Below are 57,771 nucleotides of genomic sequence, written 5' to 3'. Positions count from 1 at the left end.
AAGAGGGAATGAAGCAATGAGTTTGGATTCAAGAATGGACATAAAAATATTGGCATAATTCGGAGCCATTTTGGTTCCCATTGCAGTGCCCTTAATTTGGAGGTAGTGTTTATTATTGAAAGTGAAATTATTGTGCGTCAGGATAAAGTTAGTTATGGAGATTATGACATTAATGTGTTAATGTGAAAACGAGTGCTGGGGTAAAAATGTAGCAAGGGCTTGGAGGCCTTCACCATGGGGGATATTGCTATACAAAGAGGATACGTCCAAAGTGACCAACAATGAATTGTTAGGAAGGATGGGGGTATTTTCGAGAATGTTTACAGGACTACATTTGTTGAGAGCTATGCTACACGATGTATTATGTCCTTTATTCGAACACTGTATTTACCTTTCTTTGATGATTTATATATATATATATATATCCACTCACAACAATGACAACAACAGTTAACTAAACATTGTACACATTTTTTAACTATTACAATTTAAAATGGCTGCCATTTTCCATTATTTTAGCTTTTTAGCATACATATTAATATAATAATAATCGACCTGTACAAAAACGTGTAATAGAGTTAGTTATATGCAATTGTCATATGCTATTATGATTATTACCATAATATATATATATAAGATATATATATATATATATCTATATATGATATATATATATATATATATCATATATAGATATATATATATCTTATATATATATTATGGTAATAATCATAATAGCATATGACAATTGCATATAACTAGCTCTATTACACGTTTTTGTACAGGTCGATTATTATTATATTAATATGTATGCTAAAAAGCTAAAATAATGGAAAATGGCAGCCATTTTAAATTGTAATAGTTAAAAAATGTGTACAATGTTTAGTTAACTGTTGTTGTCATTGTTGTGAGTGGATTTCCAATTGAATACTGCATTTTAATGACATAAATTTACAATATTTACAATATAAGTGACAATTTTAGGAAAAATTGGCGGCCATTTTGAAACTGCTGGCAACCCCCCCTTACGTATGAAGAAAAAAATGTTGCACATACTTTTTTGATTTATCTATGTCTACTCTACATCATATCAAATTTTTTTTTAAATATAGCAAAAAAAATGCAACCAACCAAAGTTTGCTGGACTATACCTTCAACGCTAAAGGAACACGAGGATTGACCTGGTTGCTTGATTTCTTTAAACACTGAGCATCGTTATTTAGGAAGATGCTTACAAGCCTTTAAAGAGTCAAAGAATTAGGGGTTTTTAGCAAGTGATTTCGATATTCACATTATATGCCTGACCAAAGGGAATTATAACAAATATAGCACACAGCCTTTAATTTATAGTACCTACAGTACATGTAGATTTTTCCTATTTATTATATGCTAGCTAATAAATTTGTCCTTATTGGAAACAGTATTGACAGACAGACCGATCCTGTCAAGTAGTGAAGTAACTTCCGGGAGATATATTTGAATGAGCTTTAAACAAATTTAATTTTATTTTTGTGCGTGCGATGGATCAAGTGCAATACACAATATACTGGTCGTATTTGGAGGCAGTTGTCACTTTTTTGCAGGATTTACAAGACCAGTTTTTCTGGGGGTATTTTTGGGCGTACATCTGTAGAATCTGAATCTGGTTGTTGATCGGGCTGGGGAGGTGTATAAGGTGTTAAAGATTAAATCCGGCAATATTAATGGAGAAAAAAAGGGGAGACAATTGGTCAGTTCATGTGTCGTTCAAATGATATTAGAGTCAAAGTTCGATTATGTAAATGATGATGTAAATAAAAATTATATAGCTCTAGTGCCATTACAGTATCTTTCACATGAATTTCAATAAAATATAATTATCCTCAATGAAATGGAAGAGTCCAACTGAATAATCACGACTTCTGTTATTATTGTTCATAGACAATCATTGTTTTTTATACAGATATTTTGCCTTATCTCTATAGATGTAACACCTCACTGCACCCGAGGAATCCAACAGACAATAAATATAAGCCCCTATATAAATTACTACAGGTACCAGTCTTTGATTTTACATAGTTTACCTGACTATACGGCTCCACCGACTACGCTGCATTCAATAGCAAATCAGTGGCAGCGAGAGGATATCATGTGTTCATCAACCAACTCTACTAATTCAAAAGGATGGCCTGAACACTTACTGGACATTTATACTGGCTACCAGAAATCACAGGTTTCTTTCAATGTTTGATTATTTTAGTAGTGAATCATAATATATACTATATATACCGGTAATAATGCTAAATTATTCTTTTAGAAGTTCTGTTTTGTTCATATTCAAAAAATTAAGAGCATGCTTGCGACTAATGCAAGGAACTTCGCGGCATTACGTCGTGTTGAGGTCTATGTTGACTCGAAAGAGAGGATAAGTCAAATTATATTCAGTAGACTTTATGCAGTTTCTTGTTATCCTTTATGGTACATCACCATCAATCGTATACATAAGTGTTATTTTCAGTCTCTCTTTTTGTTTTTTTGGTTTTTTTTTTGTCTTTTCTATACGACTCTTTTCTGATTGTAAATACTTTCCTATTTTCTAAGTAATCTTCTGATCTCCTTTATTTATTTATTTATTTATTCTGGTTTATTATTAAAACATTTTGATTTTGCAGCATAGACTGAATAACATCAACATTTACACCAGTAAAACAGTACAATAGGAAAATAGAAGCACAAAAAATGATTAATAACAATTAAAACGATCAGAAAACAGCCCAACATCAATTAAGCTGAAATCACACCTAATTTGCAATTATGTATCATTAATTACATTTGAGTTGAACAAGTTAATTATATCATGGAGGTATTATAATAATAATACCTCCATGATTATATATGCAATGGTTGATTTACGGAATCGTTCGGTACGAAAACTTTATCATTGGAGCATAGCGAGCGCCCAGTGGCAAGTCTACGATTGACAGAAAATAAATGATTAAGGTTCTGAAGGGCATTCCTTCTGAACTTACAAACAATTGAATGACGTCGAGAATCAAGTCTGTCCAATTAAGTTTCTCAAGGGCAGTGGTATAGGAAGTATAAAGCTGACCAAGAATCAAAGCACGTTTTTGTACTCTTTCAACTTCAGCTGATTGTGTTGCAGAATGTGTTGATTGTGTTGGAAGAATGCCAAACAGGACATGCGTATTCAACTATAGAGCAAGGGAAATCCAAATTTAAGTGATTGAGCATGAATAGTGTACGACTAGCTCTTGTGAAACAATTTATTCTACATGAGTGACCCATTTAAGATCATTTTGCACGGTCACTCCTAGTAGCTTCAGTTTAGAATTATAAATGCTTATCGGTTGAAAATTAGGCAATGTCTTACTGAATGCAAAATTCATAGTTTTGCATTTACTGGGGTTAAGTTTCATGTTGTTAACATTACTAAACTCAACAATTTGATCAACATGGGTTTGCAGCAACATTCAAAACGGACACTCCAGCTATAGTCAATCATCCATGAATTTCCATGGCTGCTGGATGTGCACAAGACCAGGGGTGGCGCCAGGATTTGCCCGAAGACAAGATCCCCGCCTGGGGGGAGGGGGGATGATGCCCCGACAAGGGGTAAAATTTCTCCGACGAAAGCAAAGTGGGCGTGGTCGAGCTTCGATTTAAAAGGTTTCGAATTTTTTTCTCCCCGACGAATTGTGCTTTTTCTTCCTGACGAATTGTGCTTTTTCTCCCCGACGGGGGAGGGGGAGGAGCCTTCCCCCACCCTGCTAGCGCCACCCCTACACAAGACCGAATCATTGACTATAACCTGGAAGATAGTTTGCCCCAGTTTATTCAACTGGGGGACAACACAACTAAAACTTCTCAAGTCAGAAAGCATACCCATATACATAACGCTCCGATAGCGTTCAGCACACACACAGTGGCTACCACCAGTTTGACTGAGTCTGACTGAGCTTAGCTGCTCTCCCTGTAGGACTGGTATCATACTCTTTACAAAAAAAAATATATGAGCATTCTATTAAGCGATGAACACTTCATTATTATCATTATATTTTGAGTTGGTTTTGGAGTCCGAGTTGTATTATATGGTTTGAGTTTGGTGATTTTGGTCTCACTTTGTTTTGATTCTAGTTGCTGAGTTGTTTTTTGCGACTGGTATTGTTATCTTACAAACTGATTGTTTTCCTTCTGACCCTACTTTTTTTGTGGTCAAACTGTAGATTTTATTTGTGACAACCAACCTTGAATTATATGATCTACTTGATAATTGTGATGGCGGGATGACTGTATTTGAAATAGCCTGCAAGAAGAACATCAATTTGGACGCAATAGAAAGAATTCTGGATCTTGCTGCTGGATTGAAACTTATTAAAAAAGATGCTGGATCTGACCCTGGTAAGTAAAGAGGCAATTTCAAGGTTATAGAGTTGTTTGTGTTGAGTGAAGAGGTTGCATTTGGGTACAATGTGGTTGTGGCAGAGCAAGTTAAGTATTTTGGTGGGTTAAACTATGTGAAGTACCTATGTGAGGTAAATAGATGTTTGCAATGAGTTACAGCTGTATATTAACGTGGAGTATTAGATTTTTCAACTTCAGGTTTTCGTACATTGGGGAGAGATGGAAGTGATGAGTAAGTGGACGTATGAGTACATACAATCAGTTTGAATTTTCTTACAGCAGTCTACAGCAATATCCCAGAGGTAGCAAACGCCCTACAGGCACATAAGCCGAATAACATGGTAGCTGCGGTGCTTTATGCTTCACGCATCCAATACCCTTTATTCCAGCAGTTGATGACTGTTATCAAGGATGGAAATAATACACAGGCTTACAAGGATGCTTTTGGATTTGAGGTGAGCAGTCTTCACTCCTTCATCCACGTCTGTGGCACTCAAACTTTTAGACCAGCTGTCACCAGACTTTTGATCCGTTTCGTATCCAATCAGACTACCGAAATCCAGTTTGCCGAAGGCCAGATTGCTTGCAGAAACCCAGTTTGCCGAATGTCAGAAAACTCATGAAACTAAGTTTGCCGAATATCCACCAACTTTGATAAATAAATGTAAACTGTGAAGTAAAATAATCATACTGTATATAGATGTTTAATAGTATGCTTTACGTATGCTTTGCGCTTTAAATGTGTATTGCAGTTTTTTAGATAAAATTTATTATGTACCGGTATATGCTATTTTAGGTCTAATAATGTATGTATTTATGTATATTCTGTGCAGTTGTTAATTCTTATGCATGCTGTCAAATCGACATTCGGCAAAAGGGTTTGACAACGTGGGATTCAGCAGACTGAGTTTCACAATTCATAATTCGGCAATTTGCATTCGGCAAAATAGATTTTGGCAAAGGGGAGTCAGCAATCTAAATTTCGGCAAACTTGATTCCCGTAATCGGATCTAGATCTTTTTGTCAAACTAAACAATCTGTATCGGCTACAATAATATAATAGTAAAATTCATGGAGCAAAGGTGTATAGTTGTCGTAACTTTGAATAATACAAACGTTTTCGGGCACCACTCTTAAAGAAAATGATATTGAAAGAGCTAAACTCTAAACTGTCTTGTGGTAATGCTGAAAATATATATAAATACATTTTAAACGATAAAGAAGAGGAATCTGCGAGTGTAAAAAAATAGGTGCTTCAACCGGGATTCGAACCCGGGACCTGATGCAGACTCCTTAACCAACTAGGCCATTGAGGTTTTGTTGAGAATTTTAATCCTATTCCGATGCGTACTAGACAGCACTAGTCTTTGATGCATGTCAAATAACAGACCGAGATCAATATGATAGGCCTACGCCCTTCTTATCAGCAAATGGCGACAAGACGAGATGGCCGAACTACACACACACACAGTCATGGCCCATCGTACTTAAATGTATTATTATTGGTGTTGTTGTTGACGTCATTGTGAATAGAATGTTCGCGAATGTGTGAATTAATGTAGGTATGGGGATGGTGATTCATCGGTAATGTCGTTGAGTCCGCTATACAGCCTGCCGCCGTTGACGAAACGTCTCCAGGTCTTCAGAATCCTTTATATTAGCCAGGTCGCTTTACCCTTGCTTGCATGCAATAGTGGAGCTGTCTCTTATACACATCTAGATGTGTATAAGAGACAGTATATACTGTGTACATATAACTTGAAAAAAGCGAACCTGCTTTTTTAGCTAAACCACCGCTCCACTATGTGTGAGCGTTTCAGTCAGGTGTGTAAGAGAAAGTGCACTTGTTTTTTTTTTGTTTATACTCTATAAATATAAACTTAGTGTCTGGTAATGGTGCATTGCATCAAAATTAAACGATATGATACACTTTCTTTTATCATTGTATTTCTAAAACAGGTTACCTCTGAGACGTATGGTTCGTTGTACAGTAGTGATCCAGACTATACAGCAAATTTCATCCAATTTATGCATGATTTGTCATCTATAACGGCACCAGGTGTTGCCAAATCATTTGATATTTCACCTTTCAGAAGAATATGTGACTTAGGAGGTAACTTATGGAGTTTTGAAATTTTAATCCTAAGGTCTTAATAGTGTCCTATAATATTTGGTGTTTGAATGCCTCATTAATTGAATCTAAATAAATAATTAGTTTTGATTAGACCTAATTATTAATAATATTGTGTAATAATTCATCTTTATTTATTAACAGCTAATGAAGATCAATTACATAGGCCCATGGCCCGAAGTATAAACAAACATTTACTATACAATTATGATAAAGTATAATGCTGTATAAAATGCATATGTTCGTATAAGTTATTAGTATTGAGTAATAATTCATCTTTAACAGTTAATGAAGATCGGTTGCAATATCCGGCTAAATATTACTTGTTCCAGATATCTAGGACATTTATAATCACAAACATAGGCCCATGGCCCGGAGTATAAACAAATCAACTTGTACTATACAATTACATGTTTGATCATCTGTGTCTGTAGTCAACTGTACTGCCTAATTATTTCATTGCTAGCTGTTGGCTCTGATTTCATGTTGACATCATCTTGCATCTTGTAACATCTGTGTAACTCTTAATGTTTAGTGCAGGTTTGAAAATACAGAATATTAGTAGGGTCCTTAGTCTGGATTGAGATCAAATAAATGATGATGTTATTTCATGTTAACTTCCCTTACAGGTGGTTCAGGGGCGATAGCATACGCCTTAGCCTCCGAGTATCCAAATACTTCAGTAGCAGTTTTTGATCTACCCTCTGTCATAGAGAGAGCACAGAATATCAGACCTGAACATTCCAAAGTGCTGAAAGTAGAATTTGTTGCTGGAGATTTTTTTAAAGACGAATTTCCTCAGGCCAACTTGTACATCTTGGCAAGAATTGTTCACAATTGGGAAGAAGATAAAGTTCATCAACTTTTAAAAAAGTCGTTTAATTCGTTGGAATCGGGTAAGTTTTTTGACAGGGTACGCCCTAGCCTGGGTTCCATGCCCTAATTTTGAGTTACTCACTCTTTATTGCACTTAGTGCGCGCCATACCTAATTTAATTGGCGTCCCATACTCGGTTTCTTTTTTTTTTCGGATTTCTTATTCCGACCATAGAGATATGATTAATAGCTCTATGATTCCGACTCTAAATTAACTTTTTCGTTGGTTGCGCTGTCCGGAATGAGAAAAATAATAAAAATAAGGTATGCCCTGAAGCTGGTTTTCCACGAGACAAATTTATTCGCGCGAATCAAATCGTCGGTTTGCAAAGCGAAAAATGTGCAACCAATCAGAGCTCAGGAAGCGAACCGACGTTCTGATTCGCGCGAATAAATTCGCCTAGTGGCATGAAAACCGGCTTAAAGGCAGTAACAGAACTTATACTGAGTAAAAACAAAATCATGCTTCTGTTGTCTTTCTGGTAATCAATCATACTTAAGCCGATAAAGCCGACGACGATGACGGCTGTGGTGACAACAATAACAATATATTTTGATGGATGGATATAATATTTCTTTTGAAAATGATTAAATTTCAAAATAGGACAATGCTTACCAGGAGTATTTTTCTGTTTTATTGCTATAGGAGGTGCTGTGTTGATAGTAGAACGATTGTTAAATGAGACTAAAACTGGTCCACTATCGACACTTGTATCTAACGTTGCGATGCTTACTTCCATGACCGGAAAAGAAAGGACAGAGAAAGAGTACCGGCAACTTTTAGAGCAGCACGGGTTTGTAGACTTTCGATGCCATGTTGTCGTGGGGGAAAGCAGGCCATTGCATGCGATGTTGGCTTACAAACAATAAAGTAACCTAATTTTTTTTGACCGAAAATCCCATCAATATATAAATATAACATACGAGACAATTAATGTATACTGTAAAACTAGAGTGGATGAGTGGGGTAATATATATATACCGTACATCATAACACGTTTTTTTTTTTTATTCCTTTTTTTTTTTGCCTGTTTGAAATGAAGAATAGGACCACGGAAAGCGAAAAATATACGTTTTTAAAAATGGGTAAAATTTCAAGTCCAGACTAAACAAATCTTCCTGGTATAAATATAGTTGAGGTGTGTGTGATTTAGTCATAGATTGTTTTAAGAATACAAAATGAGATAATTTTGAGGTTTTAGTCTGAACTAAACTGTGTACTGCTAAAGTTTGTTTTAAGAATACCTGGGTATGTCTGTATTAAAGAATGGTAGTTGGTGGAATGAACATGAATCAAAGATATAGCATGTCCTCCTCACTGATAATGAAAAAGACCTTAAGTGTCTAAAATACCGAAAATGAAATGCTAGTTAAACGTGTGTTCAATATGTGTCATAGTAATTAGCAAACAGGATAATGCTCCATAATCAATATCCAACTTAACAGAAAACACCTTGGACAAGTTTTAAGTACTGATATACAGGACAAATTACTGGTGGTGGCAGAGGTGAATGTGGAGTAATAACAGAAAGGACCATTTACTTTCAATAAAATGCATACCGGTACTCAGCAATGGAATATAATGATGGTCTCACTATGTGAACAATTAAATGAATCTTAGTAATAACATGCACTGCAGTATAGCAAATCTGCAGTATTTGTCAGAGAATCTTTTTTTGGTTATTCACTGATAATATAAGAAAATGAACAATACCGTCAATTATAGAAGTGAAGAATAGGACCTGATTTGAGACCAGTTGTAGAAGCCCATTGTTAAATCAGAGGTAAACACAACTATTAGGCTCATCTGCATTATGTCTAATGGGTTTTATCGTCAATAATATTTGTACTTAATTTTATATGATAATAAAAAGTTAGTGAACCACCAAAGAACAGTGTTTATAAAAATACCTTAATAGCATTAGTTAATAGCATTCTTTACTTTACAAGGGTAATAAAAAGTTGGTGTACCAAAAGACTTCTCATAAAAAAAATTCTTTACAGGGGTAGTAAAAAGTTGGTGTATCAAAAGACTTCTCATAAAAAAAAAACTCTTTACAGGGGTAGTAAAAAGTTGGTGTACCAAAAGACTACCGAAAATTTTCGGTAGTCCTCATGCGTACTGTGTACATACGGAAAACGTTATGTTTTTTTTAAATTCGATACTCGAATTTTATAGTGATCAATTACATTGATAAAGCGACCCGCCAAACTTTACTAATGACTCCACAAGTTTTGGGTGCCTGTGTACTAGAGTACAATTAAAAGTATAATAAATATTCTCGGCCCACTCCTATCCTTAATTTATGGCAACGACATGGAATCTGCCTTAGACTGTAAATTAATGCTATATGCTGATGATGCAGCACTTACGGTATCTAAAAAAGATGTTGCGTTAATCGAACCTAAATTAAGTAATGAACTCCAGTCACTAAATCAATGGCTAATTGATAATAAGTTAACTTTAAATTTTGATAAGACTGAATCAATCCTTTTTGGTACAAGATATGTGTAAAAAACAATCCAATTGTATGGACATTACCTGTAATGATGTCTATTAAATCAAAATCATCCGTTAAATACCTGGGTCTTGATCTTGAAAGTGCACTGTGCTTTTAAGTTTTTATATAGAATAGAAAATTGTTCACGCCATATGCCCTTAAACTCCTCAGATCTTCTTTGACTCAATAATGCCACTATCATTATGGATGTTGTATTTGGTATTCTGGCCTTGATAAAGCAACCAAAATTAAACTTCAGACATCCCAAAATAAAATTATTAGATGTATCTTATGTTTCAGACCTCGTGCACTGGTTATAATGAATTCTCTAAATTAAATTGTTTGCCAATTGATCTCAGGGTTAAGGAACGAAAAGTGTATCATACAAGATTATTAACTTTCTCCTGGTTATTTAAATTCATGTATCACTATGGTTAGCCAAACACATAATTACAATACCAGATTTGCTACGACAGTATTTCATTAAAAGTTCCTTAGTCTAAGGCCGCTTCACATTCATTGAAACTGGGATTATATGAATGGAATCGTTTGCCATTTACTGTTCAAAGTGCAACTTCCATCTACGCTCTATAAAAATGAACTGAAGCTTATAACGAAATTTTAAAAATGAGGGATCATATAACTTAAATTTTTAATTGATTTTTTATGCTTGTTATTCATTAGGCCTTCTTATTTTGTCCTGTTTTTTCTGTTTCTGATTGTTTTTACGTAAGGACCACAACGGAAATAAGTTGCCAATTTCGGTACTTTATTGTGTTTTTATCTTTTGAATATAATGTTTCTTGTCTTGTTTTATGTATATATTCAGAAAAAAGAAACAAAATAAAAAATAAATAATTTGAAATTGCCGAAAAAGGCCTTTAGCGGTAATTGAGTTTCACGCAAATGTATAATGATTGCTTTCAACTCTGCGGAGATATCTTTGACCCGTGAGATCAACTTTTAAAATATAATTTGGCCCTTCAAACAATGTATTCCAATTCCAAGGCGCTAAAAAAACTCCAATTTCCCACAAATGCCTTAATTATTAGTAAAATGTAGGAAATTAACTCAAAATTTTTGAAATTTGAATTTTAAAAATGTATTATTAAAATGTATTAGCGTGCCACTTCAGGATATCCGATGTGCTAAATCATCAAAATCGTCCTCAAACATGGAGGGGATGATAGATGAACCCCCGCTCTCCTCTAAATCCTTCCTACAGGCTTGAATTCCCATATTCTTGTGCATAGACCCTTAAACTGGACGGTAATCAATTTATCAATCAATTGGGAATAAAATGTTCTGATCTGTATTTTATTGGTTAATTATTTATTCTTTTAAATAAACAATTACATAGGCCTATACATTGATAACTAGTACTACTGTCACTGGGCTTCAAATGCTCATCGATTACGCAAACAAGTATCACAAATCACGATCTTTGTTTCAATCCAGCTAAAATTGATTGTATCATCTTCGGTAAACAGTTTCTTACACCCACACCCTGCTGGTTTTTGAATAATTGCACTCTCAACAATTCGGATTCTATAACTTACTTAGGCGTTGAATTTTCCTGTAGTCTTAAACCAGATTTACCCGTGAAAAAAAGAATCCGAAATGTGAGCGTGCATTTTATTCATTACAGGGCGTTGATTTATGCAAAAACTTACCTCTACTGCTGTTAAATCTCATGTTTTGAATACTAATCTGTCGCCAATTCTTTCCTATGGCTGTCAGTCTCTAAGACTTTACGTAGTTAAGTTCGATAAATTTCAAAGTAAACTGCTAAAATCATGTTTGGGCCTTCCAAAATATTGCAGGTCGTCAGACTTACTAATTGCACTTGGTGTCTTAAAGATTAAATATCAGATTAATGCTATGGAGTTTAACTTGCTTTTTCAGATTTTAAATTGGTAGTTTTCGCCGCACGACGTTAACCTTAACGTTAACGGATGACGTCATAATTTATTCACCTTGCGTTGCGGTTTACGTTAATTCAAGGATTTTACGTGCTCGACATACGTTAGTTACGGGTTTGCGCATGCATTTCGATTTGTTTACAAAAAGGGGCGGAGCTATCGCGTTGCACATTGAATTCGAAGTGCTAGTAAAATTTTCCGTCTTTGTTTAGTGGTTGTTTGGCTAATGCGGAAGTAGAGTATTGCTTAGTTTGTGGATAATGTTATTGGAATGTTAATGGAAGGTGGAACATTTTTTTGTTGTTGAATGTAAACAGTGTAGTAATGGGATGATTAAATGCTTTAAATTTATATAATTAGGAATAAACATATTTTATATTTGAGATTTCAAGGCAGCCGCAGGCGAAATAAAAATAAAGAAAAACTTTTATATTTTTCCGAGATTACGATTTTTTCGTGGTGGCAGGTGTGCTAATTGGCCAAAAATTAAATTTATTCTTATTCGAAATCATCATTATTGGCAGGCGGTGGGTTTGCTAAACAAGATATAAAAAAATCTCGCCTTATTAATTAGAAGTGAAATCATTGCAAGTCTACATATTGGGATTTCATAAATTAAATAAAAAGAAACAAAAATTGCTTAGTTTCCTTATTGCATAATTTAATGTATCCAAATTTATATCATAGTGAAATACTGTAATTAAATGTTTTCTATGGTCTACAACTTTCCTTGTTGCCTGTTTAACAGTTCTGAAAATTTGGGTGAATATAAATCTACCAAAAACAAAACATTTCTAATAATCAACAATCAATTAATAATTGGCTTCCTATATTTAGTGCACATCATCAATTCAAATTCCAAACAAACTTCAGTATATCTGTTCATTAATCATACAACTTCACTAAAGGAAATAAAAATATATAATTTATACAGTATATGTATTTCTATTAAAATATCATTTAATTTACATACAGGTGTATGGGCCAATTCTTTGGTTCGTTGACGAGGGAGATTGATACAAACAAAGACAATTCTACGATAATGTTGGATAGTCTAATGGGCCTACGTTTAGAATCCCACTTGATACCTATAGGCAAATTAATTGACCATTAGTTCAACCAGTAAAATTTTAATTGTTTAATTTTTTAAATATAATAATAAACATGTTCAGCTGCAACATTGAAAGCAAAACGATGACAAGCCTAAAACCGGCTTTTAACCTCACAACAGAAATCATATAATAAATAATAACATATATTATAATTTAATATATTTGGTAAATTTTATGTGCTGTTCAGATGCAATTATCTGCATACAAAATATCTTGCACTTTAATGGATATACAGTGTTCTCATAAAATAATGTACACAATTAAGTAATTTTACATATACATTTTAAACCAACCAGTACCAGTACATTCTAAATAAGGCACTTAACTGCATATACTAAAGCATGGCAACCAATCAACAATAAACAATGCATGTTGTCATTCTATAGTTAAATAACCTATTATACAATAAAATATCCAATTAAAATAATTACATTGCAACATACACTGAACTACAGTAGGTTTTTTGACAATAACAGTGGCGGATCAAGGAATTCGAAAAAAGAGGGGCCCAGCAAGGGGGGTTTTCACAGATAGTGTCCACCCAGCTCAGCACCACTATAGCAGCTGGGGCCGAGGACAAGAAAATTTATGATGGCTCTAGAGGGCCAGAAATGGCACTCCAAGACTTAAATTTGATTATAATTTTTTTTTTTTTCATTTTTTATTCTCATAATTTTGAAAAATTTAGGGGAACCCGCCACTCAATAATATTGCAAAAGACATTCACTCAAGATAAAGGATCAGAGCAAGTAGTTTTTGATGACATGCTGGATTTTCCGCCGGCAAACAGGACATGGTTTTCCGTGCCGTCTCAATTTCTTAGCGCAAGAATAACAGCATACCTGATGTCCACTTTTCCCATGTATTATACTTGCGTTCTTAGTCCTACTTTCACAAAGCATGCACAAGTCGTTTGGACTAACAGCTTTTTTAACTGAGGGGGCTTCCTCTGTGCTCACAGGACATAATGACGTCTTGCCTATTCCTCCGTCATCGCTAGGTGTATGTCTTCCAACAGAAAAAAACTCTGAGTTCCCAGGCTCAAGACGTGAATTGCTTGCACTACCTACAGGAGTAGGCTCTCGTCGACTAAATCTTGACTGCTTTCCTTTAAGTACACGCACAGTACTTGGTGCACTTTCCGGGTCCTCTAACAGGACAGTATCTGATGAACTAATAGGGGATTTCGGGCGAGTTCCTATCCCAGCTTCATCCTCCCCTTCTTCGTCAACGTTGGTTTTAGCTTTGTCATCATCACTGCTGCTTGGGCCCTTCTCTAAACCATCACAGTTGTCATTAGACACGAGTAGATTATTCCGAATGCTTTCATGAGGGAGTCGCATATCACCTGAAGAAAATACATATGAAATTAATTAGAAAACACCTTTATCTTTAAATATTATGTAAAAGTATTGAAATAACTATTGGAAATTGAGAAAAATCATAGCCGTCGGATGCATTTTAAAAGTTGTCCGGGCATTATAAAAGTGTGGGTGGGGGATGGTTATATTTAGTGGGGTCTGAGTGCATATCCACCCCAACAACCCCCATGGTGAACAACCTTTTGTGGCTACTCCTTCCTCAAGGGGCAGCCACAAAGATTTAAAAGCAGTGGCGGATCTAGGAAGTTGAAATAGAGGGGGCTGGAGAGGGACTTTCACAGGTGGAGGGTATACTACCTCACCAGCACCACCATGGTTGGGGCTGAGGTAAAAAAATTTATGATTAAAGCACCATGGATGAAAAAAATGGTTTTTAAAAAATTGTCGCTAAACTGTTGCTACAGTGTTTTTACTGCAATCACTACACTACAAAGCTGTCCCTGATGCACTCAGGCCAGGTGTTTCGATTTATCACACCACAGCATTAGTGTGTTGCAATTTTATGGAAAACAGGTTTTCAACTTACTCGGTGCTGAGAGAGATCTACTGAGACTGCGTCGTTGTGACATCAACCGTTCCATTAAAGTTAACCGTTTTTCATCTGCCAACCAACCTTTACGCAAAGCCCAGCACCCCATGCAGTAGCCATGGATTGGTGGGTTGGTGGTATTGCATTCATTACACTCCCATTTATCCTACATGACAAACAGAAAGAGTGTAATATTGGACCCTTGGTCAGCCCAATTATTAAAAACCTATAAATGTTAATCCAGGCACTCATTGTGTCTGACGGTTGTCGGTCGATGCAATTCTATACAGAATGCCACAACAAGTGCGCAATAGATCGATTCGAATGATGATCCGTTCAGACAGCCACCGACAATAAGTAAACGGTGTTCCGTCGTCTAGCGCTCAGAGGGAGTGGAGTAGAATTCGTTGGCTGATAGTCATACGGCGTAGTAAGTGCCGGGCTTTAGAAACCAATGAATACATTACTAATGCAGATCTTTAAACACACCCAGAGGTGACGGAACAAGGGGTGCTGTGTTATATGGAGAGTAATGTGTGAAATGGTCTGCAGTCAGTTGGTTGTTAACATGCACCAGTGATGTTGGAGTCACAGCAGTACAGTATTATGTAGCCCTAATGCATGAATAAAGTTCGGGGTTTGTCGGGTAGTTATGATTATTGTACATTTTAAGTGCTCCCTAAATGCATAAGTGTAAGCTAAATTACGGTGATTAATTTAATCAGCGAAGATATGGAGACAATTATTTTGAAGCTCCCTCTTTCCAAGAGGGAATGCATATGCTTTGTGAAAATGAGTACGCCGCGGTACTCATTTTCACAAAGAAACACACACAACTGGTTAGCTAACAATATGCCAATGTAATTACACCTGGGAAGGAAGGTTTTTTTTTTAAAGTTTTTATTAAATTAAGTACTGAAGTTGAATTAAAATTATTAGGGACTATTGCACAATAAAGGGAGGACATTTAGCTTTCTGAAAAAAAAAATTGTCATTAATACATCACCAATTGGCCTCGCAACTCAGTATTCAAAAAGGTCTTAGGTTTAAATCTTGAAGGAGACAAACAATTTTCTTACATTTACTATCATCTACATTTCAGTGCCTGTAAACTCTTTTCAGATTACTAGAGAACTTACTCGTTCTGATATTTCTGTATCAATACTATCCGTATCACTATCCACATCTCCGAATATCGACTCATTTTCTTCTACTTCAACCTCAAATATTGCCTGAAAATTCAAAAATGTTTTGCAGATAGAGAAATTCAAATATATGGCATATTTTTATCACTTAAATGATAAAATCATGATTGAGGCAGCAGCAGTTCTTTGTTTATTTGCACAAATACACAGAGAAGTGGTTTGACGCAGGAGGAACATTTTGGTTACCCCACTGTGAGATCTGAACCTATTTGTATTTGTTCTATGATGTAGAGTAATAGGCTAGTGGACTAAAGAGTATAATTAAGGCAGACTTAAGCATCCAGAAGTATGAGTAAATCACAATTTAAATCCTCCGCTGTGCACTTTACTTGTGCTCCTTCTCTCCACCCAAAAGAGTATATGGGTACCTGGTGAGGTTGCCTGTAACTTTGTCGACACAGCAGCAACATTTAAGAATGTGGACACAATGATCAGGAATTTAAAAAGTGCTTCATAACAAAAAGGAAAAGTGCTATAATATAAACTCACAACAAAATAACAATTAAAATGTTCCACCTCAATGTCTTACCTCTGTGAGAGCACTGTCTACAGAACTTTCAACACTTCTGTAGCTTTCACTGGATATTTCTGATTCAATTTCAAATTCTAGTTGGTCTTCTTCCAGAAACCAAAGATCATCAGAAGAATTTGCTACCACAGCTGTTGCTTTATCCTGTCAAAAAAAAAATTGCATTAGAATAACACATTAAAAGGACCTGTTTTATAAGTATAGGAAATTGTTATTTATTTACTGTGATTATTTATGATGACTTTTAAGGCCAAGTCAGACTCTGTCGCACGACTCATCCTAATGCGATTTGTTGTCGCATTGAGTTGGTGTGAGTTAAACGCTGACGTGAAAATTTTGCATCGGGGCAGTGAGTCATAGAATATTAAACATGTAATGATGATTAGACGATGCTGGTGGTAATAATGAAATGAGTAATAATAATGATTCATGGTAAGTTTAAGTGTATTTAATTATCAACATTTTATATACCTGCTGTCTCTTATACACATCTTTTTTTTTTAAAAGTTTTTATTAAATTAAGTACTGAACCGGAGGGCGTACGTAAATCGGGGGATTCGTAAAATAGAGTTTGGGTTAAATTTGTGGTAACCTTTGACCTAAAATGTACGTAACGCTCATTAAACGTATGTATGAACGAACGATGTTACCTAGGCTATACCTTGCCTCTAGCTAGGCCTACGAATAAAACGATCCAAAACAACCATTTGTTTAGTGTTTTTATTCATCACTTTATGATGTCATAATAAAGTGTTCAAATAAAACCATGTGTCTAGTGTATTAATTCATCACTTTATATCTTTTATTTAACTAAAGAACATGAAAATGTTGTAAGATTACCTATACGACAAAGGTATAACTTGGGAATTCCCCTTCATGCCTATTCTAAACAACAGAGCTGTGGTGTTGTCTGGGCCTGTTAAGACAAACTAAAACCATGTGCGCTGCACTGGGCGAGCCAACCAATTAGCGTTTGTGTACGTGAGACAGCAGCCATGTGCAATGCACTGGGCGAGCCAACCAATTAGCGTTTATGTACGAAAATATGTCTACCCAGCTTCGTGTAAAAAAATTCGACCAGACGAGATTTTCCATGGTTTTTAGCACCATCGGTAGTTGTTTATCTCACTCAATTCACATGGTTTTAGATTACAACAACCCGATATTAGACTCAATCAACATTGCTGTTTAATGAAAATACGTTGCATTATGGTTTGTTTATTGTTATAGTTTATTGTTATAGTCTTTTTACTTATGGTTGCTCTGAAAAGAGCTGTTTGTTTTGAATATTTTCGGGTTTTTGATGACGTCATCGTCGATACGAGGCGTACGTAAAACCGAGGGTTCGTATAACTGGGGTACGTAAAAACGAGGTTCTACTGTATTGTTTTATTTTATAAGTATTTTTTGATGAATAATTTTAAAACTAAATTATTGAATCCTGACTCAGTAGTCAGAATACAAACACATCTCCACATCAGCACAAATTATTCCTTTACAAAACAAATCTAAATTTGAATTTATTGACGAAGAACTTTGGGAGATAAAAAAAATATAAAATTTCACATCGAAGGGGGCCTAGGCCGAATCCCCTAGGCGCCTCGCCGCGTTCAGTCACCCATTCCCCACTACGCACTGTACAGTGAATAGCCTAACCTACCTCCCGATGTAAAATCCATAATTAATCATTTTCTGCCTAGCCGTCCAATGTCGTGCGAAAATTGCGTATTGTGTATTTAAAAAATCTAGAAGATTTCAAAAAAATATATGAAAAAATACGAAAAATTACGATAATATAGGCCGACTTGGTATCAAAATTTTCCTTATTTTCTCATCTGTTTCAACGTGTAGAGGGCACAGGTCCCCGAAAAACAGAAAGTTGAAAAGTTCAACGGTCATGTTCAGGGTTCGTTTTTCATTTTTGTAAACACACAAGATGGCGTCAAGCGTAATTGATAGCACATGCTTTGCTTTCAGCCACAAAAAATCAATTTTACGAGGAAATATGTTGATATAATAACCAAATCTGGTACAGTATGTATTTTGAAAATATATTTATAGTATGAAAGTGTCAGAATAGTTATTTTCTGAAAATAAAGTGTGTTTTTAATGCGGGCCTCGGGGTTAAAAGGTTAAGGCGAAAATACTGCCGCTAAGGGGAAATTTTAATGACGTTAAGGAGAAATATAGACAAGGGATTTTTCACCCTATGAGTTAGTTAGGAGTAGTGTATATATATATATATATATATATAAATATATATATAAATTTTGATGTAACATTACTGTGTTTCCTACTTCCTTTTGATAACAATTTGATATATAAATTTGTTGTGTAATCTAAATCGTGATGTAATTTAATTGATGTCTTTGTATTTTTACGATTTTCTGACGACAGCCTAAAAACGGGATGAGTTGTACAACGCTGTCTGAGTTGGGCTATAATGTCAGATTCCTGCTTTACAATGAGTGAACACTATGTTTTGTTGTTATGTACATTGCCAGGTAGGACCTACTGAAAAACAATTACAAAAGTTGCAGATGTATGCAAAAATTGCAAAGGCGTATATAATGCAATGTGTGTTACGATGAATTATTAACATAAATGACATATAAGATAATTTGCATCTTAATTTCCTCACCTGGACACTGTGTTGGTCTGTGCTTACAGAAGTAACATCATCACGGGGATACTTTTTAGCATACCATGGAACTACAATCTCTTTTTCGTCCTCGCTAACTGACACACTGTGAACAGAACGCTTCTTTGAAGATTTACTATCCATGGAATCAGAACGTGTCCTCTTTCCCACTGTATGCGGCTTGGATGGAACTAAAGAAATGGAAATATTTACAATTACCTATCCAATCAACTGATTTTGAAACTTACAGCCTCGGAATATAGGCCATGCCGGTTACTACTTAAGTCTTTGTCTCACCTATTTTAATCGGGGCATCACATTCGTCAGCAGCAGACGCTACGGCACTTGGCTCAACATTACTACCTGATGCACTACCTGAGGTTAGCTACATTTTAAAAATATGTCATTAATGTTTAAAAGAACATGGAGAACTAAGATAAAAAAATTCTTAAGACACAGGGACCACAAAAGCAGTCTATATTTGGAGGTGGTCTTTAACTGGAGGGGTCTTTAATTAGAGAAAGACCTGCAAAAGTAATTGGTAGAATGTGACAAGATACTAAATAATTATGCAAGCTACAAGTACAACCACTGTATGCAAATAATTATGATAAAATACTGTGTAATTAGAATTTCAGCAAAGGTTTTATTGTTTATTTGTATGGGCACCACATAAATAGAGTATGTATTGTTAAATGAGGCAATCAAAAAGAATCTGCTCACCCAATGGCTATGTTGCAAGGTATAGTAATACTGTTTATCCTGCTGCTGCAATCCTCCCTGTTGCACAACACTTGCTAAAGATAAACACAGAAACAAAAATGTTCATTAATAAATTCATTCTTTAAATATACTGTAGTTTACAAAGAAGACATATTGAAGGTGTTTGTAGTTATTATGGTATTTAAATTGCATTGTTTGTTAGCAAACTCAGTGATGAATCAGAAATTAAAGCTGGAGTAAAGCCCTATCCAAACTATCAAATTTTATTTGACAAAAACATGTGACATCTAAATACGGTCATGATGATACACCATGACCATATATGGCAAAGGCAAGCCAAACCAGTCACTCAACGCAAACATTGACTTTTGAGTTGTTAATACAAGGCTAAAGAGTAAAATAAGAATTATAAAATGGTAAAAAATCATTCAAATCTGACATTTCCTTATGAAGTTACAGTACAAAAATTTAGATGTACATGTGTTTAAAGCAAAATATATGAGAAGTCAGCCTTCAAAGTTTATGATTTTGAGCATTTCTCACATAGAAACTATCATCGAATCTTTAAAAAATGTTGTTATAACATTGAAAATGTGGAAAATATGTTGTTTTAACATTGAAAATGTGGAAAATTAAAGCATAGCATGACGTGTAGATAAATAAAGGTTAGTTTAGTGCAATAAAATAGATTTTTTAAAAAATGACATTCCAGCATATTTTGGCCATTTTCTCCGAAATGTGATTGGCGAAGAGTGACTGGTTTGGCTTGTCTTTGCCACATATATAGGCATATCATGACTATATATGGGCATACAACAGCTTTTTGTCAAATTAAATTGGATAATCTGTACAGGGCTTAAGTAGATAAAGACTACGGCAATAGTATGAACACACCTTCTGTGATTAAAGATAAAAAGACGAGATGAATAATCTTATTTACTGACCTTTATCCTTGTCCCGTTGCCCCGAAACAACGTCAACATTAGCAAATATTAGCTTTCTGTAAAGTAACAACCAAAAAGATATATCTTTATAATATTAATATCAACAAAAATGTAGTCCTAAATTTGATTTGATGAAATTATTTACATATATTATCATTGATTTTGCTGGGAGAATCTCTTATAAAATAATTATTTAATTTCAATACCGTAGCACATGTCCATCTAATTGTTTCAATTTCATGTTCCAAAGCTGAATTTTTAAGCAAATTGTGAAGAGTGGTTTACTTTCAATTCAAATCGATTATCAACAGCGAGTCTTAGCAGAAATACTATGGAAAAGCTAAAGCATTCTTCTATGCAAAACATGCTACGTACTTTGCATCTTTAATGGTGAACATTTTAACACCAAATACAACTCCAAGTGGATCTTTTTCACAGTAAACCATCCTTGGGTCAACTGGATCATAAAGCTTCAAACCTTCTATGTACTTAATCAAAAACTGGAGAATCTAAAAAATACAAATTAAGCCAAGTATTACTTCTACTGTACTATTGAAAAATAATACTGTCAAAAAAAACACGAAACACTGTATTAGTTGATTATCAGTAATTGCATGTAATGGTACACAAAACACATTTCAATCATTAATAATTATTCTTCAAAATTAGCAATTTTAATGAAATGTTACATTTTATGTGTTCTTTTTCAACAGAATACTTGACATATGAAATGCATACAATAATAGTAATTCATGTCATGTTAAAAACCAACCTGCTGAGATGTGAAAACAGTCCCCTTTGCACCAACAGTTGCAAGAAGTTTTAAGAATGCTGACTTGGGCCTCACCTACAACACAGAAACCATAGCTTGAAAGTTTAATTTTCTAAATAGTTTAAACAATGTAATGATTACATTTTATACTCAACTAACCAATTGACCAATGTCCAGGGTTCTCACCAGCATGTTAAGAATGGTGGTCGGTGACCATGCCCACCCCGACCCCCGGGGGTGGGGTGACAGGCCTAACTCGCCACCCAAATTTTAGGCCAAACCGAAAATCGTAGTGGTAGGTGAACTAGGCCTAGCTAGGAAGGCCTATTCAGTTCAGTAAGCCTAGGCCTAGCCCTTAACGTAGCTTCGGCCTCTAGCCTAGGCCTACAAAGTACAGGCCTAAATTGATTAATAGTATTATTTGTGACGACTTACTACTTGTAAAATATTTTCATTGTCAATATAGCAGGTACAGTTTTGAAAATGTATTACCAAATGTCGTCGCCGCTTGCAGTACTACTGTACATGAGCGTCGCATCATGCATTGTTTATTGCTGCATGCTCTAGCGACTATCGCGGATTAATATGATAATAGTACTAGGAAAGGAGAGAGAGGCTTGAGCCGCCACCCAAACAAGAAAGTACTACTTTGTTTTTAACATGTGATTGGACAGTGCGCTGGCTGCGTGTGGCGGGATCTCTAAAGATAGATTAAATTTCAGACATATCAGAGTTAACTTCGTCGTTGTTGTGTCTTATTCCTTGATTGAGTAATGTAATGTAGATAAAGCGCTATACTGCGATAAGATATTAATAATAAATAGTAATAATAATTAAAGCTGTGTGTAGAAATTGGGCGTTTAAATTTTCTGTGTATCTGGCAAGGAATTCATCTGGCATTGCCAGCAGATGAAAAAAAAAAACGTGCTCCACTGTAGATAGAGCGAAATGCATGTTGTGTAACGGACGTATCGTGGATGAGGTGTTGTGATCGGAGTTTTTAAATAAACGTTGATGATAACGCTAAAATAAAGAAGACGGAACACATACAGTACAAGTTTATAGGCCAATTGTGATTTGTTGAAGTCGTCCTAGAAATAAATAATATTACAATATTGGCAATGATGTTAAATAACTGCTATTCGTTTCGCTTGAGTGGACACGATTTGAACTGAACAAACAATGCTAGGCCTACAGGCAGAACAGTATAAGCCTACAGCTAGGCCTTAGTAACGTAGTAGGGTTTCAAATTAACGTAAACACGGAGACGTTAATTGATATCTTTGTCTTATCTAACGTAGCTAGCATGTTCATTGTCTAGACACTGAGTTGTTAATCACAACTCCCTACTGTAGTCATGTAACAAAAGTAGTTTGTTCCGTTGTTTTTCTCAACTATCAATTGCAAAAATAGTGGTGGTCAGCAGTATAGGAGTGGTGGTCGGAAATTTCGAGTGGTGGTCGGGGCCGTCCAGCGCCGACCACCGTGGTGAGAACCCTAAATGTCTATCTCAATTATTTTGAAATGTACTAATAATAGTGCTTCAAGTTCAGACAAGTTTAAATTACTTGTAACCAAGTAGTACAGTACATTCTTCTTCCTCACATTTACATAAGCATTTATCAAACCATACTTAACTTTTTATATTGCAATACCAAGTTCTTCTTTTTTGCAATCTCAAGTGAGGGCCAAAGGGCATCGTCTATTGCTATTTTACACACATTATTGCTATATTATTATTTATTTCTATTTAACCTCCACCTACCTCCAATTTGCTGAAATGGTTCTGACACACCCAAGATGGGGGTCCGACCCAAGGGGTAAACTGGAGCCTTGGTCCTAGAATAAAAATCCCCTTCAGGGGGCATAAGGAGAGTTTTTATGGTTCACAATGGCAATGGCATACACTTGAGCTTTTTGACCCCAACATTAGGAATGGGCAATCTCAATAACCTTTCAGGCAAATTTAAAATGTTTGGTCCAACAACTTTTTCATGACATCGTTAAGACATGGGGAGGCAAGTCTAGGCCTGTCTGACAGGAAAATAAAAATGTTGATATATTGTACAACTGATTATTCTAATACATAAAAAGGGTGTTTGACTAAAAACTCAGGAATTGTTAATGAGGTTTCTGAATATTTAGAAATTTGGGGCAAAAAGTTAAAAAAAAGCATGGTAAAAAGGGTGGTTACACCCCTTTTTCCCCAGTTTTTCACTATTGAAAAGGCTGTATCTCATTAACCAAATCCGCGAGTTGTACAACATCAAACATTTTTTTTCTTTTGAGTCTGCCTTAAAGGGTTTTCTGGAAATGTCATTTAGGTGCGGCGCTCCGTATTAAATCAACAATTCACTTTATCCTCTGACCCATCTTTATGCCCACTTCTGTCCTACACAATAAGTACTTACCAGTAATTTCTCATTTGGTAGTTTATGTTCTGGCTTTAGTTCTTGAGCCAATAATGTGGCCATGATGATGGTCATTGAATCATGTGATCCACTGGGTTGACTTGATGATGAAAGGCGTTGTTTTCGCCCCATGTTGATCCTGTTACTATTAAGGTAAAATTATAAACAATTAGACTTGCTGGACTGTAAAACCACGCGACTGGAAGCATAATGCATTCCCTGGTTGATAAGCCTATTTATCTGTGAAATAAGGATTGGTCTAGGCCTAGTGATCATTTTAATAACATGACAAACAATAACACACTTAATTTTCCTGGATAATAGACCGAATCGGCGGCTCGGGTAACGTGCCTTATAGGCCTAGTGGGTAATAAGGTTTGTTATGAGACAACAGTGCATTGAATATATGGCTTCGCCTTGCTGTTGATGTAAATCACATCATAGATGTTGCAAATGTTGGTTGGAATGCGAGCTCTAATTTGATAAATCATTTAAAAATGTTCCAAAATTAAATTTTTAAACACTTATCAGTTTGATTTGGTAAGGCTCCAACGAATAGTGGGAATAAAGCCTGAAGTTTTTCAAAAAAAGGTATGGTACCTTCACGATGAGCATATTCCTCCAGTGAGTCGTCCGCCGGTTGAATTGAGACACCTCTCTATCCTAGCTAGCTAGGCCTAGGCTTATTTCTAATCAAACTAAGGCCCTATGCCTACCTCATTTCAATGTCAAATTGTTGCTCCAGGCGTATAAACATGATGAGCAGCTTGTTCAGCAGCTTTTCTACAAGTGAATGTTTTCATTGAAATCATTTCCGTCATCATATCCTACAAAACCCAGGCAAGCCTGGACAACGCGAAGAACTCGCCCAAGCGTGACCCAACCGATTGGCCTTGTGTGTTGTTGTTCGAATTCCCACGTTTATTATAGGCTTTAATAAGCAAGCGCTAATAAACAATAGTACTAGACTAAAGTAAGTATATGTAGACTTCTTCCTTACCTTCAACTCATACCATTTTAAGTAAAGTTTAATACGTTCATTTTCGATATCAGACTGTTAAGAAACAAGATCATTAAAACCAAAGTTGAGCCCAACCAGCATGCAGAAACAAGCCAGAACAAGCCTGAACATGTAAATTTCGCAGGGCAAAAACGAACTTTGACCCAATGAGGGCGCTATACAAAAGCACTGGACAGAGCCATAGATAGACAGAATCCAATCAAAAATCAACTTCATGGTCGAATCAATCAAGGCTAGGTCCCGAAAATGCAAAGCATATAATTGTGGACTGGAGGTGGATGCTGTAATTATCAAGATGCAAATTTCTATTTGTTTAAAATTGCACTGTTTTAAAAAAATCTAAAATTCCAATTCCTTAATTTTTGTATTTTAAGTAAGTTAATAACTTACAATTAAAAATGTATATATTATGATCATTGAAATATCTAATGGCTTACACAAAATATTTCAATAATCATATGTCGTATATGGCCCTAACAGCAGTGAATAGGTTGATGCAACCAATGCAACACATATCGAATTAAAAATCTGACTGAAAAAAACAAATGTCCCCGTCAATTTATAGACAGTTACGGTAATTAAAAAAAGCTTCTGAAGTTCTTTGGCATCGGACTCCGTTAGAAAGTCTTAAATCAGCAAAACATTTTTTTTTCTTTTTGGAAGTTAATTACTTATTTAATCCTATCAGATGAGCTGAATTTTTAGGGTTTTCCCGAATATTTTGCAGAGAGTCTATATTTTAATGACTGATCCTCTGAACTATGCGACACAAACTGAATTTTCAGGACGCCGGTACCTGTAATAAATGCCTCATGAGAAACATAACAATTCGTCTTCCGCCCTCTCGAATACAGAAAGTACAGAAACCAAAGGTCTTTGACAGAAGCGAAGTTTCAATAAACCAGATTAAGTTTTGAAATCCGACCAGAACTTCACTCCTCAGAAAAACGGAAGATTTTTTGAAACAATGTAAACATAGCAGACCTATTTAGTAATAATAAATAATGAAAACGGTTAATTTAAAAAGTACTGTATGCATGTACGTAGTACAGAACTGCATATCCACAACGCTCCTGGTAAAAATAGACGTTGTTACCAGGCGGAAATTGGTATGGTATTATAATTGTATCCTTGCAAGTCGGAATTCCACATAAAATTTGTTTATCCTGGTTGGCTGTGGCCCAAATTACTCCTCAAAAGATATTTATTGAATAGGACCAAGTGAAACCAACCGTGTTTCGTTCTTTCATTTACCTCACACCTAAAATTGCCTTTATACCTATCTCCATACGGTAATGAATTTTGCAGAGGCATGAAGAATCTGAGAATGCCCTATCTATGGATCTTATCAAATTGATTCTCCATGATACAGGTATCCATGATGCAATAACAGCAGCAGCGCTTTATTTTTAATGAATTATTCCGGCGCGCTCTAGTGTGTCATTTTTATGGGAAAAAATGTTTTGTACTGTAGGCTTATATAGAGAATGCGTATTTGGGAAAAACTTGTAATTGCTCTTTGAAAAATGCAATGCGAAAGACTACAGTCGAGTTGATGGAGGACAAATATTAATCTAAAATCCTACCAAGGACTTTACAGAAGTTCATGGCCTATCCCTGGTGTATTTACAGATCGTGAATGTTTTGATAGTCGTGTTCATTACTGGTATCTTTTTCAGCTTAAAACTAATGAAAGTTATCCAAATGATATTAATAAAGGTTAATGTTTTTGATTAACTGATAGCCTCGGACCATCGAGCGCGAACTAAGTGGCTGAAGAAATTGCTACAGTACACTTTATGGAGTTCCTTATAAATGGGTTTGGCTGCCCTCTATTGGTCATTGTAAGTTTTGATTTTGATATGTACTGCACTGTACGGTATATTGTGTGTGTGGGTTTATTAACTGTTGAAAAGTGTAGAAGTAGGCCACGTATTAAACAAAATTGCTAATTGTCCATGTTCAAGAATGATTTGAATGTACAGTAGTTTATTTCTGTAAACAAAAGTTTGTCCACTTTCACATGGTTTTAAAAAAGTGTGTTGGGTTACTGTTTTATTAACAGTACTGTACTGTATGATCTTGTGAATTACTGCTGTACATGCATGCAAGTACTGTAGGAGTACAGTAGTAGATAATTTAGTCTTTTACGCGATACCACACTTTCTCACACTGAAAAAATATACCAACAATGCTGTACTTCAATCTTGAATTTTTTATTTCATAAGAAAATGCTTAAAAATTCACAAAATAGCAATTGACTACTAGTCAAAATGAGATTATGGCCAGTTAAAATATGACAGTTCTAAAATGTATAAAAAAAAAAAAATAAAGAAAATAAGTGTGAAATTACATTGTTATGGACAATCAAACATAATTGATACAGAAACTAAAGTTTCAAAGAGAAGATGCCAGCACCTAAAATATGTGTATCATTTATAAACGAGCGATTGCCTAATGACTTGGAACACGCGTGGAATGATATCATTTAGAATGTTAACACTGGAAATATAACACCAAGAATTGAAAACTTGGATAAAATTGGTCAAACTCTAATTTGGTCAATAGTAGTAGCTTATTCAATAACATCTGAAACTTACATCTATTAATCATGGTTATTTCAATTCCTAATCATAAATTTGTTGTATGCAATAGTTTCACAGCATAACATTTCAAGCACTAACTAAGTAAGATAAAGTGCTTATAAACTGCTTAAATTAAATACAGATGGTTTGTTTTGCATAGAATTACAAAATTCATTAAAGTTGATAATTTAACCCTGCTTAATTATTTAGAATCACTTTACTTGTTATCTATGGAACTCATTAATTTACTGGGTATATAATATAATTCTTCAAAAAGTCGTCGTAAATCTACACAGCAATTGGTTATACGATAGACTGAGCACATCAAACTTTCAAAGACAGTATATCACGCATATCTTAAGGAAACCCCAACACTGCAATTAGCTGGAATTGGTCAAGTTTCAGTTTAGCAGGATGTTCATCATAAATCAAACTAGAATATAAATTACATCTTTGGTAGCACTGATCAAACTGGGCTAGTAATCGTGGTATATGGACTGGACAAGAATGGCAGTGTTGTATGATTCTATTACGCAGGAGTAATACACGGCACTAATTTACTAGTATAATACCAATTGAACAGCTAGTTTTACTGTTTTTTAAATTTTATATTTTCATTCTTAGCATTTATACCCTGCACCCATAGCACAGGTAAAAAAAATATATATATAAAAAGAAAAATAATACAAATATACTAACAATGATTGTTAATTAATGAGGATGATAGCTTGTGTTTTCTTTGAGGTAGAATTCACATATGTCAATCATCACTCATTTATTTCATAATGGTACCCAACACTTTAGACTGGAAGACATTTTGATAATGAATTTTGATTAAAATTATACTGTCTGTATTAACCTAAATAACAATCCAAATTAAAACTAATTACTTAAATTACAATAATTTGTATATTTAATAGCTTTGTTGTAAATAGCTTTAAATTTTTCAAATTAAAACAGAAAATATATTCTCTGCCTATTACAGGACACAATCCATTTCTGTATTCTTTGCATAGAACCTTAAATTAGATATTAATTGTAATGATTTCAGTGGTAAAAATTAATGGTTTGAATGTGTCGTTTCATTTCAAGTTGACAACTTATTTGATCCTTTATAAGTAGTTAATTAAAAAAAATATTATTTGAGATTTAATCACAGACAGTATAATTTCAAGCATATCTCCACTGAGTTATTTTACAAGCAAATTCAAACGAAAAATACATTTAATTAATGTTAAAACACAAGTCGTTCAATACTTAATCCCTGTGCAATTAAATATCTTACTTCAAAATATAATAAATTTATGTTGAAAGTTTGCACCTTGTCAGATACATCGTATGAAACAAAATATATTTTAAAATAGTAAATAACAACATTCAGATATATGTGATCATTTTCACAGAATTAAAGAGTTTAATAAATAGAGAGGCGATGCAGGTGTATGACCCCTGTTAGGTCATTCCCAATACATACGTTTATTCAATACATTGCATAGTTTCGCAAACAAAAATTATGTTGCATTATTAACAATATGGCTGCGAAATTCTCTTCCGAATTCAGAACATTATCAAGAAATATTTACAGAAAAGAATTTGAATTCTGTACCCATGGTATTCCTGTTATTGCATACATATCTCTTACACTATCTCGCAGTAACCACCCACTCGCTTACACACCAAAGCAAATTAAAATAGCTACAATTTATCAAAATTCATAATCTAAACTATAAACTCGCGCACAAAAAACTGTATATATCTTGCTCACTTCAACTCATCAACTTATTAATATTCTATTTTTTAAATTTAAATATTCATTATATTAAAAAAATTTCAATGATAATGTTCAAAATTAGGAAAAGAACTACGCAGCCAACTTCTGCCTTTACGCAGAAGCAATATTCAAGAGATCGGAAATATCCTGAATATCTGTTGGTGTCGAGGGTGCTTCTTTATCATCCTGTTTTAGCATTTCTTCTTGCTGGTTACCGGACGATAAGTTTTTTGACAACAGATGCTCAATTTGTTCCTGACATTGGTGTAGATACTCCTGCAAGACAAAAATAATTGAGAACATCAAATTTATATTCAAATTGATTTAATGAAAGAATTGTACAAATTAAAAAGTTTACAGTATTTTGAGAGGACAGGTCTAGGTAAGATAACGGCATCAAGTTAAATTATGTGATAAAATTGTATGGAATAGAAATGACTAATCAATGTATTTTATATTAAATATTTCAGCAGAAGAATTTATCATATCTGCCTCTGTAACAGTAACAGTGGGATAAAGAGAAATATACGTAATATGAAATGAAGCGAAATAAATTGTTATTGAGATGATGGATAGAAGTCACAGACAGGTGATTGACCTAAAAAAATCATTTCAAATCATAATGCAAAAATTCATTTTACCCTATTTAGTCATATTCATATTTTAAATAAAAAAAAAGGTTTTCTTTGCTAAACATTAGTATCATGATCAATGGCTATACATATTATTGTTCAGATTTATAATAAAAGTAGTGATTATTAATCATAAAATAATTTGTAAAAAGTTCCATTGCTTAATTAGGCAAATGTGCAATCAACTCAACAATAAAAAACGACAACAATCAACACATTGTCACTTCACAAATCTTCAATTCGGTATCATTCAAAACTGTTGCATGGAAAAAAAGTTTATATGGGGAAGAACAAAGCAAGGGTCTATTTGGGACGGCAAATAAAAGTGTGGAGTAGATAATAACTAATCTATGCCTAGTGGGTAAGAACGCCTAACAATAACTTGTATTTAAAAGGCAGGAAGTGTTCTCCTTTCAAGCATGCATGGTACAATGGACATCGATAATCTACTATCCCCTATATAGACAGTTCATTTGCCAACTTTTGGAAAATGGAATCGGTGGAATATTAGCACTAAGTACAGGTATAAGGGAATTGGGGATGTGGATAAATACTAATACTAAAGAAACTTGCCATCTTGGTATTTAGGTGGAAAACTACTTTTTCACTTTTCTCAATAAGAAGACATTTATAACTACGCAAAATACAGGCTACTCTATTAAAACTGTCTAGAACAAGAGTTATATCCCATTTGTTATTGATGAGGAATGGTAGAGGTAAAAAAAACTTCCAGGAGAGCATCAAAGGGGACATAAACACACTCAGTAAAAAAAACCCACTAAAACTAGGTCATATGAATAGAAGAGAAGAAAGAAGTTCAAAATTGATGTGTACCACCCAGGGCTAGGCTGCCCTCCTTGCATAAAATTTGATTCTATAAAACCTGTGCCCTTGATTCTAGAGACTACCTTGATTCTACATGGTTGTCACTAGGGAGAGGAGGGCCAATGGGTCATTTGCTGTACTTGACTGAGGGGTTACGGCACAGACAATCACATGGTCTCTACAACATAACTCCCCTACTGTGTTCCTTATTTGACCTTTGGGTGACATATTATAATCAACCTGTCTGTACTATATAATTTCTCATAGCAACCTGACCACTAACAGGTTTGAGTTTAACACGCAACTTTCATAAATCAGTCAAGATGATCAAATTCCAACATGAAATACCATTCCCATCACGGATGGAACATACTAAACAAAAACATTAAAAAATATAATTAAATAATAATTTATACTAAACGGTGAACTGACAATGTAGCAAAATTAAAGACATGACAAGAAAAAAATTTTTTTTTTTAAACTTTGAAAATAAATAATCACATTCATTGCTTTTGTTAAAATACTACTTCCCAAATTACAATCTTTGACAAATCACACAAATAATCTTGAATCAAGTATTAAATTCAAAACATGCATATTTTTATTTTATACTTGAAACTAATTTTGAATGTTTTTATTTGTGTAAATCCTAGAGGAAGGCCTCATGCTGGCTTTTGGGAAATAGGAATCTAGTGATCTGCTATCTCATATCAAACCACTGCCTTCACCAGTAGTCAATCACCACTCAGTAACTAGTAATCAAAAACATCTTAGACTCATTCATCTAGCAAATGCGTATATCAATGCTGCAGGGTCTATTTCCAGAGTCACACCATGAAGGAATGTCCCGACAGTGTAGCATTCCCCTCCAGATTATAAGGACCCACTCAAGATGTATAATTCAACCGGCATTCTTTGTCTATGTCTCCAAGAATAATATAACATGGTTATGATTATGAGGTGTCACATAACAAATTCTTCAAGTGCCTGGTTGACTTGAAACAACTGTTCTTCCACCATTAAAAGAACCACCCAAAAAATTAAGTCAGCACCAGTTTTCCATCAATATTAATTTGCGCAATTTGGTTCAAACATAGCGGAAGAGCCAATGCAGTTGGAAGTATCCAGAATCACATAGAAATCTGTTAATCATTCAGAATTTAACATTTCACATATTTCCTTCCCTTTTAACTTGTGCTAGATTAAAAATGACAGGTCAAAATTCCGACAGATACCTGAGGCAGGTTAACCACCTCAACCCTAGCTGCCTCTTTCACGGCACGCGTGAGAAGAAGGAATGGAAATACCTGCTCTCTTTAAAAGCACCGGCAAATTCCAAGAAATCGGTACAGTGACCGTAACGAGCAGACTCGTCTCCGAGTAATAAGGTCTGGAGACAAGACGCCACACGGAAGTTAGATAAGCGTTGTTGAGGACAGAGTCCTCTTCGTAGGTTTAAGGAGGGATACATAGTCAGCCCAGCAGGAGATGAATTGAGAGAGAAAGTGGAAATGTCAGAGACACAGCAGTCAACAATGAAAGGTAATCTATCTTCTGTCTAGAGGCTAATAGCTTGCAAACTACCCGAGTGCGCCACCAACATATCAACTAGCTAAATAACAGGCTCAGTACAATTATGGTGGGTAACTTGATCGCAACGTCAGTTAACAAGAACATTCACAGCAAAATATTGACAGGTAGTGAAGATGGGAGGTCTTGAGGACCAAGATCGGTTCTAGGACACCACATTGAACCAATCAGAGTGCTTGCGTTACAAAGCAGGTTGTAACAATAATGTACTCAACTGTTAACTTGTGGGTGGATAAAGGTGACTTAATGATGTTACACACTAACGTTTTTTTATTTTTATTTATCCCTTCTGTTGAAACAATATTGATTGTGCAAGTGTAAGGGTAGAGTCTCATTTGATAATCAAATCAAACAAGGAAAACCCTCCAATGCTATAGGGTCAAGTGGCTAAGCTATGCTGGAAATATCACACGGATCATCAATAAATACACCCAATTGAAAGCCCTCAGCTAGGATTGCAATCCACATTCTTGTCAGCTTTTACGGTCTTTGTCTCTGTAATTCCTCTAAAATTCAACCCTAATATTTTGTACATCTTGTGAAACCCCCTTTCCAGAGCCACATAGGGAGTTAATTGAAGCATATGTTTGACATATGAACTCCAAATACCATGTTTATTTTAAATTGCTAAGCTAATTTTTAAACTTCTTTATAATTTTTATTCCTTCTTCACTTCACACATCAACAATTAATATGTTAATTACCCTCTTAAGGAATATTGTATCTGTGATGTCAAACGCAGGTTACCATACTCTGAACTCTTAACTGTTCGGATACAAGATACATGGGAAGTTTATGTTATATATTGTTCTCATACAAATGTTCAAATTTAAATAGTATTATTTTTTGGAGATAAAAAAAACTTGCATGAATGAGAAACCACCAGGGAAATGACCGGTCCCTTCAAACAGAATTTAATTCAATTCATTTTGTTAACCACAAAAATGACAGGCCTGTTCTGAATATGCCAACATCTCAACTTTTTTTTTTTATTCAACAGGTGATTGATTGCTAAAAATTCCAAAAGAATCCAGGATGGGTCTCTGGGATACTTGAGCATAACACAGCCCTTTTGAAGTACTGTATAGTATATTCAAATTGTATTTATCTTCCCCTCAAACCAAAATCAATACAGCTTCCAGAATTACAATGCAATACATTCTAAGATGTTCTGTAACAAACATCATTATACCCAATTCTGCCATAGAATTTGCCATCTAGATTATCTGTACTTATAAGGATTAATTAGTAATTTGTGAAGAGTTTAGCTTTTTGTTTAACATCATGTTTGGACATAGGTAGAAACAGAAAAAGAAAGGCTTACAAGGCCTAATCTTTGCATTTGTATGTAGTTCTAAGTTGTAATACTCTTATAAGTTAAGACTCTTTGCAAGCCTAGTCGGTATAATAGGCCAAGCCCTGTATTTTTTCCATGGGATTTTCAAATGTTAATTACAAATTTACTTGCTTATCTTTTCTATGTTCTAAAGAGGAGAACACCTTCCTTTAATCTGTATTTGGGTTAAAACACAAAGCAAATTATTCATTCCTTTGTATTATATTGACAATAACATGTTTTTCAGACAGTTTTAGGCCTACTTTGTACGTACACCACTGATACATTATTAAGAAGATCAGTAAAAAAAATAAACAATATTGACACTTGCAAACTGCAAGAACTAGCTACCTGCATTTTATGTTGAGGTAAGACAATAGAGCTTTTATGTTCTTATCAGCATTAAGCATTGTACACCTAGGAGATACTAATTACAAACACTGCTTAACAAGATACTCATATGTTGACCAACCAGCAACTTAGCATGTCTTTAAATCCATTGTTAACCAATCAATACATTCCAATACAGTAACTTGGCCAAGGATGTTAGAAGGAAAAGTGTATGGGAGAACAGCAAGGATTAGGTAGGCCCATACAATTAAATGTCTACTTTAGTACAACTTGTTTTGTATTCAATGGATAAGGGAAAATCTACTTATAGCCACGTTTCAAACCATGAAATGAAAACAAGATATCTAAAAAATGAATGCAGACTGAAAAAAAAAAAATGATACGTTATGAATAAAATAATTTATAAAAACTTACCAATTCGATTTTTGTAATTTCATATAGTCTATTCATAAGGTTAGGTATTTCGTCGTACCGCCGGACTCCGGAGCTAAGACCATTCACTGCTGCCCCCACACACCCAGCTGCTATCATTGATGGAGGGTACATAGCAAAGCTATAATCTGATGGGTGTAAAGAATACAAATGTTCAACAATTTGTGTATGGCTTACAAAAAAAAAATCTTGAAGTTTGCTACACGAAAAATAAAAATAAAAAAAAACTTGTTTGATGTGTTCATATTTATTGTGGCATAGGTTTGTATACAATACTTTAAGGCTGTTAAAAAACCTCAATAGAGTAAACATGTTTGTTTTGCAACCTCTCCTACCGCCACATAAAAACAGTGTAGTCTTTTCAACCCTATCCTGGAGGTACACCTTGAATCACCTATCCTTTTTATGGGCTTGAACTCTGCTTTGACCACAGTGTAAATTATTTCCGCTTATTATAGTATGTTTTTAATTTTATTTCCCTAATAAACATGGTTAGTTGGCACAATAGATCCAAAACATCCGTGCCACAAACAGAGAAATGTACTTAACTTCGCCTGCGAGTTAAAATGAAACATCTATACCCTACCCCCTGTCTGTATATTTAAAAGTGATTTTTACAATGGTAGGAATACTTTTGTTGATATGTTTCAAGTACAACAAACAGGTACTGTAGTTCATAACACTTGATAACAGACAGAAATTCCTGAAAATCCTGTGTAATGAACTTGCCTTGAAATAATCACATCTAAATGTTTATGCTTGATTATTATCTTCTGAAATATATACTCTTCAAATAAAAATTTCAACATTCATGGTTATAGAACAAACAAAGAAGGGGCACCAGTTATATGCCTGTTACTAGGAGGGTTTCCTATTAAAGCATTGGAATTTATAACTTAGGTCATATAAGAGATTAACAAAGGCCTTAAGAATATTTATACCAAACAAAAAGCAAACACTAAATTTGGAGAGCAATACTGGTAGACTAGTTCTTGTAGGCGAACAAAACTAATCTAATTCAGCTAAGACACTTTCATTAGCTCAATGCTCAATAGTAATTACTATTTGTTTCTTGGGACCTACATTACAAAGATCTGTTTTGCAAATTTCATTGGAACATAGCAATACTAAGTAAGTTTATTTGGGCAGTGATAGGGGATTAACAGCTCTTCCCTCAAATGAAAGAATGGCATGTCTGATCAATCTATCTAGGGTAGGTATTTTCAAGACAGACTTAACCAGACCAAGACAAATTCGATACAATGAGGAACATAATCAATAATGCATTCCAGGGCATACTGTGTTCTTTTCTCATTAAAATAATGCATCATTACCCAGAAGGGTCTCTCTGTGGTGCTATCAACTAGGCATACTTTAACCATTATCCTTGTAAATTTAAATAGATTATTATGGATAAACAGGAATAGATAAGGCTGGGTGTTTTAGACATAAACTTTAAAAACAAGTCCATTGGAAGATTTAATAAACAAAATTAAGTATACTTGAAAAGTCATGGTCTAGACACTTCAAAAGGTCTATTCGAGACACAAGTTAGGAATTTTGGTTGAAAATTTTGAGGCAATCCAAAAAATTATGACAGGAAAACGAATCAAAAATATCTTCAATCATGCCCTACAGATCCAGAAAAATTTAAACCCACTCATTATAAAATTTGGAACATGTTTGGAAGAATATGAAATTAAACCCTTCTCGATAAATCAGAACATAGATACAACAGATAAAAAGTTCTAGTTTGTAGCAGTTTCTTCAAAAAAAAAAAAATTAAGTTAATCCACCGAAATTTTAATAAAAGAATGTACAATGAATACTTACCATCAAATTGCACATTAATTTGGCCAAAAGTGTATAAAATAAAATTGCAAATTGCTTTCTTTTCACGCATAAACCACACCTTGATGGTCAACACTTCCATTTTTTTTTTTATAAAGATCATGGTATTTTATACAGGCACACACACTTATTTTTCATCAACAGAAAAAATTAAGTATGAAAACACACCTGTTACACACATTGCTATTAATGTCTGAGCATGTTTTCGGATAAGATGGGCGTAGTCAGCTTTTATCGGTAATCGATGTATTACTTGTTCCAAGAAATCATGTGGAGTTATTGCAGACAGGTCCCATTTAAGTCTCTTTAATATTAACACTTCAATATCCTGAAAGATAAAATAAAGCAAAAACATTTAGAAAAGGTAGAAAAAAAAAACATTACACAATGATGATAGTAGTTAATGTAACCCACAATTATACAGTCATAAATACAACACAATTTGACACCTGCAGTGCTATATAAAATGCGAGTGAGTTTCTACTTAAACATTACAAAAATTGGTACATATTATTGTATGAAATTGTAATAAAAAAGTGAAATGAACGATTGACATGGTAATGAAATCCAACAAATCAAAATTAGTTTTATCAATAGGTAGAAGCAAACGATTTCTCTAACCAGTTGGACATTTTATTGTCAATACTAAATTTGCTGCAATATACAACATAATTAATGTTATTACTAAGGATAAATTCAACAGGCAAAATTTCATTACAAGCAATATAATTTTTCTGAATTGAATCAACTTGTTTACTACATGTGAATGATCAATATTCATATATGCACGCGCGTTCGACATTTAATTAACTTTTTGTTACAACAATGTTCGCGCGAAATCTCGAATTATTATGTGTAAACATCTTCCTTCCTGTCACCCTTTCCATTCAATCATGGTGTTTTTTCGAAGATATGCAAAGAAAAAAAAAACTTACTAGTAATTGTTGATAACTTATTGATTTATCTGTATAGATGATTAGTTTTTCTGCCGTCAATGGCGAAGTCTCTTTTAATTTTGAAGCTAAAAACATACAAGCTGCTCCCAAAAGTTGTAACTGATTTCTGCCGAGCTTGCAAACAGCCAAGAATCTGTCCATGTAATTCATTGCAAGAGGAAACACGTCTTGTTCACATTGCTGTTCTTCACATACCTAAATAAACGAGAAAATAAGCAAACGACACATAAATACTAAGTTAGAGGATCCAAATTGACCAAGTGTCTATGAAGCGGCGGCGATGCTACATTTTCTCACGTGCAATATTTAACCTCGACGGTCCTGTCTCACAGAAGTCAATTTTTGGAAAGGTGCCAAGAAATCCAGCGCGGTTCCCGGCATCAATATCGCCAATATCAAAAGTTTCAAAAACCAGAAAAAATGTTTGAAATCATTTAAATTATTTCAAAATAGGTCATGGTAATACCACATTATAATTCTTTGTCTCTACTTGATTTGAAGATTACTCTAGATTGTTGAAGAACTAAAAATTGAAATTCAAAGTACTCTGTCTGGAATGAAAATTACCGGGTTGCCTACTAGGCCTAGTACTACAGATTTTGACTCTTGAGTGCGCGATTTTCCCACAATTTATAAAAAATATCTGTAAAATCATTATTTTGAGTCAAATCGCCGATTCCATTGGAATAAGTAGGTATTGTTCATCGCTGTTTTGTATTATTAGTAGAAAAAGGAACAATTATATTAGGAAAACAGAACAAAACACGTCATAAATATCAAGTGATAATAAGCAAAAATTGTCAACTCTAGCTTACACATACGGAAAGCACACTACTTACTTCAAGCATCCAGTCTGCAACCATTTTCCTCATATATGGTTTTAAATCTGTTTGGATGATTGTAAAATAGTCACTACTCAATGTGTATTTTTCTTCGCTACATAATAAATTGTTCAAAACTCTATCATTTAATAATACAGGATCTCGATAGCTTCGCCGAATTTTCTCTACTTCGCAACATAGCAACCCAACAGGTACTTCCATTTGATGGTAGGCAGTTAAAAACGATCTGTAATTAGTTAGGAATGGCGTAAAATTATACAGACTAAACAGCCTTTACCACTACAGATTCACTAGCTCCTAAAAAAAGGATAATAATGTTGACTGTCTGGTATGGCTAAGTCCGGTTTGGCCGACTTCAGATAGTTCGATCGAGAGCGATTTATCTTCAGTGCTTTCAGTGTGATATGCACCGGCCAACAATTTCCCAGCATCAAGTGACACGAAGTTATTGACTAGCTCATGAATAATTTATCATGAAGTTCTTGATGCGCGCAACAGTGGAGCGTCCGGTCTGAAATCAGCGAAGCAGGGAGCAGTGACCAGCCTTTCAAAATCTAATTGACACGCTTTGTTATTAATTGCGGTCATGCATATGCAAATTCGAATAAAAAAAAAATCATCACAATCAATAACAAAGCACCATGTGCTTTTTTCGCGCAATCTGAGCGAATTGGTGCGAAAAGCGAATGCCTGCACAGTAGTGTATAGTAATGCATAGTTGCTTTGTTCCGAGCAGTAAAATAATTTCTGGACAATAATTTTAAACAATGTTTTAACCATACACCTGGGAATAAGCCATTGTCAATATTTTTTAATGCTTTTAAAAAGACAGCGTTAAAATTCAGTTTTGATAGATTATTGCAGCAGATTGTGCAGCAGTAGTCCACAACCAGATGTCGACAGTCTAAAGTAAAAGCAGATGGTATAATTCATAAGCCCCATATCGCGTGCATATATTTTCTACTGTTTTTAATATTAATTAATAATATATTCAATTTCTATATTTTGCACAAATCAACTATTACCACATAATATAATAATTACAATTAGAAAAAATAAAATAGAAATGAAATAAAATAAAGTAAAATAAACTTTAAATTCGTTAGTCGAAACGCGTCCGGAAACAGTAATTTAAAAAAAAAAAATTAAATAATGAACGGAAACATCATTATTTTTGAGGGGCAAAATGTCTATAGAAAGAGGGAAGAAATTAGATTGTTTGTACCTTCTTTTTATTAGCTCAACATGTGATCCGTTTATTTAAATTATCAAAATAAGAAAAAACATATACAGGTACTAAACATCACTGATCGAAATAATAATAATAATAAAAACAAAAAAAACCACACAAGAGCAAGCCAGCAGTCTTTTTCAAAAACATAAACAATTAGGGGGAAATGGGAAAGGGCTACATTATAAGCCTACTCTCGAACACAGATAACCCCATCGAAGTCATTATCTAGTTTATGTGTATATAAACTGACGTCACTGCAAGGGTACTAATTAGCATGGTTGATAATCGACAAAACCTTTCTTTTCCCTATGCAAATACCCTTGTAAGCCGCTGACACGATATATATCGTCATGGTTTACAGCATGTCTATACACTCTAGTTACGAGGCAGAAGTTTCTATTTTTAACGCAGGCAAAAAGCTCCACCTTTCAAGATCTACATACTTATCGAACGTGAAGTTTTGACCAATCGTGTTGTTGATACAGTGCAATACGGTATTGTGATTGGTTGGGCGCTTGGTTACATTGCATGGCGAGAACTAGAGTCAAGAATTCTTGCTTTAACACTTACAGTATAATGATTTCATAGCATTGATAGTTTAAGGAAAAGACGATGGGAAATTACGTGAACATTTTTAAGCCCGCGCACAACGTTTCTCGACTACAGCTTGATTTTAACCCCAATTAGACATTTTTTACCTTACCCAATGTCTGTGACATGAATATAACAATTTATTGAAAATCATTTATACAATATTTAGGCCTATTTAATATTTTATTTATTTATTTACAATAAGTTTAATTTAAATATTGAGAGATACATCAACATTACTTCAGGAGTGCTAATACAGCTGTACATAAAGTCGCCGGTTTCGGACTGACATGTCAGCAGATACCATGCAACACTCTACAATCCCTTTACGAATAAGGTCTATGTTAGGTTAAGAACAAAAGCCAACTTGATCGACCATTCACACCGTGATCTAGGCTCCACTAAAGGTATACAAATAACCACTGATCGGTTTTATGTTGAAATTTACCCTGTTTGAAGCAGCAACAAGCAACAAGGTGGCCTATAATGAGTACAACAACACAAAGCACAACCTTATGAAAGGCGGGGGCGGCATAAACCAGACACGACCGGTTTTATAATATACATAGCAACAGCGAATGGTTATTTTATTCTTTTAAAATATATAAAATAATAAACAATAAATAGGCCAAGTGCATAGCAATAATAATAATAATAATAAATAAATAAATAAATAAAATAATAATAATAATAATAATAATAATAATAATAATAATAATAATAATAATAATAATTATAATAATAATAATAATTTATAAAGCGCCAATATCACTAAACCGAGGTAAAAATCAAAGGCGCAGTGCATGTTTAGATGTTAAAATGGATCTTTCGAGTTTGGTTTTAAAAATAGAGTGGCAGCTGAAAATATAAACGACCTGTGGCCGTATTATTATTTAATTATTATTATAATATCAATAATAACAAATAATAAATTATTGGTGTTATTATTATTTCAGATCAGACCTATACAATGTTATCGAATACTTGAAAAGGCCTGAACTATGTAGTACAGCGCGCGACGACTTTCACACACGTGCCAGAATACTACGCGACTCGACACATTTCCTATAAAGATGGCCCATTTATGCAGCATAAAATCGTGTTAATATTTTAGTCATAAAAATAAATATTAATATATTTTGTTCGTAGAGTAAGTTATTTAAACTATTAAAAGAACATAGCTTATCTACTTGAAGCATGTCTGCGCAGACTCCGAGCAGCTAACGGAAGTAAGACGTTACCGTATCTATCAAAAACAATTTTTGAAAACAATTGTTAATTACGAACTGGATTTTAATTTTTCCATGGCTTACTATGATAATTAATTCAAAAGGAAGTTCATTTCGGAACAGCGACATAGTACCATAATTGATTCAGATACGTTAATAGTCATGTATACCACAGGGGCTGATTGATCCAGCGATGTCAAAAAACAAAGGGGGGGGGGGGCGAAAGTGGGGGCCGATCGAGATAATACTACCCTAGGGGGTCCGGAGGCATGTCCCCACAAAATTGTTGTGTTCTAGACGCCCAAAAATAACCTGAGGCGTTTTGGGCGATCAATTTTTTATTCTTTCTTTACTGTACAGTGATATCCAAGATAAATAGCCCGCCAAGTTGCAACATTTACATGGTTGCCTCTACAATTTGTATTTTATATAATTTTAGGTTTTTGGGAAGAAAATTGCTTAGGGATAGACCTAACATTCAGTTGACTAATACAGACATAGGTTCCTTAATAAATGAACTTGAAATGAGCATAATTTCCCAGTCTTACTCCTCGCTCTCTCCACACCGGTAAACTCCGTTTACCATTACACATCAGTTGGTTACGCACACGTTACTAGCGCATAATATATGGATATGGATGAATTTCATCAAGCATTGAACAGGCATTTATTTGACTAGCCTGGTTTTGAATCAGGATGTGGTTACACAACTGATAGAACTTGACCTCTTCAGTTCTGTCTTTTATTACCTTTAAGGTTATGGGTAGTGCCGAAGTGAGGGAGTTTAAAAAGGCGTACGGAAAATTAATAATACGAATGACAAGGGGAGTACAACGGGAATATGAACACGTGAGGTGTACCATCCAAGTGACGCGGGAATTTTGTATCGATTTTTGTAACTTATGAAACAGCAACAAAAGCGAAGACAGTGCCCTAGTGAAAATACAAACGCCGACACTTCCAATATTTATAAAATAAAGGTAAATGAAACTGGTGGAAGAGAGGAAGTATGATCCCATCCCATCACCATATACGGCACCTTTAATACACGAAGCTCAAATTCGAGCGGAACGTGTAAGTGAAGTATTGTGTTCGTTAGACTAAAAACGGATACATCTCTTCCGATATGTAAAGAGAAAAACTTAAAGAGAATAACTTCCGATTTGTTCAGTTCATATTATGGTATGCTAGTTTATATAACGTGGAAAGGATATCCACCGGACAATCTGTATCCTAATTCAAGAATCATTAGTCTATATCTGCTGCGCATGCAATTAAAAAACTAGAACATGGCAACACCCAACACAATCACGACGACTGTATGTATGTGTAATACTAAAAAAAAAATACAGCATTTGACCTTGGCTTTACCTACAATTAAACATATCATACAGTAATTAAACTACAAATACCAGGTACTTAAAATAACAGAAAGTATACTGGTGGAATACTGGTGGATAGACAACTTAAATCTACAAGCACGCCTGCTGTGTAGGTATAGAGCAGTGGTTATTGAAGCGTTCAGCACATGCGCAATGAAATACCCCGTCGATCGATTTGATTAGACGTTCATTTTTATGACGTTTTGAAGGTTGTCGCTGATTGGACAGAAGTTAAAAAGTGGTTAAAACTTTGGCTGAACCACGGCTGAACTTGCTTTGTTGATGTTTAGGCCTACGGAATACATTGCAAAGTCTGCATAGCAACATGGAGGTTTTAAGTCACTGTGGTGGCTACATTGCAAATCAAAATTAAATACTGATTGTTTTAACCTGGAATCTAATGATATATGAAATAATATAGGTCTAGACTATAATTCAATTTTATTTTTTTACTTGTTATGAATGCGCCCAAAGTTGAAAAAAGGGAATCGAAAGTTCAGCGTATGCCAGCGTTTTAGAGAAATTTTGATACGTTTGGCATACGCTGACTAAATCGTCAAGGTGTGACAGGGCCATTGCCGCGGCAAAAACAGTACAGTGCATCACATGTTAATTGCTACAGTATCGAAGAAATCAGTGACCAAACCACTGGGTATCCCTTTTACTAATAGGGCGTACGTGCTGTGACCCCATTCGCTCCCCACCCAATATAAACTGTTCAGGAATTCAAGTAGACTAGTTGATGCAGGACCATTTTGATTTTTGACGTATGCATGTTGTCTGAATAATAATGCTAACCTATAACATGCTTGCATGCTCTATATTAGCAACGCATTGCAGAATTCATGGAGGAATACACCTCTATGCATACAATGTAACACTAACACCACCATGGTTACATCATCATTTTTACTTTGGGAATTAGACGTATCAAAAACCGAGCTATAGTAACAAAATGGCATACATAATACGTGTAGGCCCTATTGATTTCCAGCCTTTGCACTATTTGACATTATACAGAGATATTAATAATGTCATTCTGGATGACAAAGGACACATTTGGTTCCTACTATACCATCATTGTAGGGAGTGCATATTTAACATGTAAAACGACCATTTGTTTACACAACATATTGTAATTATTGGTGAGGGCGCACTCAACCTCTAAATCTGTATAGGCAGACTCGAGTTATAGTTAGTAGAATTCGAATACCGAATAATCCTATATATTCTAATTTATTTTATTTGATCAGTTGGTATTTTTTAAACCTACTGCTATGGGTTTGTGAGAACCTGGTACTACATTTTACTGTATTAAGAGTCGTTTGATCAGACCCAAACCTTCAATGGTTTATAATACCCAGTTTAACCAGAGAGTTTTTATGGTTTAATCATGGCGTATACGGTAACTAACCATTATCGTGCATATTGATTTTTCCTGAAAAAACTCTAGGACGAAAATCAATAGGCCTCTATAATTTCTGTTGGCATGTGACTGTTATATAGGCTACAACTTTGCAAGCTCGTGCAGCTACCAAGTGTGGCAACAAACAAAACACAAGATCATTGTATGGTAAAGAACACACAGACTCCATGTCTTATCGTAATCAAACTCGAATTTACATATCTAGAGTCACTGTACTTTATACTTAACAGACAATGAATATCCACTGCGGGGGCGACACCAAGGAAGTCATTTGGTACAAATTGATCAAAATAGGCTATGGTACATGGTTGTGTCATAAAATTAACCAGCCTCCAAGTGTTAGGCCGTACCAAACTTGTTCTGTCTACGCAAAATACCGTATACATTTATGATGCTGAAGTTCGGTATTTTAAAGGCCTAAAGCCAATGATGATGACAGCAAGTTACGTCAAGTAGGTACAATTTAAAGTAGACCTACAGTAAACACATGACAATTGGACTAAAGAGTTAATTTTATTATTTTTGTATTATTAATAGGCCTATGCCTACTCTTCCCACATTGAATAAATACAATAATATTTACAATCGTGTTTGATGGGTTTTTTTTAAATTCCAGATCCATAACCTATTGGAAATTTACAACGCATTTAATAAGAGCCTCTGGTACTACTAGTTTCTGAATTTAGAAATAATAAAATACGAATCGAAATTTGGTCTACTGTTAAACGAAAACTCTTTAATAAAAAAGATTTCGATTACATGGGTTATTTTCGTTAGGCCTAATGTCCGTGAATAGTATTAATCCTCGTTAAGAAACGCCCACACAGTCACACCCATGACTTGATGAGAATCCGCAAGTCAGTAGCATTGTGATGATGACGAATGTATATTAAATACCGTACTGAAAATCAATTGAGATCAGGTTCTTAAATTTGAAAAGACCTTTGACCAGAATCGTTGACGAGGGAGGATCGTTATATTATAGCAAGGGTGTCGTTACGCCTTTTAATGGTATTTCACACTTGTTTGGAATAACTTAAGACGGAGGCCTCCGTTACGTAGGCCTAATTGCGGGAATATAGATAAAACCTAATAGTAATTCTAAATGTTGGTGTTAATGAATATAAATACATTGAAATATAAGCGACGACCTGGACAGCAAGACTGTCGAAGATCGGGGTTCGAATTGAAGTCGGGGGCAAGGTACTCTTTTCGTTGTCCAGGTTTAAATGCCAATGCGATGAACAAAAATGTATGAATACTCCTCAGGGAGCTTAGTATTTTGGTGTCGCAGATGAGGCCCGTCGCGGCCCGTCTAAGGTCACGCTAACATTTTGTTTGAGCCGGAATTAGGCGCAAAGAGAGTTAACCACGCAATTATTCGCGCACAGGGATAAATTATGGAATGTTTATCGGGCAATAGGCCTAGGCCTATATAGATACTGAGGGGCATGATATTATTATCAATCCACGTCAAAATTACAAACATTCATTTATATTACACATACTGTTAAGTGTAAATAAACTCTATATTTTAGGCCAAATTTCATCAGTAGGTTTTGCGTTAAGACGAAACTTTGCACTCTACCGAACAAATCCGTCGGGTGCACACGAAATGACGACTAAACCAATGAATAATATGTAGACACAGGAGATGAACTCACAACAAACACAGAATCGGAAGTGGCTGCTGATAAACTAGCCAGGTTCATATCAGTAGGCCCTACTTTAGTCCTCCATTTCAACAGATTGGCCTATGATAATAAAGTTATAATAGGCCTACACAAACCTTGAAGCTAAATTCGTGTTGATTTTGGATGCAGATTCTGATAGGCCTAGTATGTCACGTCATAGTTAATGGTTCAGTCAACTTTTCATTTCTAAAAAAAGAAAAAATAAACCTGTGCAGTGGCGGATTCAAATAAATATAAAGAAAAATTATATTCAAATTTTAAGTCTTTGAGTGAAATAGATGCCATAATCACAAATTTTCTTACCTAAGCCCCAACCATGTTGGGGCTGAGGTGTGGTAGGCCTTTAGATCCTCCATCTGTGAAGCAGGCCGACTTCAACAGTCTCCGTCAGGGTCCGGGGTATTAAAAATCCCTGGGATTCATGGGGTTACATTTAATGGTTTAGGAATGTAAGACTAATACGGTAATATTTTTGGATCCGTCGGCAAAATAACATTTGTCCGACGACATTTGTGGCGTCGGACGACGGGGTCCATGCACGTCCGACGGGTCCCCCGATGGGCCGGCTGACACCACCACCACTATTGCAGTAATAGACCCAGTCTTGTAACCTGGGTTCCGGAAGTTTTCCTATTAAAACCATGATCCGAGGGGGACGCCTGGGAATTCTCAGGTTCATGGCGAGAGTTCTCTGGCCTGAAAACATTCTAGCATAGTGAAGTTCACTATCATTTTGATGGTTTTTAATGTAAGGAGAAGGGAGGAAGGTTAACTATAGAGAAATATAAATGGGGAACGAACTACTTTACCACATTTGATCAATAAAGAAATATGCATAATATCATCGCATAACCTTATCGATACTGTAATATCTTCATAATGCGTTAAAAATGGAACAAGGGCCGCATTATCAGGACGCCCCTGAGATCATTCCATTGTCGATCATCGACCTGTTAAACGAAATACTTGATGATTAGCGAATGAACTTGAAATTAGGCCTACAGTAATCCAATGCAGACAGACAAGAAGCTGAAATAATTCCACGATTTTCCCGACAATAATTGTGTTTACTCCATATCATTAGTAACTTTTCAGATTATTAAAATTAAATGTTCATAGACCTAATATATCAAAGTGTGTAGTGTGTTGCGCATGCACATTCGAATAGCTTGAACATAAACACTCATTCAAATAATGGATAATTTTCTTTTAAATAAATAGTATATATTATTCTTCTATTTTATTCCCTAACATCTCCCCTTTATCCATGGTTCTCTTTTGGACTTTGTGATTGATAACCCACCGACAAAAGAATGTCACACTGATAATTTTCTGCCGTTAACCTATATCGACAAATATTGAGCTTAACTATCTTTATGAGAGACTACATGGATACCTCACTTCATAACATCATGTGATGCGGTATGAGATCTGCATATGGTGTAAGAAAATATACAGCGTTGTATAACAATATCTAACAATATAACAATATCTAACAATAAATGTGCTTAATATGTACGTATGACCCCGGCGGGGTCCAGGGGGAAATTCCCCTGTGAAGTAGCGCAATCTGAACGTTCTTAGGACTGTTTTGAGAGCATAAAGTGAAAATTGCAATATAAATTGCATTATAAATAAGTGCAACAATAATTATATAATAAATCAACAACCTGATCCAGGAATTCGAAAGAGAGGTGAACCAGGGAGGGACTTTCACAGACCGAGGAACCACCCACCTCAGCCCCACCGTGGTTGGGATTGAGGTTAAGAAATTTAGGATTAGGGCATTTCTAGATGGCCGGAAATTACACTCTCACACTTAAATTTGAATATATTTTTCTTTTTTTTTTCCTTCAAAAATTGAGGGAGGGGGAGGGGGTGGCGGGCCTTGAATCCACCTCTGCTCAAAACATTCTTTATCCAGAATAGTCATAATCACGAAAAATTGACATGAAAAACAAGATCACATCCTAAAAACAAATGTATGTCACTAAGACATACATCCGGAGCCGACTCGATAGAGTTTAATATCATACCCAGGGAAGGGCACAGATCTGTTTTGAAAGGTGGCGGGAGAGGACATTTTGTGAGTCAACACGCACCTCAGACCCACCATGGTTGGAGCTGAGGTGAGAAAATTTGAGGAAAAAATACCTCTAGATCGACGTTCCGCAAACTATTTTTAGAGGGCCGCGAAGCCGTCTGGAAATAGGGAAAAAAATAACAAAGAGACGTTTTATCATGGAGAAAATAGTTTTTAATAAAGCCGCTTCACTGTTACAGCGAATGAGTCGCTTGCACACGCTGCTAAAGTGCCAGATGACGCGTGCTATTTGAATTATAAGCGGTTTTGTGTCTATGCCCACTCGGGAGCCTTTATCTGTATATTCATTCCTGATAGTGCTAGTATGCAACATTATTTTCTATAAATAAATATACTGTAAATATACCTTTTTTAAGCATTAAATACATGTCAAGCGCGGATCCAGAGTTTACCCTGGCTCGCACAGATGGGTTCCCATGTTGGGATGGTCATGAGAAGAGAGCTAGCTTATTTTGTCGCTGGAAGATAAATTTTAGATATTCGAAAAGTTTTTGTTTTCTAGATTCTTTGAAATACACTTCGTGCATTGCGGTTGGGAATTTGGAGACATTATCGTCGTCATCAAACGTTCAATGCACACAGACAAGATGATTTATGATATCTGTTTTGTATATAGTAATCTGAAACCCATAAAATATCAGTTCAGGTATTCATTTATCTGTCTATGGAAAATATAACATATGGACCATACAAAATAAAAAGAATTAAAATAAAATTTAAAATATGTAAAAAACATCTACACTAAATCAAAATGAAATATTCACTGCCTGTTGCATCCCAGTTTTAGTATTGCAGGGGTTCTGAAGGCTTTACAGTATAGCCAATCCCTGTATTTCTGATAGATTGCTGATTAAAATGTAAAATATTTAAGATTTTATATTCAGCACATTCTCAAATGTTATGTAAATCTCATATATCCCCAAATTACGTTATATTCATGCACCGAAGTAGAAAGTTTAATTTAATAATTTTGATATGTTTTATGTTGAATGGTTTTTAATATTATTTTTAGTATATACTGTAGTATATACAGAGAATTTTGTCTGTCAATCTCAGATATCCAAATATTAGGAAATCGGTTTATGCATGCACTGACATGAGAACTTTAACCCAATAAATTTGATATGTAATGTTTTATGTTGTTTGTTGAATGGACTTCTTTAATAATAATATTACAGTCTAATATGACCGCAACATAAGGAAGTCCATTATGTAAATGTTTAGCATAATATTGTACAGAGAATTTCGATTGTTTATCAATATCATCATATTATTAGTATTAGTATTTATTTTTATCTCTATTACTATTTTTGTAAACCCTTTTTTTAAAAATATATTTTTCGTTCTACCGCAGTATTTTCTTACTATATTTTATCACAGTAATTAAGTTTTTACTGATTTTGTTATTGTTGCACATCTTTACGGTTGTGCCTCTGTTATAAAAGAGAAGCAATAAAGTTACTTACTTACTTATCATGTTAGATCCAAATTACGTTTTATGTAAGCATCGACAAGGAAAGATTAAACATAATAATTTTGATATGTACATGTTTTATGTTATGTGTTAATAATATTACAGTTTAATGGCTTAATGTTAATAATATTACAGTTTAATGGTTTACAATAATATTACAGTTTATTGGCCCCGGAATCCTGAACCCCGACCTGGGGCCCTTCGCGGTCCCCTAGCCCCAATCATCAGTGCTCGCGCTTCACTTGCAACCTGACCATTTCACTTCTCGTGGCTACGGCCCTGCTATGACGTGTGTGGCTGAACCGTGTCTGGTTGAATCATTTTAGAAAGAAATAACAATCAACAATTGTCGGAGGGTGGGGGTGGGGAAACACAAATGTACGGTATTATTTAATAAAAAAATATTTAATTTGTATACAATAAAATCTTATCACTTAGAGAACAGATAATGATGTCAAAATATTGTATATACATGGAGGCTTCATGATCAAAAGTTCTTGCCAGGATTTGGTATGTTGGACCCTGGCGCGGCTGGGCTGCTGGCTGCTGGGCCGCGGCTTGGGGCCTGGAATCATAAATAGGCCGTGAAGTAAAAAGTTTGCGGAACGCTGATCAACTTAATATCCAGGACAACTTAGGCCTAAATATCTTACTAAGCTTTAACTATACTATAATAATTATGATCAACAAATCACAACTTTTTTTCGCATTTAGCACAATTTTCTTCACTTTTTATTGCTATTAATATTATTATCAATTATTACTATCGTCATCATTATCATCATTATTATTATTATTTTTACTATTAGTATTATTAAACAATACTTGCAAAAGTATAAAAACGAAACTGAACCATACAGTATCGCATTTCTATATCTTAAAAGACCTGGCCTGAGATTTATGGATTTAAGATTTTTTTAAATCACGCTTAGGCATGTGTTCTATTAGGCCTATGTATAACGTGTACTGATGCATATTTACATGTTTTAGAAGTATTCATTTTGAGTGATCCCAAGAAAGAATTTGTATTGGCTCAAGAACAAGCTTCAAAATTTTAACACTGTGTACAAAGGGGGGGGGGAAGAGCCCCCCCACCCGGATACGTCCCTGGTAGTCTTTGAATTTTGGAACACCAAAAATGACCATTATGTAGCCATAAATTGATTCTTCGTTCTTTATTAACAATATTCTGAACGAGTGGAATTATAGCCTAACAATTTTTCGGCGTTACAAACTTACAATACGCATATTCTATTTACGATTGATCCGTGGATCTTTTTGGTATCAAGTCTTTTCACATCTGTAAGTTATTGCCAGCAAGTTTAAGCATTCTCTTAGTAGGCCTAAAATGTTTAGAAACAAAAATATTTTTGTTTTATCTGTGACTAACGGTATTTCCAAAAGTTGATAAATTATATCTCCCCCCCCAAACCCCCCCCCCCCCCCCACTTTTTTGGGTGACAGTTTTGTGACGTGATAGCGACCAACGGGGGAAAGGTGTTTCGTAATTCCTGTTGTTAAAACGTTTTATAGAAATGATAGGATAGGATGATGACACGATGAAGTTTATTTCATTAAAAAAATGAAAAAAACAAAACAAAACAAAAAAACATCCTGATAGGTCCCCAATGTTCTCAGCATGGGTTTGATAAGGACTGGCGCCCTATTAACACGTTGAACAAAACGTAATTGTTACAGGAATATCTCCCAAGTCCTGGTTTCCAAGAAACATGCAATGTAACGTAAACCTATAGTAATATATGCTACACTAAAGATGTGGTTTTAGTGACTTGTGCCGTTCTGATTTGTCCTTGGTGTAAACCAGAAATATGGTTTATCAACAATCAACAACTTGAGATGAGAAACATCATGGCTGTAAATTCTATCAATACTATTCATGTTTTTAAGCTCGGAGTGCTTCATACCACACAAATACACGACTCACTTTTACCAAGGATGTATTCAATACTAGTTGCTTTGCTTTTATTTATTTTCAATCTAAATTTTAAAATCCTTCGCAATATGGATGGTAATCCTATGTATTCAAATAGAGCCTAATTTCTTGGGGCTTCCAAAGCCTTTGGATGAATTCAATACCCAAATTTTACCGACAGACAATACAGCCGTCTAAATCTCCCAAAACATCAATTATAATTGAAAATTACGTAATTGTTCCTTTTGTATGGAAAATTAGTTTGTTGTGAAAAACAAAATTCTTTCCGTGAGCAGACTAATCAATTATCTTTTCGCTGCCACACAAATTCAATTTTATCTGAAGAGTGTTGCACCATGTGAGCATGAAACTAAATAGTAATAAAATGTTTAATCAAACCTACTGCTGAACCTCTCATTTTTGGTTTATAATTATATACATAAGAGACAGATATATATATATACACACACACTACAGATACAGAATATCGCATATAAAATTAACAAGTAGGAATCTGTCATTTTTATATATTTACTGACACTGAAATCACCCAAAACAAGGCCCGAAAGCCACTTCTAGCTAAGGGTTACCATTAATATTACTGTATATTTATTTGCCATGAAATGCTTGTGCCTAGGGCTGAAAAACTTGAACCACTTCACAGCCCAAATCATGCAACATTAATTTATATATTTAATTTATTAACAAATAATTTATGTTTGTTTATGTGTTATATGTAAATTTTATTTACCTACTGTTACCTTTCCTTTATACAGTAATTTTAATTACACAATCCTTCAGAGCAAAATATGTCATACCACAAATGATATGCTTAAGGTAGTGGTACAGTAATTGTTTTCCTATACCCTTGAGACTGAGAACCCTGGAAAAGAACAACAAAAGAAAGATTGCCACAATGTATAATAGGGCCTATATCAGGCTTTGTGTAACAGAATTAAATGTACCAAGTTCATAAACAGATTTAAAACATCAAGGTTGAAAGGTCAGTGCCCTCATTCAGGACAGGTGGATGAAAAATGAAGGACAGTGGTAAAGTGCATATACCAAGCCAGACCAGGTTGTAGCACATTACTGTAGTAGTCACCCAGTGGGGCACCTAGGGGATGCGCAACCCCCCTCCAAAAAAAAAAACTTGTACCCCCAGTCTCCCTAAAAAAATCACGCTCAAGTAGTTAAAAACCATCACAAATCACGTTATTTTGCAAGCTAGCACCCCTCATCTAATCATCGAGCACCCCCATTTCACCTTCATAATTTCGTAATCCTGCACAACCACTGCCAAAGGGGGAGGGGGTGTAAAAATGAACCAGTTGGGTTTACTAGAATTCCCAATTTTTCAATACTATGGCAAATTAATTACACAAATAGTTTGCTAGTTAAAATATAAAGATCTAAAGCCAGGCTCTGGAGGCAACACATTTTTTGATGTGTTTGACAAAAAAATTGGGAACAGTTAATGAGGTACAGCTTTTTGAATATTTTAAAACTGGGGAAAAAGTGTAGTTTAATCAAGAAAATTATTGCTAAACTTTTGTATTTAATGATATTGGAGGCCAAGATAAATTGTAAACATGTTAGTGACACTAGGACTAAAGGCAACAGGCCCAGGATTTATCAATCTCAGCTTAGCAAATGTCTTAAGTCAAAAAAGTTAAGATGTCCCTAATAAATATCTTAAGCTGATTTATTACCCAATCTTAGCAAAATCTTGGCTTAAAAATCGTCTTAGATGGCACCAACGTACAATCGACTTTCTAATTTTAAGCAAATTTTTAAGCTAAGCAATAATGGATAAATTTGACTTAAGCAAAAAAAATGGACTTAAGACGAATTTAAGCTGATTTCTAGTTTGATAAATCTTCCCCCTGGACCCTCATCGGGGAAACTTGAACACCATATCAGGAAGAATCCAATTACTTCTTTGGGGAACACTGCTTTGAAAATACATTTTTACACCCCATGTTGGTTGAATTTTACTAATACTAGTCCTTTGTTCCATTAAAGTTTATATAACTTTAATTAGTCAACCAACCAAAAACATGATGACATTAGCGGATGCAAAGTTTGTTTAATACTCTAAACATTTTCTTACAATACAAGATATAAAAACACAATACAGCACTGTCTAATTAATTATCTACACCTCATGTTGGTTGAATTTTGCTAATACTAGTCCTTTGTTCCATTATTGTTTTTTACTCTGTAGGTCCATTGGACATATCCACTTGCTAAAAATAATTAAAATATGTTAATTTAAATATTGTGTTTGATTGGTTAGTTAGCTTCTCTATTCTAATTTATCGTCACCCAGCATTGACAAATTTGTTCACTCCTGATGATGTTCATTGCAAAGGATAAGTATTGAATCAATTAATAGCAGATACGGAGGCTCATGTGGGGTTTTGATAACTCAGAAATTGTTCAGCTCTTCCGGGCAAATATACTGTCCCAACAATCCTACATCTTAATAAAGGCAAACCGTGATATCATATCCGTTCCTCTCCCTCTTGCCAAACTTTTTCTGTCAACATTTTTTGTCAAATTTACTGAGCCTATTAGTAAAGCAAAGGTGTTACCTGGCAACTCTTGACCTCTCACACTAGGCACACGCTTCTATTTGAGAAGGGACATTACTATCAATATGTCAACAAAAACCAACTGACCAAATGTGTTCTTAGAAGTTTGCCTCACTGTTCCAGTGTTTACTGACTATTCATCACAAAATATGACACCAAAGCAAACATAAGCCATCAACACTCAATAAACTTTCCTTGTATATTTAAGAACTCAGGATGTAAAGGAATTTATGTGGTCCCAATCCCATGAACAAATATAGCATCGTCACTGCATTGGAGGCTCTTTCATTTTGCGATCACCTACATCCCTCCTTCAGTGTAGAGTTAGAACTTGCTTTCTAAAATACTTGTCTTTTCCCGAGTAAAACCCCAATTTTCAGTACATCACTCCCACAATGACTTGAATCTTGCAATGAGAAACTACAATATAAAACAAAAAGTATATTTTAAACATTAAAAATAATTATATTTGAACACTAAAGAATAACTACTGTTAAGAGGCAGCTGGCCCGGGCTCCCTAATTTTTAAAAATAGACGAGAAAAACAACATTTCATTAAAATTTGAGTTTGAAAGTGCTATTTCCTGTCAGAGACGTGGTGGTTCCAATGGAGAAGGGGGGGGGGGTGTTGCCGAGGAGCCCCTCCAAATAAAAATAAAATTAAAATTTCCTCCCTGAACCTCTCTGTTTTTAATTCCTGGATCCACCACTGACAATTTTCAATTGAACATGGTATTTAGGTAGCCCTACCATTTGCAGAAAGGGTTTCCCATGATGGTTCCTTGGGGAAACACAATTTATATAAATTTATGAGGAATCCAGTTGACAAATTATGCTCTGGTAAATATATTTGGGGATCCATGATCACCCCAAAAAGAGGTTTAAATATTTGAGTGCATGTTTACCATTCCATATTACTGTTTGAAAGTTTTTTTTGGATTGAAGTTCTGGTTGCTACTATCTCTAAGCCTATATGCTGGGAAATTTTACATATTTTTGAGTTTGTTTTCACTTTCACTTTTGTGGTGTTTGTTTAGTTTTCGTCTTGATACCTACTGTTTCACATACCATCTAACTGGAAATTAAATTTTGTTCTCACAACCTTTGTAAATGGTTCATAGACAATGATGACAAATATAAATAACAAAACATATGAAAATAAAGATATACACACAACATTCAATAATAACCATACCATAATAACATATATTCTAATGAGAACATAATGAAAGAAGGTATCTCAAGTTTGAATTTATATTAGAAAAATGAAAGTTGGGATCAATAATATATTTTTGATGACTGTTCATTAAAAAAGTCATCGAATTAGATTCCAACTTATTAAGCACTGACTAATCTTTCTGTATTTATACGATTTTTAAAAAGATGTTTGTCGAAAATCCAATAACAAATGTGACAACTTTTGCGAAGATACTTATGGTAATTGCTCAAAAAGAACATTAGTTGCAAAACCCTTTGAGCTTTAATACCAATGCCAGTAGAATTTACAAGTATATTACTATATATTTATATATAATATGGTTCTTGTCAATCAAATGTTACAACTCATAAACGGCAGTTCAATTGTTTGTAAATTACATCATAATAAGCAAAAATTCATTCGAAATATTAATAAATGCGAGCATGGAACATCAATTCAAAACAGAATAATTGTCAATAAATCGTTAAAATTAAATCGTTTGTAAAAGTGAGACTTATACCGGTACTTAAAAAATCAAATTACTTGGAAATATGAAAAGGTTGAACATAGATATAAGTTTAATTAGTTATGTTTATTGAAATCAGGTCGTTAGTATATACTGACTTAGAGAGAGTGTAGTGGAGAATGTGCAATTTTCTTTTGATGGCATTTGATTTAAAATATGTAGAGCATCATTATCAGACATGTTTGTCACCTAAAATATTCTGCTCTCGGTACTCATATGATTTTAGTTTATAAGTGAGATTTTTGCGCCAACTTTTATCAGCATGTACGAACACAGACCTGATAAAGCCAAAGTACACTCTTCCTTCTCCTGTTGATGGTTGTCTAGAGTGGAGGACCACTATACTTTGCTATAAGGAGTTGAGTGTCAATGAGTTAGCACCACTTCAGCAGGTTAATTCATTCACGTCTCTCTGCAAAACTCTTAATCTGTGATCGTTCATGTTTTGCAGAATGAGAAGTCATCTATTCATACAAGTGGACTTAGTTCCAACCTCTAACTGCTGCATTTATTGATCAATATCTGGAGACTAAGCTTCAAGGATTTATCTGGAAAGTTGGTAAGAAGACCATTCCAATGCTGCGACGGCTCTTATGCACCCTGCGGGGCAGAATAATGTACATCAAAGTTAGTCTTGATCAAGTCCAATGTGGCTCAGTGGTGGCACCAGGATTTGCCCGATGGGGGACCCTGGGGGGGTGGGGGGGGGGGAGGACGAAAAAGTGGGCATGGTCGGGTGCACACTTAAAATCTCTTGAAGGTGTTCCATAGGGAGAAAAATATGATAATTTAGGGGTTTTAAAGGCTTATTTAATTGATTTTGGTTCTTACTAATATGTAGAAAATACATATACATTTTTTTTCTACCCAACGAATTGTGGTTTTTCTCCCCGTCTAGCCTCACCGCTGGGCCCACCCATCATGTGGCTCTTCACATGTAAAAAAATAATAAGCAACTTATAATATCAAACTATTTTATAGTTTCCAAATGAATTAATTTTCATTCATATTAACGTTGTTATCAATAATAATGTCATTAAAGAATAAAAATGTATAATATCCGACCTCTGAACTTACGACAGGTATTTAATCAGTTTTAATCATTATTGAGATTTGACAATGAAAGTAGATTTTTACAAAAAACAACTTATTCAAGTAGTTTAATTGCTTAACATACATTTCATTCATAGCAAGTGTAACTAAGGGCGAAATAATATAGGAGTGATAAGAGTGCAATAGCGAAAGGTGAATTAGTAAAACAATTGGAGTTGGCAAAAGAAGGATTACTCCAGCATTCCTGAGACGGATTAAGATGCCGAATGCAGGTAAATGACCTGAATTCAAGAAAAGACCAGAGCCCATGGGCCTCAAGTTCAATAGCTAGGTATGGGCCTCAAGTAAACTATGAATAGGATTTAACAACTCAGTATTGTAATTCCAGGCTCACACCATTTAAAGAATTTTGAGTAGGTTTTTTACAGTCTGATACTTGCTTATTTACAGTGCTTTATATTAAAATAACAGGTTGTATTATATAATTGCATTCAGGGATAAACATTTTCACCAAGAAATATAAATTAAAATTAATAAACAGTGAGTATAGTGTGATTTTTAATGTGTATTTACAAAACTAGGTCGAATAAAACATGGTCTTAGATGGGAAAAACCAGTTCCAGGCTTCCAGGAGACATGGTTGCTGTGTGTGGTAATACCCATGGCCAAATGACTTCAGAGAGAAAAATAATAACTGTAGTAAAATTAGAGGGCACTCTGAGAGTGCATACCTCTGGCCACATCATAAATCTCCTCTGTATAAATTTCCCACGCATATTGTCCCCATGAAAAAAATGTATTCAGTGCACTGCTGATGCCTAAATGGCTTGACCAGTAATAAGATGTAGTAAGAAGTTTAGTATGGACAATTAATTAAAAGATAATGAAAAAAAAAAAGACATCATGGGATTCGAACCTGGGATCAAAAGTGTGGAAAACACTCTCCTAACCACTCAACCAAACTGTTTTCACCTGTAGCGCTATGAAATTAATGCCAGCATGTTTTGTTACACATCTTCGGAAAAACCATGTATAAGCACACAGACACACACAGACATAC

The 57,771-nt window shown here is 34.7% G+C and overlaps 3 protein-coding genes and 1 long non-coding RNA gene across 6 annotated transcripts; 1 reads left to right on the top strand and 3 right to left on the bottom strand.

The window, feature by feature from the left end:
- The first annotated feature begins 1,950 nt into the window (after nucleotides 1-1,950).
- LOC117107252 (acetylserotonin O-methyltransferase-like) lies at nucleotides 1,951-10,784 on the top strand. Of its 2 annotated transcripts, none has more exons than XM_033248878.1 (6): nucleotides 1,951-2,212; nucleotides 4,224-4,398; nucleotides 4,684-4,856; nucleotides 6,361-6,514; nucleotides 7,162-7,428; nucleotides 8,054-10,784. In XM_033248878.1, the coding sequence occupies exons 1-6, from the start codon at nucleotides 2,129-2,131 to the stop codon at nucleotides 8,275-8,277; spliced, it is 1,077 nt and encodes a 358-aa protein (XP_033104769.1). In that variant the 5' UTR covers nucleotides 1,951-2,128; the 3' UTR covers nucleotides 8,278-10,784. The 2 variants fall into 2 exon arrangements, with proteins under 2 accessions (XP_033104769.1, XP_033104768.1); XM_033248877.1 differs by having other exon boundaries at nucleotides 1,953-2,212; nucleotides 4,681-4,856.
- Nucleotides 10,785-12,470: 1,686 nt separating this feature from the next.
- On the bottom strand, nucleotides 12,471-25,233 carry LOC117107251 (protein Mdm4-like). 2 transcript variants are annotated; one of them, XM_033248876.1, is made up of 12 exons: nucleotides 25,079-25,233; nucleotides 24,079-24,223; nucleotides 21,668-21,742; nucleotides 21,271-21,404; nucleotides 20,896-20,951; nucleotides 19,952-20,025; nucleotides 19,526-19,613; nucleotides 19,229-19,419; nucleotides 16,588-16,731; nucleotides 15,993-16,085; nucleotides 14,851-15,019; nucleotides 12,471-14,290 (listed from the first exon to the last, which is right to left on the bottom strand). In XM_033248876.1, the coding sequence occupies exons 2-12, from the start codon at nucleotides 24,208-24,210 to the stop codon at nucleotides 13,683-13,685; spliced, it is 1,764 nt and encodes a 587-aa protein (XP_033104767.1). In that variant the 5' UTR covers nucleotides 24,211-24,223; nucleotides 25,079-25,233; the 3' UTR covers nucleotides 12,471-13,682. The 2 variants fall into 2 exon arrangements, with proteins under 2 accessions (XP_033104767.1, XP_033104766.1); XM_033248875.1 differs by lacking the exon at nucleotides 25,079-25,233 and adding an exon at nucleotides 24,795-24,946.
- A 2,063-nt stretch (nucleotides 25,234-27,296) lies between these two features.
- LOC117107272 (G1/S-specific cyclin-D2-like) lies at nucleotides 27,297-38,711 on the bottom strand. The gene is made up of 5 exons (XM_033248900.1): nucleotides 38,268-38,711; nucleotides 37,408-37,623; nucleotides 36,641-36,800; nucleotides 34,604-34,749; nucleotides 27,297-29,731 (listed from the first exon to the last, which is right to left on the bottom strand). The coding sequence occupies exons 1-5, from the start codon at nucleotides 38,469-38,471 to the stop codon at nucleotides 29,567-29,569; spliced, it is 891 nt and encodes a 296-aa protein (XP_033104791.1). The 5' UTR covers nucleotides 38,472-38,711; the 3' UTR covers nucleotides 27,297-29,566.
- Nucleotides 38,712-53,401: 14,690 nt separating this feature from the next.
- Nucleotides 53,402-56,255, bottom strand: LOC117107250. The gene is made up of 2 exons (XR_004445210.1): nucleotides 55,937-56,255; nucleotides 53,402-54,354 (listed from the first exon to the last, which is right to left on the bottom strand). It is a non-coding gene; the product is annotated as an uncharacterized LOC117107250 (long non-coding RNA).
- Between the last annotated feature and the right edge of the window lie 1,516 nt (nucleotides 56,256-57,771).

Source organism: Anneissia japonica, unplaced genomic scaffold (assembly GCF_011630105.1).
Source record: "Anneissia japonica isolate Jap-2015-1 unplaced genomic scaffold, ASM1163010v1 scaffold211_len1577895_cov191, whole genome shotgun sequence".
NCBI lineage: Eukaryota > Metazoa > Echinodermata > Crinoidea > Comatulida > Comatulidae > Anneissia > Anneissia japonica.
The sequence above is the reverse complement of the archived record's forward strand: the minus strand, read 5'-3'. Positions and strand labels throughout refer to the sequence as shown.

What these genes read in the sequence shown, in the direction of transcription:
- LOC117107252 (XM_033248877.1), top strand. Translation starts at nt 2,129, where the DNA reads ATGTGTTCATCAACCAACTCTACTAATTCAAAAGGATGGCCTGAACAC. An exon ending in AGATGCTGGATCTGACCCTG is followed by an intron (nt 4,399 to 4,680) that starts GTAAGTAAAGAG and finishes ATTTTCTTACAG; the next exon opens with CAGTCTACAGCAATATCCCA. An exon ending in AAGAATATGTGACTTAGGAG is followed by an intron (nt 6,515 to 7,161) that starts GTAACTTATGGA and finishes CTTCCCTTACAG; the next exon opens with GTGGTTCAGGGGCGATAGCA.
- LOC117107272 (XM_033248900.1), bottom strand. Translation starts at nt 38,471, where the DNA reads ATGGAAGTACCTGTTGGGTTGCTATGTTGCGAAGTAGAGAAAATTCGG. An exon ending in TTGCAGACTGGATGCTTGAA is followed by an intron (nt 37,624 to 38,267) that starts GTAAGTAGTGTG and finishes TCGTTTATTTAG; the next exon opens with GTATGTGAAGAACAGCAATG. An exon ending in AATAGCAATGTGTGTAACAG is followed by an intron (nt 34,750 to 36,640) that starts GTGTGTTTTCAT and finishes TACACCCATCAG; the next exon opens with ATTATAGCTTTGCTATGTAC.
- LOC117107251 (XM_033248875.1), bottom strand. Translation starts at nt 24,835, where the DNA reads ATGTTTATACGCCTGGAGCAACAATTTGACATTGAAATGAG. An exon ending in TTCACCATTAAAGATGCAAA is followed by an intron (nt 20,952 to 21,270) that starts GTACGTAGCATG and finishes GTTACTTTACAG; the next exon opens with AAAGCTAATATTTGCTAATG. An exon ending in TGATGCCCCGATTAAAATAG is followed by an intron (nt 19,420 to 19,525) that starts GTGAGACAAAGA and finishes CCATTTCTTTAG; the next exon opens with TTCCATCCAAGCCGCATACA.